Raw genomic sequence first — 60,948 nt, 5'->3', positions numbered from 1 at the left:
ATTCTACATGCCATATATAATAATATATTAAAAAAAACATTATCTATCTATTCAGACCTTGGCTGATTAATAACAAAGCGGTATCATAGATAATCCTACTTCAACCAAGCAGTCCCTTGTCATAACAAAGCGGTATCTTGAACTAGACCAACATATCTTCTGGTCTTTCACAGAGTGATATTGTTGTGGTTTCTTCTCTTTGTAAAAACAAAACACTTCTCAAAATCTCTGATTCAGAATACACGCTTTATTTCAAAGTGGAGCTGTTATGTCTGCAGAGGCAACAACCACGTTGTGAGAATACTATAATAGTATACAGTGACGCAGCTGCACGTGAGATGAGTCTGTCTCCTCCCATCTGTGTCTGAAAATAAAGCCTCGCTTTCCTGTGAAAGTCACAGATGTGCTGCGACTGCCATGGACTCTCTAGACTACGATGGCAACACCGCTTTCCTGGGAGACTGGGGACCTTTCCAAAGGACGGTGTTCACTCTGTTGTGTTTGAGCATTATTCCCAATGGCTTCAGCGGGATATCCATGGTGTTCATTGGCGATACACCCGCTCATCACTGCCTCATTCCCGCGGCTCTGAACATCACTGATGAATGGAGAAACGCGTCTATTCCTCTGGACGAGGATTCTCGACTCACTAAATGCTCAAGACACCGAGTGGACATCGTAAAGAACTATTCGGACAGAGGTTTGCTCCCGTGGGTGGATGTGAATGTCTCGTCCATTCCTCGAGAAGCCTGTATGGACGGCTGGGAGTATGATAAAGAAACGTACATCTCCACCATTGTTACAGAGGTTCGTTTGATGCTTTCTCCTTACTTCAGACAGAACCGCCCTGAGCGCGTTCACATCGAGTCCGCCATTACTAATCTGAGTTTATTTACGGATATAAAATGTTCCAGTTTATTAAGCACCACCCAAAAAGGCATTTGTTTACTGTTAGTTGTAAGGAGTGTTTCTGTGTTCTTCACTATGTGTGTTGGTGATAATACAAGGATAAGAGAGAGAGATTATGGATAATATTTTAATGCATGCTTGCAGTGTTTTATTAAGATCTTACAGTGATTTTCTAGAGTGAAAACAGACGCTTCATCTTTTGTGCAAAGTACAATAGACATTATAAAACTCATCTGTAAAGTTTTGGCCATCATTCGGACGGTTCAACAGGTCTGTACTAATATAGTGGATTAAAAAGAAGAAGACAATATAAGTTATAACCGTAATTGAACTAAACTATACCTGTTCTATCTCCATGCAGCATATATTTATGGGAAGCCAAACACACCAAAAGTGGTACGAGGCAGCGGGGTGTTACAAAGCTCGCGCCGCGCTGACATGTCATCTGCGCGGATCAATGGACCGAGCCGCGCGACCGACTCGTCAGCGCAGCGCGGACGTGTTTTCTAGCGCCACCCAATGGGCAGCGCGGCGCGAGCTAATCTCATCCAATAGTATCCAGCTGCAGACCCGCATCACCAGTTTCAGAACCGCAGTTTCATGATGTCTACAGTATTTAACAACAATACTTTCAAATAAAGTCATTTTTCTGTTCATATAGGCCTAGTATGCATAAGATATCATGATGTACAAAGAGGAGTTTTAATTACCAAGTTAATCGATAATGCAAACTATGTTTTGTTGTTTGAAGGCATGAACTAATTTGTATAAACTGTGAACAAATACTTTTAACCATATAATTTTGAAAATATATTAATAAATGTGTAATCATATAGTAAAATGTCTTCCTTGACTGTATGTGATATTATTTCCTTATGTTTATGTTGTGAACTTCTGACAAATAATATAAAGACACAGAGGCATTAAAGGGCATTTAATGTCAAAATATAAGCCTACATGTATTTAATCATTCCAAATCCTTGAACAAGTGAAACATGCATTTAAGCCAATGAGACATCAGAAGGTGTATATGGTGAGTGTATGATATTTCTGTCATGATGTTGTGAACGAATCTACATTTATATATTTATATTACTAAGTATTTGTATTACTAAGTGTCTGCTAGGCTATTGAATCATTTACATTTTATCATTAAAGATTTTTTTGCATTTGTCAAAGATATGTATCGTGTTAATATTAAATAAATATTAATACAATTTATTCATTTTGTTTTCAGGGATGAAAAGACAGGGTTTTCTGCCGAAATGCCATGATATGGGCTTATAATCTTTAAGTGTTTTAAAATGATTATTTGTTTTTTGCTTGTTTTTATTTTATTATGAGCAGTTTAAATATGTTTTAATCCTATTACTTTAGAAATGTTTTATATCCTATTTGTTTTCAACACACGTTTTACTTGTTCAAGGCTTTTTTTTAAATGGTTATTTTTATTTGACATTAAATAGCCTACGTTACATAATATAAGTATTATGTGTAACAATTTGAACATGAAGGAAATAATACGATCAAATTTACAGTCTTAATATGTTTGAATTAATTAAAAAAAAAAAAAAATCTTCTCAAACTCTGTGTCATTGTATTAGCCTATTTAAAACGTGGAGAAAATAATTTAAAAATAAAAACGGCGTAGTTGTAGCCTATTCTCGCAGTAGCCTATACACGACTGTGTTTGTATCCATTCATTGACATTAAGCATATAGGCTGTTTTAAATTTTGCTCTTTGTACATCATGATATATTATGCATATAGGCCTATATTAACAGAAAAATGACTTTATTTAAAAGTATTGTTGTTAAATACTGTAGACATCATGAAACTGCGGTTCTGAAACTGGTGATGCGGGTCTGCAGCTAGATACTATTGGATGAGATTAGCTCGCGCCGCGCTGCCCATTGGGTGGCGCTAGAAAACACGTCCGCGCTGCGCTGACGAGTTGGTCGCGTATGTTGTTTCTTTTGTGTCTTTTTTATTCAAACAAACATATTGTGTTTGAGAGTAAAACTAATCATTTTGTAATTAAAAAATATATATATTGCAAAAAAAAATTCTTCTTAAGGCTCAAAAATAAAGAAGTTGATAACAGAATTATTTGCAGTGCGTGTAAATCTTTGAAAACCTTTATTTTTCCTTGTGCACTTCGAGAACTTTTCATCCCAAACCCACACATTTTGCTCTCTTTTCTGCTGTCTTTTTTGCGGGTCAGAATACTTTGCTTGCGAGGTGAATAGGTTTGCAAGCTGAAAAGTTTTGCAAGCTGAAAAGTTTTGCGAGTTGAAAAGTTTTGCGAATTTAAAAGTTTTGCGAATTTAAAAGTTTTGTTTGCACGTGAAGCTGTAGCTCAGTGGGCGGTCTCTACCAACCAGGATGAAAGGCATTTTTCTATTGGTCACCCTCGATTGAAGTGACAAGTTGGCCACGCCCACTACGGTTTCCCGCCGCTGCTGCTGCTACCGAGAAGATAAGCAAGAATGGCGAGCAACAGGTCGTTTACTGGGTAAGATAACTAATTTAATATCATAAACGCAGTGACAAGTGAACTGAATGATTCTCTCTTCTTATGCTGTCCCATTTAAATACTTAACGTTGGCTAGACCAGTCTGTAGTTAGTGTTACTGTTGACTAGATTTTATTAACGTTAGCCAACACTAGCAGCCAGAGCCACCATTAGTAACGTTTGCCGTGTGGTCGATGTCCAGTGTTGCTAGCTGAGCTGACATTCATAATCACATTGGCTGTGTCCGAAACCGCCTACTTCTCTACTATTTAGTAGGGGAAAAGCAGTAGGCGAGCGAATAAGTATGTCTGAAGCAAAAAGAGAAGGCGAAAATTACCTGCGTGACGTACTAATTCTCGCGAGATTCGGACGTGCGCCTACTTACCTAATATATAATAGGGGAAAGCAGTAGGCGAGCAAATAAGTATGTCAGAAACCTCAGTAATCATAAAATAGTAGTCGAGGAGTTCCCGGATGGCCTACTACTTCCGCCCGGATTCTGAAGTATTCCTCGCTGGATACTTTTCTATCCCAGGAGGCCACGGCTGAGGATACGTCATAAACAAACACGGAGGAGAAAAATGTGAGTCAAAAGTGAGTATTGAAAACCAAAAACACATTTGCTGAACTACTGTAGAGTAAACTGCTGAATGTGTAAAGATGCTAGACACTATTGTTCTGATTTTGCATTAAAATAACGATTTATTATGTATAGATAACGGGATCTCTAGTAAACACACCTTAATTCTCCAAAGTGGATTTACATGTTCTAAACCATATACATCTTAAAGATGCTTACTCAATGTTTATTTAACATCTGACACGGATATCTTCTGCAAGTATTATGATTTATGAGTGCTGGATTATGTATTATGAGTGATGTGTTTGTGCTATTATTCACTGTTGTCAACACTGCTTACATTACATGAATGAAAATAATGTAAATAAACAAATCTACATTAACTACACATAAGTTTAATCTATTTTATTTGTCCATTAGTACTGTTAATAAATGAAGGAACATTTGTATTGGATAAGAAGTGAGTTAACACATCATCAACATGTGAATGTAGATTTGAGCACATAAATCTCAGAGGAAACTTGAGTCTGGGGAATGATGCCATCAAAAGCTTTGAGTGTGGATACTACAGAAATGAATACAAAGTCTATTTAAATCTAAAGTCTAGTTTATTTTAATTATTGGAATTTAAACAGTTATTACAGCACTTTTCTGATTTTTGATGTCTGTGTATTTGCTGCAGAGCTTTGGTGGAGCAGGACCTGCAAGAAAAGCTGACGACAGTATTTGTTAGAAAAAAAGAGGAAAACCTGAAACAAAATAAAAATATATATAAAGTAACAAAATATAAAGTAAGATCACTTTATTTCTAATACAGAAATCAAGTGACATTGTGCTGTTAAAATTACTGCTTTTGTATTATATTTGTGCATTATTGTACGATGTGAATGTCCTCAGACTGGATGGAGAGACACAGCAGATCCTGGGAATGGTTCAGTATCATGGACGAGATCCTCCATCACTCCTCCTTTCAAGTGTCTCAATCAAGGACACACTGGAGGAGACGCTGCAGAGATCGAACCAGCAACCTTCTGCTGACCAGCTCAGTGGTTTAGACCATAACACCACAAAACTAATGAAGCCACGACAAAAATTAGCAAGTAATGGTAAAAATATGAAATGCCATATGCAAGAAACAGAATGCTGACATGAATTAATTGTAAAATGTTTTAATCTGCTGATGGAGAGCACATGAATGTTTGCAGCAGCAGATTGTCCCGCACAACTTCTCCCACTCCTGCTCCAGGGTTGAGGGGTTCAGGGGTCCATCATCATCATCATCATCTTCAGCAGTGAGGGACATGATGATGATGATGAAGGTGTTCATCAGCTGCTTCATCAGAATAAAGCTGCAGAATTGGCACAGCTGTGTTGAGATTGCAGCAGGACTGTAAATACCTGATTGTTAGATCAATACATTTGAATAAAGCTTTGTGTTGTTGACTTGTATATGCATTTATTTGTCATTATTACTTATTAATTATGCTATTATCAGTAAATGTATATATTTTATTAAGCAATGAATTAATGCATGAATTATTCACATCAGCTGTGTTCATGCACAGCTGTCATATAACTAAACATTACATTTTGCTTGTTTTATTGAAGAAGTAAAATGAAAAGTAATAATTAAGTTTTTGTCAGCATTTATCATATTATTGTGTGTGTTAGGGTGTGTTAGAAAAGCAGCTCATTCTGGTGTAATCTTAATTTTAAGTATTTTTTACTACTTTGAGTACAAAGACGAGCTCTTCGAGCAGCTGTCTGATGTTTCCTCTGTGCAGACATCACTAACACTGAGGAAAACAGCTCTAGGTAGGGTTCAGTTACTGGTGCTGTGAGGTGTTGGTGCACCTGTCACTCATATCTTTATTTGTATTGCAGGATCTACAGGGAAAATACCATAGTGTATCTTTAACAATGAACAATAATAATGACAAACAAATATGGGTTTGTATACATCATAGTTTGCGATTATATACACAAACATAAAGCATGATGACAAGATTAAATATTCTGAATACATCATAATGCATAAAAGTTATTTATTTTTAATTTATAAGCCTGAGGGATGAAACTCAACCTAATTCAACAAGAAAAAGAGGAAAACAAATTAGATTTATGCCACCTTTGCTTGTGGATGGACATTTTTGCATATAAAATGAAGAAATTAACAATATATTCACGCGAATTTGGGTTTTTGTAACAAAATAAATCACATTAGTAGTTAAAATATAAGAACTTTAAATTAACCCGAATATAGGCTATATTTATTGTACTACAATTACAAAATTACTGGCAGCTGCTTATTTTGTGGTCTTGTTGAAGAAACAAGTTTGATCAATATCAAGATATTTACAGATAGAAGAATTAAACCTGTCACTCATGTCTTTTCAGTTGTTGCGCTTGCGATAACGTCGTAGGTCACATGATAACGTCAACATGGCGGATTATTCTCGGATCTCATTCATACTCAACGAGATTTGGCTGTTAAGTACCTACTCTTTTAGCGCTTGTTATGTAAGTACTTATTGAAATCAAGTACCTACTCATTGAGTAGGCGGTTTCGGACGCATCCATTTGGATTTTCTCAGCGTAAACGTTGAGAGGCACCATTTTCGATGTTCATAGAGTTGGGCCTAGGTTCTGGGGTAAAATATCCGCTTGTTAACTCGTGACGTAAGAAAACAACAAACGGTGCTAATATACAGACATAATGTGGTGTAATACTACAAAAAAAATTACAATCATAACCTTTATCTCCATACCAAAATCCCAGATGGCCAGACAGTGATTAATCTTTTATAAATCGTTAAAATATTAATGTCTGTGACGCTGTGACCATGGAGACTGTAGTATAAAGTATTTTAAACTTTAAAATGATAAATGTTTATTATGAATAAATAGCGCTCATAAACGCCCGCGGAGATGGCATTCTCAAGTCAAACTAGCCGGGGCTTGGACCCAGAAACGGCGTTCCTTACGTCACGAGTTAACAAGCAATATTTTTACCCCAGAACCTAGGCCCAATTCTACGAACATCGAAAATAGTGCCTCTCAACCTTTACGCTGAGAAAATCCAAATGTGATTATGAATGTCAGCTCAGCTAGCAACACTGGACATCGACCACACGGCAAACGTTGGTGGCTCTGGCTGCTAGTGTTGGCTAACGTTAATAAAATCTAGTCAACAGTAACACTAACTACAGACTGGTCTAGCCAACGTTAAGTATTTAAATGGGACAGCATAAGAAGAGAGAATCATTCAGTTCACTTGTCACTGCGTTTATGATATTAAATTAGTTATCTTACCCAGTAAACGACCTGTTGCTCGCCATTCTCGCTTCTCTTATCTTCTCGGTGGCAGCAGCAGCGGCGGAAAACCGTAGTGGGCGTGGCCAACTTGTCACTTCAATCGAGGGTGACCAATAGAAAAATGCCTTTCATCCTGGTTGGTAGAGACCGCCCACTGAGCTACAGCTTCACGTGCAAACAAAACTTTTCAACTTGCAAAACTTTTCAGCTTGCAAACCTATTCACCTCGCAAGCAAAGTATTCTGACCCGCAAAAAAGACAGCAGAAAGAGAGCAAAATGTGTGGGTTTGGGATGAAAAGTTCTCGAAGTGCACAAGGAAAAATAAAGGTTTTCAAAGATTTACACGCACTGCAAATTATTCTGTTATCAACTTCTTTATTTTTGAGCCTTGAGAAGACTTTTTTTGCAATATATATATATTTTTTAATTACAAAATGATTAATTTTACTCTCTAACACAATATGTTTGTTTGAATAAAAAAGACACAAAAGAAACTCCATAGTCGCGCGGCTCGGTCCATTGATCCGCGCAGATGACATGTCAGCGCGGCGCGAGCTTTGTAACACCCCGATGCCTCTTACCACTTTTGGTGTGCTTGGCTTCCCATATATATTTGCATATATATTTATAGTTTCTGACATTATAGTGCGTCCTGACTGAATCCTGACAGGGGAGAACAAGCTCATGAAGCTCCGCCATCTTAGGCCGATCGCAGCAGCTCATTTGCATTTAAAAGGTCCACGCTGAAATGGCTTGTTTTTGCTCAACCACTAAAAGCAATTTTAACATGCTATAAAAAATAATCTTTGAGGTATTTTGAGCTACAACTTTATATACACACTCCAGTGTTTCCCACAGGATTTTGTGAGACTGTGGTGGGTGGACATCGGTTCCTCTAGGGGGGTCGGGGGGCATGCCCCCCCGGAGGAAAATTTTGTACATTTTAAATTTAATGCATAAATCTGGTGTATTCTGAGAGCAAAATTACGTGACTACATAAATAAAGACATTTTTTCTCTTGTAAACAATTTTGTGCTCTAAAAGTAATTTATTTATTGGTGATGGTAGGGCACATTAGTCATGTACACAACATATAGTAGGCTAAATGATAGTTCATAAGTGGTCAAACATGTAGAGTACACATTTAAACCATTAAAATATGTAGCAAAAGAGGTTACCTTTGTTGAATTAATTTATTAGTGGGAGCCTGTATCTTTGATTTGTTAACCAATCCAGAATGCACTAAACACACCATCTCATTATAGAGAAAAATAACAAATGAATAAAAATATATTCATAAGCTGACCAATAAATAAATAAGTAAACTAGGCGAGTATATAATTCAGCAGCAAAAAAATATTCTAGCCTAAAACTTTGCACAGTAATTTTATAAATCCAAATGTTAATAAAAAGTTTAAAATTACTATTTGTATTCTGAAATGAAAAAACGATTTATATTAGATTTATATGTAAATAATTAAATGTATTTATATTAATGTAACATTAAAAGGCGCTTATTTTAAATGTATTGTGCAGCTTTTTAATGGGGCAACAAGCTATAGATACGACAGAACAAAATAGGCTATTAATAATCTTTCAGTGTGCAAAACCATGATAATATGAAACGCTTCAAAACAGCAGCAAAAAACCGCTAATGCGCATCCCGGGTGCAGAATGATGCGCTTGAAGCAATATCGAGTCAGAGCGCGCAGTTGTCTGCGCATTGAAAAGTTCACGGTACAAAGAGAATCCCTGTGTACATCTGACTGTATCTACCAGTTTATTAATCATATGGTTCTTTCATTTTTAAATTCCAGTTATTGTGCGTGTGACACGAATTCATAGTCCGATCTAACAGACATCCTGTAGACAGAATGATGACATCGTTCAGAAACAGCAATAAACTCCAGCAAGATAAAGTCATTTTATGCAAATCCACAGCTCTTTATCTACATATCAAGTATTATAATGGGAATATATCATATTGGAGAGTTTTACCGTGCTGACTGTCGTTACCGAACATGACGCGCTGTTTAAATGCTGAATGATTGACAGCTGTAGAGGAGGGAAGACGAGTTTCTGACCGTGAACTTATCGATGTATATTTCTTCTGTCCCTCACATGAAGGCATGGAATGGCTTCAGATGACTTTGAATATAGTGCACGAATACTTAATTGGTGCTAGTCTACTTATTTTGCTCTATGTCTCCCACTTGCCATATAAAAGAGCGCAATTATCAGACGGTAATTTATATATCGCGACAAACCTAATTTCCGTTTCATTCTGAGACTGTGGCGGGACAAATTAGAATGTGGCGGGCCGCCACAGTCTAGTCAATGTATGGGAAACACTGCACTCTGGGGACATCAGAGACTTATTTTACATCTTGTAATTAATAATTATATGCCAAAGTTATGACAAATATGGTTTACGTTGCTATACAGACCAATTTTCTTTAATTTTATTCTTTAATAATTACACAAGCTCTCTGTTCACGATCAACTGTTCAACCTACATCAAGGGAATCATTCTCTAAGCGCTTATGTTCTCCAGTTCAGCTCAGTGGCAGCATCAAGTGGCTGGACTGCTCTGCTCACTGCATTTCGGCAATGTCTCAACAATTAGGTATGCCAACTTATGGTCATCTACGATGATGCAATAGGATTAAAAACTTGTGCAAGCCCTCATCGACTCCGGCTCAGCGGGGAACTTCATCTCCCACCAATTACTCCAGAAACTCAATGATAAGCAGAAACGCTGCTCCCAGGAATTAACCATCCACACCATCCAAGGAAAACGTATCGAGCGATGGTCGGATCAATTACTTCTCCCCCACCATGATGCTCCGCATCGTCTGTCTGCATACTAATAAGATCTCGTTCATGGTGCTGGAAATTTCCACCGCGGACATCATCCTGGGACATCCTTGGATGTCACAATACCAACCTCAAGTTAACTGGCATACGGAAGAAATCCTACAATGGAGGAGTGAATCCTTTCATCAAAACTGTTTGTCTCCAGTTCTCAGAACCTCTGTCCTTCGCTCTCAATCTCCATCTGGTACTGATCAACCTGATATTCCCCTCTGCTCTGTAAAATCACTCAGAAAGGCCTACCCACTGATTTTGAAGCCGCACGTGTTCCATCATTTTGGTCTACCCGAAGACATAGTATCAGACCGAGGCCCTCAATTCATCTCACGGGTATGGCAAGCCTTCTACAAGCTCCTCTGAGTTTCTGAAAGCCTCTCCTCCAGCTATCATCCGCAAACCAATGGCCAGACTGAGGGCAAGATCCAAGAGATCAGGAGGTACCTGAGGACTGCCACAGGAACCAAGACAGCTGGAGCCGATTCCTTCCCCGAGCAGTGTACGCCAATACTAAGTCAAATGCTGTTTACAATAATTTAGAGATAATTTAGAGATTTCATCTGGTTGTGTTGAAATATATAACTGAGTATCATCGGCATAGCAGTGGAAACTAATTCCATGTTTTCTTATAATATTGCCGAGTGGCAGCATGTATATTGAAAATAGCAGAGGGCCTAACACTGATCCTTGCGGCAATCCATAATTTACTATCGTTATCTTAGATTTTTCCGTTTAAATAGACAAAATTGTGACGTCTGATAGGTACGACCTTGTCACGAATCCTGTCAGTTCCGGACTACACTTCCCAGCATCCTCGCCTATCACCTGCACTCAACTCCACCAATCACCTATTGCCACATACTCCTGAAGCTTTTTACCTGGACTATAAAGGACTCTAACTCACATACACACATTGCAAGGTCTTGTTTACTCCAGTGACAATTCTGAGCATTATTTACCCTGTCTGTTCTGTGTATACGAATCTCTGCTGCCTGCCCTTTGGACCTTTTGGACTGTTTATTGTTTCCTGTTTTTTGTGAATATTATTATTATTATTATTAATACATTTTATTTGTAATGCGCTTTTCTTAAACCCAAAGCGCTACAGTAATAGAATAAAACAAAAACAACAAAAGCAATACAATTCATTAGAGAAAGACAGTCTTAAATAAATGTGTCTTAATCAACTTTTTAAAATGATCCAACGTTGGTGCATTTCTGATGGGTAGAGGAAGCACATTCCATAGCTTAGGGCAGGGATGGACAACTCCGGTCCTGGAGGGCCAGTGTCCAGCAGAGTTTAGCTCCAACCCTAATCAAACACACCTGAACCAGCTAATCAAGGTCTTTAGGATTAGTAGAAAGTTATAGGCAAGTGAGTTTTTATCAGGGATGGAGATAAACTCTGCAGGACACTGGCCCTCCAGGACCGGAGTTGTCCATCCCTGGCTTAGGGGCTTTGTATGAAAAGGCTCTTTCCCCCATGGTCTTTAGCTTGCACGAAGGCTGGTGAAGTAAAAGAGAGTTAGAGCGAAGAGAGCGTGATGGAGTATAAGGACTGATGAGATCACAAAGATACTCAGGTGCAGTCCCATGAAGTGCCTTGTATGTTAAAATAAGAATTTTAAAATCAATTCTCGCATTTATGGGAAGCCAGTGTAATTGTGAAAGAACCAGTGTAATGTGTTCACGAGGAGAAGTACGAGTGAGCACACAAGTGGCAGAATTTTGTATATACTGAAGCTTTCTCAACGATTTAGATGGAAGGCCAGAGAAAAAGGCATTACAGTAATCTAACCTAGTTGTTATGAAGGCATGTATAAGCCTTTCTGTGTCTGCAAAAGAGAGAAAAGGTCTAAGTTGAGCTATGTTTCTCAGGTGGAAAAATGCAGTTTTAGAGATGTGTTTTATGTGTGCTTCAAATGTTAATTGTGGATCAAAAATGACACCAAGATTTCGCACCTGTGAAGTGGGGATTACCGTGCTGGAATCAACAATCAAACTGATCTGCTTGGCCTTACGAGTAGCCGCCACTGTACCAATCTGCATCAGTTCAGTTTTGGAGCCATTCAGCTTCAGGAATTTATTCTGCTTCCAGATACTGATCTCTGCTAAACAACCACGCAAAGCTATTAATGAGCAATGGACATCAGGACTAGTGGTGATGTAAATCTGCATATCATCCGCATAACAGTGATACCCAAGACCATGTTTCCTGATAATCTGCCCAAGTGGAAGCATATAAATGTTATATAATATTGGACCCAATACTGAACGTGAGGAACTCCCTGTCGAACAGGCACGGTATCTGATTTGTAGTTACCCAAGCCAGCGAACTGGGCACGATTCGTTAAATAAGATCGAAACCAATTGAGGACAGTTCCAGAAAGACCAACCAGTTTTCCAGCCTGTCAAGGAGAAGAGAGTGACATATAGTGTCAAAAGCAGCACTGAGGTCTAATAAGACCAAAATACTGCATGCACCGGAATCTGCCGCGATAAGAAGATCATTTACGACCCTAATTAAAGCGGTTTCAGTACTATGCCCTCTTCTGAATCCAGATTGAAAAGGTTCAAAGAGATTGTTCAGTGCTAGGTGATTATTTAACTGAATAGCCACAACACACTCAAGAACTTTAGCCAAGAATGGGAGGTTAGAAATCGGCCTGTAGTTGGATAAATCAGAAACATCACATCCAGTCTTCTTAGGGACTGGTGTAATGGCAGCTATTTTTAGCTCTGGAGGAACAATTCCAGAAGTAAATGACAAGTTCACAATTGAAGTCATAAAAGGGCAGATTGATGCAAGGCAGTTCGTAATAACCGAGCAAGGAACCGGATCTAAAATACTGGTAGTAGAGTTCATGGACTTCACTGTACTTATAATAAAATCATCTCCAACCGTTTCAATGTTCGAAAAGGTAGTGGTTGGGAAATTTGAAGGCTGGATATCAACTAGATCAAGAGGAGTGATGGTATTTAAAGAGCTATATTATACCCTCAATCTTACCAGTGAAATAATGAAGAAACTTATTACACTGGTCAACAGAGGAATGAACAACGGCCTTAGTTGGTTTGGGAAGATTGTCAACAGTCTTAAACAATGATTTAGAATTTGTTGCAGCGTTACCAGTGATGCTTGAATAATAGTTCTTACGTGCAGTATTCAAGGCAGAATGGTAAGCAGACTGTTGTTCAGTGTAAAGAAGCCTGTGCACCATCGCACTGCCGTTCTAATTGCCTACCGGCAGCTTTCATTAAGGCTTTCATTAAATTTCATTAGGGTTTCCTAAAAGTAACAACCCATTCTCGCACAGATGCGAACTCATCCAGAAGTGAGGATAGCATGGAATTAAAGTGCTCAACGGAGTTAGTAGTGAGAAGCCCAGAAACAGAAGTCGAAAAAAGAGTGAAGTCCACGTGCTTGATGTTACGAAATTTGATAGTGTGCTCAGAAATGGATCGTGAAGACATAACATTTATGTCAAAAGTAATAAGTCCATGGTCACTTATACTCATGTCAATACTATCCAGAGATTGGATACCAACACCAGCAGAACATACCACATCCAATATATGGCCCAGCCTATGGGTCGGAAAAGTAACATGCTGTTTAAAGTCAAAACCATCCAAAATATCCAAAAAGGTAGCAGTTTTGACACAGTTTGGATTATCAATATGGAGATTGACATCACCAGTCAAGACCATAGACGGACAGAGTGGACAAAGAAGTGTCAGCAACTTAGTAAACTCAGAAAAAAATAAAGGATTAGGTTTTGGTGGACGATAAATGAGCAGCACAAGAACAGGTGAAGCACCATTGACTTTAAAAACCAGACATTCAAATGATGAAACAGTAGGAGAATCAATAACATCGATTGATACATTTGATACAAATATTGCAGCCAAGCCACCACCCTTACCAGAAGATCGAGGCACCTCAATATATTTATATCCAGAAGGGGCACACAAATTCAAGTTAAGATAGACATTGTCTTTATGCCAAGTTTCACTGAGACAAAGAATGTCAATTTTCCTGTCAAGGATAGTGAATGATATCTGCCTGCCCTGATTCATTGCCCGTTCCTCGGCTACGATTCTGCCTGCTCTCTGCCATAACTATTTGCCACACCTATTTGCCACTGTTTGACCACTGCTTGTTTTACTACGAACTCTGTTAAATAAAAGCCTGCAGATGGATCTTACCTTGAGTCCCGCCTCGTTACAGACCTAAACCGCCGTAATGCCCTGAATACCAGTGTAATTTTGTAGTCGGTCTAGGAGTATTTTATGATCTATAGTGTCGAACGCAGCACTGAGATCAAGTAACACTATTATTGAGATACAGCCTTGGTCAGAAGCTAGAAGTAAGACGTTTGTAATTTTAACGAGCGCAGTTTCTGTGCTATGATGAGATCTGAATCCTGACTGAAATTTTTCATAGATAGTGTTTTTTTGCAAGAAGGAGCTCAATTGGACCGACACCACTTTTTCTAGCATTTTAGACATAAATGGAAGATTTGAAATGGGTCTGTTATTTACATTTGCATTTACATTTTACATTTAGTCATTTAGCAGACGCTTTTATCCAAAGCGACTTACAAATGAGAGTAGTAGAATCAATTAAATCAACATGAGAACAACAGTATGTAAGTGCTGAGTGAAGTCACAGTGATGTCAGTAAAGTGCTCATAGCGAATTTTTTTTTTTTTTTTTTTTTTTTTTTTTTAAATAAATAAATACACAGATAGGAGAATGTTATTTGCCAATACATTTGGATCTAATTGTGGTTTCTTAATGAGAGACTTAATAACTGCTAGCTTGAACGGTCTTGGGACGTGACCTAGAGATAAAAGACGAGTTGATAATATTGAGAAGAGGCTCTTCTGCTACAGGTAACAGTTCTTTCAGTAGTTTAGTGGGTACTGGATCTAATAAACATGTTGTTGGTTTCCTATAGTTGTAAAGCACTGCAACTGTTCTTGAGGGGCGATAATTGAGGCTGAATCACAAAACTTTGTCAAAGGTTGTAGATTTACAATTGTATTTCTGATGCTTTCGATTTTTTTCGATTACGGGACGAGCTGTCTTTCCACACGATTCTGAAGACCTCTAAACGAGTTTGTCTCCAATTGCACTCTAGATTACGGGTTTCTCTTTTGATAGCATGAGTAATACTGTTGAACCATGGTACAGTATTTTTCTCTCTAACCTTTTATAATCTCATCGGTGCAACAGTATCTAATGTACTAGTGAAAATGGTGCACATACTGCTAGTCATTTTCTTGAGATCATTTGTGTATTTGGGTACAATGAGCAGCTGAGACAGATCAGGCAGTTTATTTGTGAATTTATCTATAGTTGTCGGGAGAATTGTTCAACCTAGTCGATATCGCGGCACAATTTGACATATCATCAGTATGCTTTACTCATGTTACTAGGTAGTGACCAGTAACATCATCACTTTGCGGTAGAATTTCTATATCGGTAGGATTGATTCCATGTGATATAATTAAATCTAGTGTATGATTAAGATGGTGAGTGGGTCCAGTGATGATTTGTTTGACCCCAAAGGAGTTTAGTAAATCTGTAAACGCAGCCCCTTGCTGGCGCAAGCTGTTAGTAAATCCGGCCTCTAGTTTCAAGATTACGATGTCAAAAATATTTGCATCGACAAATCATTTACATTAAAATCAGTAAGGGTCAGTTCTGATTTCATGACAGCTTTAAGACAGTTTTGTTAGACAGTGACAAACAAAGGCTATAACTTTATTTTTGAGTTAAACTATGGGTTTCACAGGAAACAAACATTTGTGTAAATGGAATTTTATCTGAAAATCGATAAAGTTACTGTATTAAAGCTTCTCCATGTGACAACTAGCCCCTGTTTCTATTTTTCCTGTATTCAATCAGGAATAGAAGTGTCAAAATAATGTAAATCAAGTGGCTTCCATGGGTTAGACTGAAATGTAACTTAGTTTTTACAAATGCATATAATCACTACCAACCCTCCTTTGTGTGTTCGACGGCAGTGGGATTTGGTGTGTTCAGATGACTGGAGAGCTCCACTGGCCACCGCACTCTTCTTCTGTGGTGTTTTGACTGGTTCTGTCATCTCTGGACAGATTTCTGACAGGTCAGAAAGCATCAACTTTTTCCCACAAGCTACAAGTGAATATTACAATTATTTCCTCTGTTGTATCACCAGGCATAAACAAGACAAGACAAGACTGATATTCAGGATTGCAGTATGATTGAAAGAGTGATATTGGGTTACACTTTATTTTAAGGTGACAAAGTTACAGAGTACATACTAATAATTACAGAGTAATATTAATTAAGTGTCAGGTGACTGCAGAAGACCCAGAGGAGAGTTACAACAAGAGCGACTGCGATAGCTCGTCACACCAACATTAAACAATTACCTGACACAGACAAGAACAGAGAACAGGGAGAAGTAGGCAGCGCAATCAACACAGAGACACAGAACAGGTGCGAACACGAGAGGCAACGAGGACCAGCTGAAACAAATCAAAGATGAGCAAGGAAGGAAAAAGACCCGAAAACACAGACACACTCAAACCTGGCTCATGACATTAAGTAGCTGCATGTACTTTAGAGTTACAGTGGGTACGGAAAGTATTCAGACCCCCTTAAATTTTTCACTATTTGTTATATTTCAGCCATTTGCTAAAATCATTTGTTCATTTTTTTCCTCATTAATGTACACACAGCACCCCATATTGACAGAAAACACAGAATTGTTGACATTTTTGCAGATTTATTAAAAAAGAAAAACTGAAATATCGCATGGTCCTAAGTATTCAGACCCTTTGCTGTGACTCTCATATATTTAACTCAGGCGCTGTCCATTTCTTCTGATCATCCTTGAGATGGTTCTACACCTTCATTTGAGTCCAGCTGTGTTTGATTATACTGATTGGACTTGATTAGGAAAGCTACACACCTGTCTATATAAGACCTTACAGCTCACAGTGCATGTCAGAGCAAATGAGAATCATGAGGTCAAAGGAATTGCCTGAAGAGCTCAGAGACAGAATTGTGGCAAGGCACAGATCTGGCCAAGGTTACAAAAAATATTCTGCTGCGCTTAAGGTTCCTAAGAGCACAGTGGCCTCCATAATCCTTAAATGGAAGACATTTGGGACGACCAGAACCCTTCCTAGAGCTGGCCGTCCGGCCAAACTGAGCTATCGGGGGAGAAGAGCCTTGGTGAGAGAGGTAAAGAAGAACCCAAAGATCACTGTGGCTGAGCTCTAGAAATGCAGTCGGGAGATGGGAGAAAGTTGCAGAAAGTCAACCATCACTGCAGCCCTCCACCAGTCGGGGCTTTATGGCAGAGTGGCCCGACGGAAGCCTCTCCTCAGTGCAAGACACATGAAAGCCTGAGATGGTGAGAAATAAGATTCTCTGGTCTGATGAGACCAAGATAGAACTTTTTGGCCTTAATTCTAAGCGGTATGTGTGGAGAAAACCAGGCACTGCTCATCACCTGTCCAATACAGTCCCAACAGTGAAGCATGGTGGTGGAAGCATCATGCTGTGGGGATGTTTTTCAGCTGCAGGGACAGAACGACTGGTTGCAATCAAGGGAAAGATGAATGCGGCCAAGTACAGTGATATCCTGGACGAAAACCTTCTCCAGAGTGCTCAGGACCTCAGACTGGGCCGAAGGTTTACCTTCCAACAAGACAATGACCCTAAGCACAGCTAAAATAACGAAGGAGTGGCTTCACAACAACTCCGTGACTGTTCTTGAATGGCCCAGTCAGAGCCCTGACTTAAACCCAATTGAGCATCTCTGGAGAGACCTAAAAATGGCTGTCCACCAATGTTTACCATCCAACCTGACAGAACTGGAGAGGATCTGCAAGGAGGAATGGCAGAGGATCCCCAAATCCAGGTGTGAAAAACTTTTGCAACTGTTGCATCTTTCCCAAAAAGACTCATGGCTGTATTAGATCAAAAGGGTGCTTCTACTAAATACTGAGCAAATGGTCTGAATACTTAGGACCATGTGATATTTCAGTTTTTCTTTTTTAATAAATCTGCAAAAATGTCAACAATTCTGTGTTTTTCTGTCAATATGGGGTGCTGTGTGTACATTGAGGAAAATAAATGAACTTAAATGATTTTAGCAACTTTAGCAGTGAAACATTTAAGGGGGTCTGAATACTTTCCTTACCCACTGTATGTTATGGTTAGGTTCAGGGTTAGTTACTTGTAATTATGCATAATTTACTGTTATTACTATAGTAAGTACATAGTAACTTGTTACTATGTTACTATACATAGTAACTTGTTACTATGTCACCTTAAAATAAAGTGTAACTGTGATATTGAGTCATTAGTGTTTCAAACAAAAATTGGCCATTTAGTTTGTTTGTTTTGTTCCCTCTACCAATGAAAATAATTCCAAAAGAAGCTGAAGAAAGCTGCGCTGGGATCAGTGCATTAGGTTAATTCAGGATCATTTTTCTTAGTCTTAATTGAGAAAAATGTTTTAACATATTACTTAATACAGTGAATTCATGTAAAATGAGACAATTTTTGCCATTAAGAAAAAAAAAAAAACAATTCTTTTAAAAAGTGAAAAGTTATTAAAATGAAGAACAAAGACACATGGCATGGGACAAGTGGCTGGTCTATTAGTTTGAATTTACACGTCAAGACTTAATACACGGATCATGTGTTGCTATTGTTATCATTATGCATATTTTCCACAACTTATTCAAGCTGTGAATGGACTAGATACAGAAAGTGATCAAAAAAAGCTCCCGTCACTTCACTGTACTCTCGTGAAAACTGGAATGTTGCCTATTGGAAATAAACTTGTATTGTTTCTTCTCCTTTTTTCAGGTTTGGCAGGAAAATAGTGCTGTTTGTTACCATGGGGATTCAGACGGTATTCACCTTCATTCAAATCTTCTCCCAATCTTGGTTGATTTTTTGCTTGTTGTTTTTCATTGTTGGAATGGGCCAGTTTTCAAATGAAGCTGCAGCATTTGTTTTAGGTAAAGGCTTTTGAGTTGCTGTGATTTTATATTAGCATTGAATAATCGCAACTGATCTTGTACTGTTTTCAGTCACATAATGGTTTATTGAAAATGAGGACTGGCAGCACATTTGTAATACTAACACATAAAAATTGCATAGCAAATGCATGTTTTTGTCTCAGAATATACTTTGAAGATATTCTAAATAATTGAGACTGTAAACCCTGGATTAAGCTACTACTAAGCAAGACAAGGCAATTTTATTTGTATAGCACATTTCATTCACAATGGTAATTCAAAGCGCTTTACATAAAAAAGAATAATAAAAATAGAACATAAGGAATAGATATAACAGTAAAAACAGAGAATTTTGCTATCTGGATGGAAGAGCTAGGAAGTCTCAGGGAGTTTGTTGTTGTTGTTGTTCTTGTCGTCCATCAGAGTTGGATCTAAACGGATCTATCCATCAGAGCGGATCAGAATGGATCGTCCTCACACAACAGGACCGCTACCTGTTAAGGCACTTCAAACTGATAAACACAGTTTCAATCTCCCCTTTTGCCAAGACACCTCCAACTGCACCACACAGCCCTAATCCCCCTTCCGGAGATATTTTACCTATGCAACGCAGTTCAAATTTCCCCTTTGGAAATTTCCCCCTTTGGAAAGTGTCCTGACTGTAATCCAGAGATATCTTAACCATGCACTACAGCTTAAATTTCCCCATGGTTTGTCCCCTTATCCAAATTTACCAAATTTTAACCTAATCACTTTCTTCCTAATTCTCCCAGCTCTTTCAACCAGACAGCAATATTTAAAATGCATTAAAAGTCAGTATAACAAGATGATATATAAAAGATATAAAATACATTAAAAATTAAATAAAATAAAAACAGGAAAAGGAATTAAAAGAATAAAAAGATAATATGTATAAAATAAAGTGCAAACAGTTCGGACATAGCACAGTGCTCAATCAGCAAATGCATTAGTGTTGTCAAAAGTACCGACTTTTTAAAAACGTGACGCTTTGAGCGCTGTTGAGTGGATTCGTGAACATCTCTGATTGCCCGTTGTTTTCACGGCTCATTGGATATGTCTGTAATAGGCTTCAATGATCAACGCTGTAAAAACGTTGTAAATAGTCATCAATTTATCTCTTCACTAAGCGCTTACACAGATACACACGGGAGCGTTTGAAAGCAGGCGTCTATTGCGGATCGGTCCACTGTTAGACGCCTGCTTTCAATCGCTCGCGCTCCCACTTTCAAAACGCTTTCAAATTCAAACACTTTGTGTGCCTTCAAATGCTCCCACGCGCTGATCATTGTAGCCAATCACAGGCATATCCGATGAGTGTGTCAACACAATGGCCAATCAGAGATGTTTATGAATTCGCTCAACAGCGCTCAAAGCGTCACGTTTTTAAAATTTCAGTACCGATAGGTACCGAAGTCGGTACTTTTGACAACACTAAAATGCATAGATAAAAAGATGTGTTTTGAGTCTGGATTTGAATGTGACTACTATTTTTAATGAAATGTCCTTCCCCTAGGAGTGGAAATATTGAGCCCATCCATTCGTGACCACTTCTCCACTCTTGGCGTGGGTCTTTCCTTTTCAATTGGGTATATGATGCTTCCACTGGCTGCCTACTTCCTGCGAGACTGGAGAATGCTGCTGATGGCCCTCACCGTCCCTGGATTCTTTTACATAGCCCTTTGGTGGTAGGTGTTTGCTATGGGACAGGTGCTGTTTAATAATGCACCAGACATCAGAAGAACAGTCATAGTTTGTATAGTCAACATTTTCCTGGCAAAGAGGTAGCATAAAGGTTATGTGAATAAGATGGGTTTTACCTACAAATGCTTACAAACATTACAAAAAAATTAAACCTAAGCTCACACTCACCCCAGGTAATAAATATATATTCTAAGAAGGTTTTGATAATGTTGCCATTAAGGGCCCTATTTTAACGATCTAAACGCAAAGTGTAAAGCGCACGGCACAGGTGCACACAGGGTGTGTCCAAATCCACTTTTGCTATTTTAACGACGGAAAAACGGTCCGTGCGCCGGGGCGCATTTTTGAAATGGGTTGTCCCTATTCTCTTAATGAGTAATGGCCGTAACGTTCAATAAACCAATCAGAGTGTCATCTGCCATTCCCTTTAAGAGCGAGATGCGCTCGCGCCATGGCGGATTGCTATTTACATGGCGGAATTTGTTGGCGGAAAAGCTGAACGCTTTTCAAGCGAAGAAACCGATCTGCTCGTGCGCAAAGTTAAAGTACGCGAGCAGGTCATCTACGGGACAAGCAGGAATCCACCAAAGCTTCCCGAGGTGAAGAAGGCGTGGGATGAATTAGCAGTGATTGTGTCCTCGTCTTCTGGCATCAGATGTTTTGCTGAAATTACCTGTTAAGTGGCCAGTCAATCTTTCAGTCGTCTGCGTTGGATGCAGGCTTTCAAATAGCTCCGCGCGATGAGTCAGTTAATATATATGTGTGTGTACTGGCACAATTGTTCAATTAATTAGCCAATTTCGTTCATTATTATAAGTAGTAATAGGCTGAATTGAAAATAGGTAGCCTAATTCTAATACACACAATGACTATTTATCATTACATTTTTATATTTATGTAGCCTACACAATAATATTCTTTTACACTGTAATCCTTTTGTTTTTAATATTTGGCATGTTTGTGTGATGCGCATCCCTGTGTGTAATAAGCAAAGTCAATGCGCACTGTTAGGCGCAGTTTCTATCAATGCGCTCTAACAAAAAAATATTGCGCCATTGACTTTAGTCTTTAGACCAGGTTTGAGTTGGTCTATGGCGCAGTCTATTTTCAGCTCCTAAAAATAGCAATGCACCGGCAATGCACCTGAACACACCTCTTTTTTAGACCAGCACGCCCATGGGCGCACTAACTGGCGCAAATGCATTTACTAATTTAAGGACTAGCGCTGAACGGGAAAACGCGAACGCCGCAGGATGCAAACTAGCAACCACACTTGCGCTGTGCCTTGCGTCACATTGCGCCGGGTGTATTATAGGGCCCTAAATGTTTAGTATAAGTTATGGTTTACATAATTTGTTTGTACTTTAATCTTCCATCAAGAGTTTAGGACTCGCAGCTCTCCAACCTCAGACTTACTCATGTGGGTGATGCAGATTTCAAACACGGACCTCCACAATTAACATTACCTCCCCCTCCCGGTAGGCGCAGCCTTGCGCCGTTGATGGAACAACCGGGGGGTGGGCGCCCTGGAGACCTCAGGCCGGTGCGGGGAGAGGAGTAGATGGGAACGGAGGTCTCCAGGGCAGGTCAGAGGCCGTGGGCGGCCATAGCGGGTCTGGAACCTTGGCAGGCCATGGCGGATCCGAAACCCCGCCCATGGTGGATCCTTGGGGAATTCTGTGGAAGGTAGGGCCATGTGGGCTGGACCATTTTGGAAGGCTGGAGCCGGCTCGTGGAAGGCTGGAGCGGGCTCGTGGACTGCTGTAGAGGGGTCTGGAGACGGAGTCCAGGATATCCCCTTGTACTCAATTAAAAGTCCCATGGGTATTGGAGGAGGCGCCACTAGAAGCAGCGGTTCAGGCTTGGAGGCAGCCTTTGCTGGAGGCACTGGTGAGGCAGCGATGATTCTCTTCAGCTGCCTCAGCCTCGCGGTGGACTTCTTCTTGGACAGCTTAAGCATTGGATCAGGCAGGAGCCCCGGGGAATGCCCACTGGAGTGGTAGGTGGAGGAAATCGGCGGATGGTGAACTGGCCAGGCCGTCCATATTTCGGAGGGAGCTGGATGAGGAAAACACGATCTCCTTGGAACCTCTTCAATTTCGAACTCGGAACCATTAACTAGGGAAAAGAGTCATTCAGGTTCAAAATATCATATCGTATCCTCGTTGAGACCCCTCAGAAAACAGATGTTCAAAATTGCATCTGGCCAGCTCACCTTACTAGAAAGCTCAGCGAATTCCTCCACATACTTCTCCAGTGGGCGGCCGTCCTGTTTAGAAGTCCTTAGACAATCCTCCGCAGTAGGCATGCGTCAACGGCTCTTTGGGGGTACTGGAACTAGGAATATACCCATATTTTGTGTAGAAGTCCAGCTGTGAGTTCTGATCTTCTGTTACATGTGAGGTTGTTGAAGAGACGAGGCAAACACAGACCTCCACAATAACGGGTATTTTAATCAACGAAGGAGTAAAGATACAACAATCACACATAAACTAACAATAGATGAGACAAGGTGTGCAGGGAGTGAGTCCATTATAAAGGGTGTGCAGATGATCAAGTCCAGGTGCAGGTGATGAGTGATGATGGGGAGATGACGAGGAAGAGAGTGCAGGTGATGAAACAGGAGGATAATGGGAGATGGAGTCCGGAAGGGAACTGTAACACTAACGTTGAGCAATAAATTTTTGAAAGCATTGATTAATCTTTATTAATGTTAATAATAAGGCTGACAATAGTTTAAAATTTTTAATCGTGGTTAAGACCACCCTTTTTGTGCAATTAATTGTGCACTTATTGTGAAATTAAGCATACATCTTTTAACTTGTTTAACACAATCATTTTCTCATCATTAACTATCCAGCAAAGTAAACCATCAGATTGAAGGTATTTCTTAAAAACTGTATTTCTGCAATCGTGTTTAACTTGATTACAATCTGCATCCATCAGAACTTTACTAGCGAGACGCTGGTGTCACATCTGCTGGCTGGTTAGGGTTAGGGTGACCATGCAGTTCCTAGTTTGTTTTTATGTGCCATGTGCTCTGCTGTCTATTGTCTTAACCACGTCCTTCTTGTTATCTGATTATTTGTTCATTTGCCACACCTGTCCTTCCTCGTTACCTGCTTTGTTTGCTCCCTATTTATTCTTGTTTTCAGTCCTTTGCCAGTTCATTGTCGTATGTACCCCTTATGTCCTGCTCTGCCTGATCCAGTTACTGTGTCCAGTCCTGCCTTGTCCAGAGGCTGGACTTGTTTTCCCCCATGGGGTAGTTTTTATTTGTTTTTGTTTTATTTATTTATTTTGTTAAATAAAAGCCTGTTTTCTCTGCATCTCTGAGTCCTCGCCTCATCCCTTTACCCAAAGCCTGACAGGCTGAAGCAGTTGTGATTGTTTAAGGGCTTCGAGCATGTTTTGGAAATGTCCTGGCCCTTACCATAAATGCCAGTTTCAACACTGTAGCAAGGTTAATAGATGTGGAGAGAAGGAGGCGGGAACTGGCGAATGTTTAACAACTTTAATAATCATAAAATAAACCAATAACAAAATGAAAGTTAATGGCGGCAGTCCTTCACGGACAACTATCGTACACAAAAACATAATAAAAACATAACACTAATCCAGGTCTGGATCTCTCGTCCTGTCATCGCTCCTCCTTTTATGCTTCCGGAGCTCCTCCGTGAGATACGCGACCTTATTGAATTTCATTTCAGCTTCTATTTGCTGCATTAAATAAGTATAATAAATTATCTGGTCCTGATATCTCAGAATAGTTGTTGTTGTTGTTGTTGTTGTTGTTGTTTGCAGGTTTATTCCAGAGTCTCCTCGATGGCTGCTGTCTCAAGGGAGGGTTGACGAGGCCGAGGCAATTCTGAAAAAGGCTGCCAAGATGAACGGGGTTGAAGCCCCTGATGTCATTTTTCCCCTGCTTCAGGTGAAACCCACAATGGCCTGTGCTTTTCAAATGGCACACGATGCTTTAAACAGTCTCATTTATATGCCAATATGATAAACGCTTTTGAACCCCTTTTATTTTCTGTTAAACTCAGTCTAAATTGATTTACTACTAGAGGGGTCATATATTGAGGAGTTGAAAGAGTTCAATGCACTGTGAAAGCATGCCATAATTTAGGCTTGTTTCATCTATCTCACACCTGCTGCACATGTGCCACATGGATAATATGTAATTGTTTCCATCCTGGACTTTGGTTTTCTCCCCACAAGCTACATTACCAATACTCACCTCCTGGACTCATTATCCTTGTTTCATTGCACCCATCTGTCTTGTGTTTGTTCATTAGTGTCTGTCTATTTATACCTGGTTTGTCTCTGCTCTGGTCATGGTGTCTTCATTCTTGGTTCCCGAGGCTCTGTTTTGGTTTGCTTTGTGTTTTGTTCATGTCATTGTTTTGTTTGGACTGTCTCCCTGGATTTTTGACCATTGCCTGTTATAAGGATTACGTTTCTGGATTTCCCCAATAAATACCTGCAATTGGACCTACCCTGTTTGTCTTCGTGTGTGCCGTGACAGTAATAAACCCATTCGGAAGCAAGCTGATGCATAAACAGGTTAAAGCAAGTATATTGTCACCACTATGTACTGTATTGTCTGCACCTGTTCTCGTTATTCCCTGATGAGTTAACTTCCTCCTCCTGTACCTGTTTAGCTCCCTGATTACTCTGTGTATTTGTACTCCCTGTTCTGCTCATCCTGTGTCGGTTATTGTATGTGTTACGCTGTATGCTACCTGTTATTCTTCCAGTAAACTCGTATGTGCTTTGTATCCTGCATCGCTCGCCTTCTTTACACAGGGGATCCGTAACAGAATAACCGACCCTCTAAAAGAGTATATATATTTCAAAGATGATGGACTCACCTGTACTGCACCTCCTTCTTCGCTCAGAAAATCAATGGTGACTGGAGTATCTAGCCATGTCGCTTTGGAGTGGTGAGCTCTCTTTTGTCACTCGAGAGCCCGAGGCATACGCCGTTTCATTACGAGAAGATCAAAGCGCCGGAGCTTCAGCAGGTAGGTCAGTCCATCGCAGAGCCAAGAGCGGACATTGACCTTATAGATCTGTGGTTGGTGGATCCTATTCCCACCCTAGTTCCCACCCATGTATCTTCAGTCTCTTCACCGGTTCCGTCCGGAGACCTTCTTCTGCCCTCTTCCAGTCCTAATATCCTGACCCCACCTCCTTTGCTGGTTTCGGCCAGTCTCGTGGATTCGTCGGCTCCCCTGGTGTCATCAAGCTCCTTGGCTCTGCCACCGCTGCTAGCTCCGTGCGGCTTACTTGCCTCACCTCTGTCCTCTCCAACACCAGCACAGCGTGAAAGAGAGTCTCCGGCCATGCATCTAGCCTCCGTGGCCACGCCTTCACCTCAGGCTGTCAACCCGTCACCTGCACCTTGCCTCACCACTTCCTCGTCACTGCCATGGCTCGTCTGCCAGGAGACTCCGCTGGGTTCCATCGGGACTCTAGGTCAGCCTTCGGCGGTCGACGCCCAGCTGCTGACATGGACTTACGGTGTTCCGGCGAAGCCTACAACCTGCACCCCTATGTCATCATCGGACTCCTCCCATCCTCTGGCTTCCCCATCGCCCTCTCTCACCACATCGTCGCCCCTGTCAGCCAGATCCCCGTCAATGCCTCAGTTTCGGGAGTCAGCGGCTGGTCTCCAGGCTTCCAGTGCTTCGGGTTCATCCTGGTCCGTCACCCTCTCTACTAAGCCGGTTCCTACCTGCACCACTGTTCCGCCTCCATTGTCCAGACCCTGGATTCCGTTCAACCCGTCACTCAGGTTTCAACTATGGCTCCTCCCACCTATTGCTCCACCATGGTCCATCATTTCACCAATGCCTCCATGCCATCACCATCTGTCACCAGCCTCCACACCCTCTTCTGTCATAATCACGGTGCGAGGACACGCCTATCCGAGGGGGGCGTAATGTCACAAATATGTCCTGTATTGTCTGCACCTGTTCTCGTTATTCCCTGATTAGTTAACTTCCTCCTCCTGTGCCTGTTTAGCTCCCTGATTACTCTGTGTATTTGTACTCCCCGTTCTGTTCATCCTGTGTCGGTTATTGTATGTGTTACGCTGTATGCCAGCTGTTATTCTTCCAGTAAACTCGTATGTGCTTTGTATCCTGCATCCCTCAGCTTCTTTACACAGGGGATCCGTAACACATATGCAGTCATATGCAACAAGCATTGAAATGGACAATTTATATTTAGTATGGCAACATTTATATGCATGCACTTACTAATATGACAATGCATTAGCTTCAATATATTATACTTAATCAGTAATCCATCAGCAAACCCGACAACAATATTTACTCTAACCCTAATTATAATTGCATCTAAAATCAGTTATTTCACAACTCTGTTCAGTAGTATGACTTGTTTATAAGCCTTTTTCAAAGTCCAAAGTTCATAATCCAGAGATCAGATGCTCAAGTAATCTTAAACACTAATCTAGTTCTGAGGAGAATTACATGCCAATGAATGACCACAATCTCATGATACTTGCACAACATTAAAAGTGCTATTTACATGTTTAACTCCATGAAAACATAAACATATTTCATTTCTCTTAAATGTTCTTATTATTGTCCACATAAGGATGCTTCATGTTGTTTTAGCTGTAGAAATCAGATGGTCTTTAGCTTACTTTGTGTTTTGACAGTGCTGTGTAACAAGACATGTTTGTTATGACACGTGCGTTACAGTCAAGGGAAAACGCTGGAAGGTTGCAGACCTACAGTCTCTGTGACCTGGTGAAGTCTTGCAACATCTGCTGCATTACTGTCCTGCTGAGCCTGGTTTGGTGAGAGCACTTACATGTACTTAAGATACACATGGGCTGCATCCAAAATCTCTTACTTCTCTAATATATAGTGGCAAAAAACAGTGTATGACTAGATTCACAGCACTCACAAAAGAGTAGGCTAAAAGTACCTGGATGACCTACAGCCAGTCGATTAGTTCATAAGTATCCAGTTACATCATACAGATTTGTGTACCATTTAGTTAGTTTAGTTATTCAGGCAAACTGCACATCTGTATATCCATAGCTGTTTTGAAATGTAAGCATTATGCTGTAACATACACTGGATGTCTGGATTAGTTAAAATTCTTCTGTTGAGACTTTAATTTACTGTAACATTTGTCTTTACCACACTCTTAGAAAAAAGGTTCAGTAAGGTTCTATATAGAACATCTAGGTTACTAATGTAACCCCCATTCCCTGAAGGAGGGAACAGAGATTTGCATCGCGAACCACACCCGTGCTGCGGGTATATAGAAAGTGAGCAAAGATATGCTCACCAAGTTTTCGCTGAGGAGCCAAGCAGTGCCCGGTCACTCAGTGGTGAATACAGGGATTGTGGTGACTGGATGTAACCTCGCCATTCCATCCTTCAGGGAACAGGGGTTACATTAGTAACCTAGACGTTCCCATTCAGTCATTCACTACAAGTTAAGTTAGAGACTGAAAAACTGGTATCCCTGAAAAAAACGGCCCAGTTGATATGCCACTGCAGTCAAGGTCCTGTCCAGGAGCCCGCAGCAGTATTGAGACTGTATCAGCCATCTGTTGAAACAAAATGCTTGGACTGTGATCTCTACACACAGGACAGGGACCTCTACGTTCACCACTGAGGTGAAACGGATGCTGCTGAACCTGGGGAGGGCACCAGGCAAACTAAATCGCATAGCTGGATCTGATTATCAGAATAAGCCAGCGCGACGGTCTGGAAAGTGCTAACCAGGCTCCCAGTGACCAAACAGCAGGACCAAAGGAACCACAGATATACCCAGAGTGGGGTCTGAGAGTGCAGTGCAACACTTAACTGGCTCCATGGTTTGGCAGGGGGTGCATGAGAAGACATTGCGTCCTTGAACCACACCCTGCTACATGCTTGCGATGAAAGAGGGGACTAAGAGTGGCAAAGCATAATGTTGCTCACTGCCAGCATTGCCCTCTTGGGACCCAGAAAATGCGGAAATTGCTTACAAAATCTTTCAAAAATGTTAATAATATATATAAATAATAATAATAAAGAATGCCAACAAATACAGTAGGTGCCTACAATATGTGCCTTGGCCCCTAAATATAAAGATGTCAATTTTCCTAGGCTGCCATCACTTTTAGCCACTAAATATAGAAACTTTCTTTCTAAGAGTGAGCACAACAAGACGAATCTTGAGTTAAAATTGATTTGAACAGCTTGACTTTGCAAATGTGTCAGTATTTGTTGTATCTCTTCTGCAGTATTGGAGGAACATGAACAAAAGCTGATGCTCATGATCACCAGCATGATCTGAGATGTTCAAAGAATTAATGCCATTAATGTCATATATTTCCTTGATTGATTAGAAATATGACAGAAACTTAATTCCTTCTGTTAGGTCGACTGTTTCGATTGGATACAGTGCCTTGTCTTTGAACACATCCAGTCTGCATGGTAACATCTACTTGAACTGCCTCCTGTCAGCAGTAGTGGAAGTGCCAGCGCTCATCGTGGCCTGGCTGATGTTCCGCCACTGGCCACACCGCCTCTGCTTGTCCTCCACCCTGTCATTAGGAGGACTGGTTCTTCTCTTCATACACCTCATACCACAGCGTGAGAAATTTAACTGTGATGTGGTAGGATAGATTCATTAAAAGAGAAGGATAAAGAAATAGTGAATAGAAGGTTTAGTGTTCACTTTTAATCGTGTTAAACCTATTAACTGTCACCATATGCTGGATTTTCTGACAAACTTTAGCATAACAGCATGGTTATGAGGATTTGTCTATCTAATGATGTGTTTGATTTTTGACTGGGAAAAAAAATATTTTTAATTAATTAATTATTGTTTTTCTTCAGTATTTTTTTGTCTTGTTTTCTAGTGCAAATATTTAAATATTAATCAATCAAGATACATTTAATTTTTTTTACTTGCCGTTTAATTTTTTTATTTGATATTTTTTACATTTATTTACTTTTTCTATTTTTCCACTTTTTTCTCTTCATGAATATAGCCATGGCATTAAATTATAAGCAATAATCAATCAATCAATCAATCAATCAATCAATCAATCATTTACTTCAGAAGCAAAATCACATATTAAGAAAAAAAAAATTGCCAATGGGGTCAGAAAAAATAATCTTGTTTTCCCTTTTTTTGGGCTGTTATTGATTCTTGTTTTAAGCATAAACTCACTTCATTGTGACACATTTTTCCAGAAAACAAGACTTGATATCTTTAGTGTTTTTGCTTCCCAAGCAGGGGCGATTCTAGGATTTTGATTTTAGGGGGGCTCAGCCCCCAATAAGGGTATGATTAAAAAAATATTATTTGACTGACTGTTGCTCATTTGCAGACCTACTCCCGCACGACAAGAAAAACGTCGTATATCCATCTACAATGAAATATAAATTATTTTAGTTTTTTAGCTTTTTAGCCTTTATAATCAACAATACGGTTGGATATTCATAAAGTCACCCCATGAAAATTGATGTCATTTTAAGTATTTTAACTAACCAGCTAATATTCATTAAGAATATAGACAAACCATGTATTAATGTAATTGTCTATTGGCAATATGATTAATCTGTTCTATATTTATTTCTATTTATTAAAAATAACAACATGAATTATCAATTTGCCACTTCTATAAATCAAGTACAAATCTAGTATAAATAGTATAAATCAAGAAAATCAAAAATCCCTTTACTCTACACTTACTCTAATTTATGTATCATGACACTCCTCCTGATTCATTATTACTTAATACAAAACTATATTTAATAATACAAAACAAAATAACTCCACATTCTCTCTCTGGGCCATCTAGTGCTTTCAGACAATGATGTGTGTCATTTCTGTGCATGGCTGCATAATGTAATGTCAAAATACATTATAATATGTCTGTAATTGTAAAAAGTAAATTAAAATAAATCATGATCGTTTTCTGAATCTAAAGTATGTTTTCATGGGTGTTAATCACTTCATTTTTGTAGGGATAAAAAACAACTATCACACAAGGGCTGAAGGTGAACGCAGCGAAACGTATTGGTATTGGATGAGAAACCGAGCCGTCCCATGTGCTCCCAATGCTCCAGTAACATTACATTATTTAAACTGCAATGCATTTATGACAAAGAACTGCACCGATGCAGATGTAATATCATAGCATTTGCAATCTATCAATAAATGCACGCACACACGACACACACCTTGTGCTCTCTGATGTTCGCTCTGCTCGGCGCCCCTGCAGATCGAAAAATGCGCTAAATCCAAGCAGACTCAGATAAGGGGAGGAGCCGAAACTTGCCGCCGTTTCAAATGAGTTTTTTTTAAAGGGGACTGAATCGATCAAAAATTTATTAATCAAATATATTTTTTTAGGGGGGCTGGGCAGAAGTTTAGGGGGGCTGAAGCCCCCCTAAAATGGGCCTAGTGACGCCCCTGTTCCCAAGTAAATGTATCTTGATTTAAGAATGTTTAGATATTTGTGCTGAAAAACAAGACAAAAATACTGAGGAAGAGCATAATTTTTGTAGTATTTGGTCAACTTTGAATGGAGTGTTTTGTCTCTTTTTCAACCTGTAGATATGAGCTCTGTTACCATTTCTCTGGTAATGCTGGGAAAGTTCGGCCTGACAGCAGCATTTGCGATTGTGTACCCAGTTAGTGCAGAGCTTTACCCCACCATTCTGAGGAACACGGCTTTAGGAACCTGCTCCATGGCATCCAAAGTCAGCACCATTTCTGCACCATACATCCTCTACTCAGGTCACTGAACTCTAGTCTCTATAATCTCTTCTATCTCATCTCCTAAATCCTACATCTACTGTGATTGAAGTAGTTCCTCATGTAAGGAAGGATTCTGTCTCTCAAGATATGTAATCAGGAAGGCTATCCTAGATATTTTTTTATTCTTTTAAGCAATTTTTAAGAAAACAAGACTTAATATGTTAAGTAATTTAGATTCTCCAGTAAATGCATCTTGATTTAAAAATGGTAGATATTTGTACTGGAAACAAAACAAAAAAATACTGGCTAGGAAAATAATTTTTGCAGTGTAGTTGTGGGAAGTTTCATCTACATCATAGTATCCTAATTTTACACAGAAGGTAGTGTAAAAACTCTTAAAACTGTTCGCTTCAGAACTGTGCAAGAGAGGTTTATTTTACCTGAAAATTAACATTCTCTCATCATTTATTTACCCTCATGTCATTCTTTTATGTATATCTTTCTTTCTGTGGAACACAAAATAAGATATTTTGAAGAATGTTGGGGTCCAAACAACATTGAGAGATAGAGATAGAGTACCCAGCTCTGCCATGGTGGTCTCCAGTTCTTCAGCTCTGCCCATGCTCCCCGCTCCACCCTAGCCTCCCAATGTGACTGATTTGCCCTGGCTCCCCACTCTACCCTGGCTCCCTGCCCTCTACTTTCGCCACCCTGGCTCCCTGCTCTGCCCTGGCGTCCCACTCCCCGTTTTGTTTGCTTTACCCTGGCACCCTGCTCTGCCTCCTCCACTCTGGTCCCCCTCTCTGCTTGCTCCACCCTGGTCCCACGATGTGCCTGATCCACCCTTGTTCCCCACTCTACCTGTTTTTTTGCTTTGTTTGCTCCGCCCTGACTCCCCCCTCTGCCTGGTCTGCCCTGGCCCCCACTCTACCCTGGCTCCCTGCTTTGTTTGCTCTGCCCTGGCTCCCTGCTCTGCCTGATCCACCCTGGCCCCCGCTGTGCCTGATCCTCTCTGGATTCCCACTCTACCCTGGTTCTCTGCTTTGTTTGCTCTGCCCTAGCTCCCTGCTCTGTCTGCTCCACTCTGGTGCGCCGCCCCGACTCTCCCCTCTGCCTGGTCTGCCCTGGCCCCCCACTCTACCCTGGCTCCCTGCTTTGTTTGCTCCGCCCTGGCTCCCTGCTCTGCCTGCTCCACCTTGGCCTCCCACTGTGCCTGATCCACCCTGGTTTCCCACTCTACCCTGGTTCTCTGCTTTGTTTGCTCTGCCCTAGCTCCCTGCTCTGTCTGCTCCTCTCTGGTGCCCAGCTCTGCCTGTTCCACCCTGGCCCCCCCGCTGTACCTGATCCTCTCTGGTTCCCCACTCTTCCCTGGTTCTCTGCTTTGTTTGCTCTGCCCTAGCTCCCTGCTCTGTCTGCTCCACCCTGGCCCCCGCTGTGCCTGATCCTCTCTGGTTCTCCACTCTACACTGGTTCTCTGCTTTGTATGCTCTGCCCTAGCTCCCTGCTCTGTCTGCTCCACTCTGATTCCCCACTCTGCCTGCTCCACCCTGGCCTCCCGCTGTGCCTGATCCACCCTGGTTTTCCACTCTACCCTGGTTCTCTGCTTTTTATGCTCTGCCCCAGCTCCCTGCTCTGTCTGCTCCACTCTGGTCCCCCGCTCTGCCTGCTCCACCCTGGCCCCCCGCTCTGCTTGCTCCGCCCTGGATCCCCACTCTACCCTGGTTCTCTGCTTTTTATGCTCTGCCTGCTCCACCCTGGCCCCCCGCTGTGCCTGATCCTCTCTGGTTCCCCACTCTACCCTGATTCTCTGCTTTTTATGCTCTGCCCTAGCTCCCTGCTCTGCCTGCTCCACTCTGGCCCCCGCTGTGCCTGATCCTCTCTGGTTCTCCACTCTACACTGGTTCTCTGCTTTGTATGCTCTGCCATAGCTCCCTGCTCTGTCTGCTCCACTCTGATTCCCCATTCTGCCTGCTCCACCCTGGCCTCCCGCTGTGCCTGATCCACCCTGGTTTCCCACTCTACCCTGGTTCTCTGCTTTGTATGCTCTGCCCTAACTCCCTGCTCTGTCTGCTCCTCTCTGGTGCCCAGCTCTGCCTGTTCCACCCTGGCCCCCCGCTGTACCTGATCCTCTCTGGTTCCCCACTCTTCCCTGGTTCTCTGCTTTGTTTGCTCTGCCCTAGCTCCCTGCTCTGTCTGCTCCACCCTGGCCCCCGCTGTGCCTGATCCTCTCTGGTTCTCCACTCTACACTGGTTTTCTGCTTTGTATGCTCTGCCCTAGCTCCCTGCTCTGTCTGCTCCACTCTGATTCCCCACTCTGCCTGCTCCACCCTGGCCTCCCGCTGTGCCTGATCCACCCTGGTTTCCCACTCTACCCTGGTTCTCTGCTTTGTTTGCTCCAGTCTGGCCCCCCGCTCTGCTTGCTCCGCCCTGGATCCCCACTCTACCCTGGTTCTTTGCTTTGTTTGCTCTGTCCTGGCCTGCTCCACCCTGGCCCCCCGCTGTGCCTGATCCTCTCTGGTTCCCCACTCTACCCTGGTTCTCTGGCCCCTGCTTTGTTTGCTTTACCCTGGCTCCCTGCTCCACCTCTGTCTCCTGACCCGCTTCGACCTCTCGGATCTGGCCCTCCATTCCCCTGATCTCCTGCTCTACACCACCCACCTGGACTCTTGTTTTGTGTCTTTTGTTAGCCGTAGAGCATCTGGAAACCTTGGTTTTTGTCAGTCATTTTTTGTTCCCTGATGCAGTTGCTCTTGTCCCTGTTCTCTGTGTTCCCTTGTTTTACACCTGTGTTTCCATCTGCCATCCTCGATCTTTTCCTTGTGACACTGCTAAACAAACTGGCAGAATTAAAAGGTGAAAACAGCTTGAGAAGGGACTCTAGAATTTTTTTTTACTTAAAATTAGACTATTAATGACCGATGCTTATTAACTCTTTCCCCACCAGCATTTCTTTTTTTTTTTATCATATTCACAAAACTTGCATGGCCCCCAGAATATTTTGTTGCATATATATGTAAACAGTCAATCAAAAGAAAGAATGGCGCCTGTACATTTAAACAACAACAACAACAAAAACTTATATTCTTGCTTGCAGTCATTCTAGGTTTTATCAACACTTGAACGTGGGTAAGTTCCATTTAAAAAAAAAACATTTCTAACTATAAGCTGAGAAAATCATGTTTTTGTCAAAAACTTTGTCCGGATGGGATTCAGAACAATGAGAAAAACATAGGAGTAGATTAAGTTAATCAGCACTCCCAAAGCTTCACAGTAGTTTCCTCTTCACATTCCAAAGTGGTTTGACATTTCATTTTTAATGTTTGGCAGTTTTGATTCATATGCTGTTGAATATTTTATATTATGTTAATTGTGATTAAGCAACTACTATCTGCAATTTCTGTTTTATGGAGATCTTCTTGGCTTGTTTTTGGAGCTGGAGATGCTCTACTATTTTAAAAGATTTGTAACAATGGTGGGGAAAGAGTTAAAGATCAAAATATATAATGTCTTTATTGTCAATTTCTCAATCATTCCTATCAAAACCATTTGTTCAAGTGTCTCTTGTTGTTTTGCTGCAGGAGGCTCTTTGCCGTACATCTTAATCGGCTGTCTGAATGTTCTCTCCGGGTTGCTCAGCCTTCTGCTTCCGGAGAGTCTGGGATCACCTTTACCAGAGACTATCAGTCACATGCAGACAGTGGTTTGGTAAGCCTGATAAGAGCAGTGCCCCCTGCTGTTTGCTGTGGCAATTGCAGTACTCTACATAATACTAAATAATTATATTGTTTGTTTGTTTTTTTTCAGGTCTAAAAAAAGACATTTTACCTACAGTCCAACCAACAGAAAATGTGAAGAGGAGCATGAGTCTGAAAACTAAGGATTATTAAGGATTATGAAGGATTATGAAGGCTCTGCAAATAAATCTCTTTACTCCAAGGCTGTAGTTAATGTCTGAGTGTGTGTTTGTGTGTGAGTAGGTGTGTGTGTGTGTATGTCTATACAATATCATAACATTCACAGGATAGTGAGAACATTTTGACACTGAAAGGGGATTCATGATCCCTTTTGGCATGTGTTTCTGTTCTTTATAGATCTTCTTCACCATCTGAGAGCACTTCAGCACAAGTTGAGTTTGATCGGGAGTAGAGGAGCAAATGAACAGCGTTAGATTTCTACACATATTTTTATCTGAATATAATGCCCATGCAGTGTTTTTGGCTTTGCTGTGCTGCTGAAGACCTCAAGAGGGATGAATATGTATTTATCTGGGTCAGACTGTTCAAGCAAACAATGGATGATTTATATACAACTCATCTTCTTATGGAACATACCTATGTGAAATTAAGTTATGTAATCTGCACTTCACTGATGATTTTAATTTCAGTCTTGAAAATGAAAAGCCAATGATGCCTTGCAGTGCCCGCTAAAGTGGAATAAATTACGTTTTACATGTAATTTAATGGGAAGAGACCTCATGCATCTTCATGATGAATGATCTCTTGTCGTCCACTTGGAGATGGTTTGGATGATATGTGGTTGTGTCCACAGGTTAATGAATCATACCAGTAGCAGGGGCTTCGGATGTCTGAACAAAAACAGCAAGTAAAGAAATCACATGTGTCTATTAGATCTGTGTATTAAAATGAAAGCAGCCTACTGGTGTATATGCTGTTAATGTGAAACAAACAACAAAAGAAAAAACAAAATTACTCACTGCTCTTGATTGAATAACTTTAGTAGCTTTAATGAGAATATATTACTTACTTGAATGCTGCAGCTAAATGCTCTGGCGTGTCCTTCACTGTCGTCGCTCCTCCTTTTATCCTTCCAAGCTCCTCTGTGTGACTCGCACCACCAGCAATGTATGAATTATGTCTTGCTTTTACCTGTATGACCATAAATTATGGAGACTGTATATTATATATAGCCTGAATAGTCCAACTGTTAATTTTAGAGGTTTTGTTGTGGAGTTCATAAGTGGATAGGTAAAATAATATAGGGCAGTTTTATTCATAATTTATGCTTTCAAACATTATAAACAAAGCTATGTAGGCTAGGCTTTTACATTTTACTTTATTTATCGATAACTTTAATATCATTATTTCTGAATGTAATAATAAAATGTGAGGTATATGCCTATGCGACTTATCTTTCTTCCTCTCAGGAATAGCGTCGGTAGTTTTAACCATGCTGCAAACATCTTGAAAATAATACTTTAATTTATAAACCATTGTTTTTCCTTTCATTTAAAAGGTTTACATTTTGACAGAATCTTGTTATAAAAGATAATTGTAGGCCTATTGGCTAAGCTGCAAATACACTCTATAAATCTGTTAAAATACAGCTTCTGCTCGGAGTGGAACGATTGAATTTTTTTTTCTTTTTTTTTCACTTTTAAGCCCTGCTGCTCCATAAACTTGTTGATGTCCAGCAGCACGCGTGACAGACCGTCCGCATCAGCATTACTTTTACCCGGCCGGTACTTTATGGAAAAGTTAAAGTCGCAAAGCTGCGCAACCCATCGGTGCCTGGTGGCATTCAGTTTGGTGGTGCCAATGTATGTTTTTGTGCTAACATTTTGAGAACATTATTAAATACATTCAAATGTAACTTTGAATGAATGTTCTATTAAAGAAGATCTATCATGCCCCTGTCACAAGATGTAATACAGTATAAGTCTCTGGTGTCTCCAGAATGTGTTTTAAGTTTCAGCTCAAAATCCCCCACAGATCATTTATTATAGCTTGTAAAATTTGCCCCTATTTGGGTGTGAGAAAAAACATGCCGTTTTTGTGTGTGTCCCTTTAAATGCAAATGAGCCACTGCTCCCGCCCCCTTTCCAGAAGTGGGCGGAGCTTTAACAGCTCAACAACAACAAAGCTGGAGAATCTCACGCAGCCAAAATGAGGATTGTCAGTAACGGTGTTCAGCCTTACATTGTTCAAACCGGAGTCGACACTGATGGAGAGACTCAGGAAGAATTTACAACTTTTAGAATGAAACTGGACGTTTCTGAATGGTTAGTGGATAAATTTATGTAGTTGCTGTGGAGTTGATTCAATTCATCCACTAGCATGTGCCGTCATGCTCATCTTTTGTGTTGAATTGACCCTCGTTTGTGAAGCAGTCCGGCGTAAAATGACGGCATGTCAACAACACTCTACTACAACAACTCTTCCTCTTCCCTAAAGCAGCCCAACATGGCCCCGCCCCCTTTGTTGTGTGTTCTTGGGGGCGGGGTTTATGTAAATTTTAGGGTTAGTGATGTCACCAACCCAGGAAGAAGCTCATTGTATTCCCTACCAGCCATCTAAAAGTGATTTCTGTAATATCTCCCTTTGCATTGAACTTTGAGTGTCGTAACTTTGCAGATGTTGTTTATGATCAAACAGCAACATTACACACTAACTAAAGTTAAAAAAGTCAAATCATAATCAAGTACCCCTTTAATGTTACTGAAAGAACGTTTGTTCATAACTTTGAGAGAACCTTGCCAGAACGTTCGCTGTGGCGCTGACAGTGTTGGAGTTGTGTCAATGCCCTCGGGGATCAAAGTTCGTCTCAATTTGAAGGATCCTTGAAAGGCAGCACTTGTTTTGTGTCTTTCATTTCAACTATTTTGAAGGATGCATAAGGTATATCCTTCATGTCCTCCAATCACCTTTCCACACATTCCCCAATATCAATCAACCAAAAATGGCTGGAAATGAGTCGACACAGAATACGCCCTTATTCATAATGAAATGCAAATGCTTCAGACAAATGTTTTTTATGCAGAATATAAGATGGTAAATATTTAATTGATGAGTTGTCAAAACAATATATAACAATACAATATATACGGTATGATTTTACCTCAAAATCCAACAATTTGACACAAAATGATAACTGCAAATCCAGCCGTTTCTGTGAATTGCAGTGATCCATTTGCTTTTTTTCTGTAGCTTTCAGCAGTCTTTAAATATAAACCTCAGGATTTGTGTCAAAGCTATTTGTACAGTCAATCACAAAGCTCTTTCCTGTTTTGGATGAGTTGTGTGTGTTTTTCGCGGCATTCATGCTGAAAACCAATGCTGTCGCTCAGTCTTTGTGCCACTCAGTGAGCGTGACCACAGTCATAACGGTCGATGGTGACGTCACGTGCATACCCTCTATTGTGGCACTAGTGTAAAAAAAGATAGTGTAAAGAAAAGACATAAATGGAAGACCCCCCCCCCCCACCCCATTTAAAATTTGAGTTTTATATATTTCTATACAGAAGTGGTAATCTAAGACTAAATGTCTGAAAGTTTTTGAACTGTGTTTTTGGCTTCTTTTTATATACTTTGATACTATCTGCAAGAAGGTTACATCTTTTCATGATGTGGTTCTCGTCAAGGTCTGCTAGAGAACTCGTAATACAGCCGTTAATGCGAGATGAGCAGATAGCTAACACACAGATCTGAGACGCTTCCTCGAAGGTAAGAATAACTCAGTATATTTCATTTAAGGGGGTCCATGAACAGTTTTCATTGTAGTTTTTGTGGTTTGGGTAGGTTTTGAGCACCACGACTGTATTGTAATTACTCGTAAATAGAATGTGAGACAACTGTGGTGGAAGTTTGTATTGAACCAAGATTGTTATTGTGCACCAGAGTGACAATATGTAGTTTAAAGTAATTATTTTATTGTTATTTTGATGGTTAAACGGATCATTTAATTGTAACGTGAGTTAAGTGGTTCACATGGAGTTCGCTGGTGTCCGCCATCTTATGTAAATTGTCTGCCGCTGTGCTTTAGGGTTACCAACAACACAAACTAGGTGAAATGCTTGCCTATGAAACCAAACAGTCATAAAATGTGACATAAGAAAACATTAAAGTACATTGTTTATTTGGAGTAAATCAGTAATGCTGGGGCAGAGAATGTATGTACTCTGGGAAGTGATTAAACAGACAGAAAATATTGTTCAAATTAAGTTTAACAGTGTTTATTTTTTTTGTTATTGAGCAAAACTTGTGTTCATGCTTGATATGCAAACTGTATTTGCAAGTGAATATGTTTACATTTGTATGTGAACAACAGGAAAGGTTATAGTGCATTTAGAAAATGTAATACTGAGTTTATGATAGTAATACAGCAGTTAATGTGAGACGAGCAGATAGCTAATACACAGAATTGATATGCTCCATACATGGTTGACTTTATGTTGTTACTTCTTTCCTTGGTGATTTGAATGCAAAACAAGCATATTAAATGTGTTGCACCAGAAACGACGCCTGTTCCTTTCTATGTGTGTAACATATTTTGGCGAGCCAGCCAGGAGAGGGAGAGCAGCATGACGAAGACTACCTCTTCATCCAGTGATGAGCTTAGTTATGGAAAAACAGCCAACACCTGTATGACCAAGTGAGCGCTGAACTCTGACAGTTAGATGTTGACCATCTGCAAGAGGTTTGTTGTTACCTGAAATGTGATGTGTCCTCAGGTAAGCCTAGACGGTGACTCATTAAGACAATTGAAAGCATGTTGGACGAAATGCATGAGAACAAGTGGGAAAGTGAGCTCATTCAGTGCTTAACAGATCTACTGTCATTCATTAATGAGGTTAAACGAGGTACCACTGATGTGGAAGTGATGGTAGAGAAACCAACTCAAATAAGAACGTTCGCCAGTTCCAGCCTCCTCCTTCCCTGATCTACAGCCACCTGGGGGTGATATTTTCAGGACTTGTGTGGCACACATGGGTTACTTCATATGAACCAGCTCAAAAGAATGAATCATTCAAGAATCAAACATCACTGTACACGGTCCGCCATGTTTATCTACTCGCCAGAGCATTTAGCAGCAGCATTTAAGTAAGAAATATATTCTTATTAAAGCAACTTAACCCTCTACTGCACACATGAAAAAAAAAAAAATATTCCACATCATTTTTTGGTTAATTTGGGAACATTTTATCGATTAAAAAAAAAATTATCATCAAAGTCAATTTTTTTTCAAAAAAAATTCAAGAAATCATTAAGTAAAAAGGGAAAAACACCTGAAAGACATTGATATATTGAATTTGATACATGCATAGGTCTGTATCATGTAGTGTGCTATGCCATATAATGTACTTCATGTAATAAGATTTCACTCCGTACAAAACTTCAAAAAGCACTTCTTCTCTGCTGTGACATAGTGGTGTATGTTACAATTTTTGCACATCACTTTGGGTGTTCCTGCACACCCAGGAACCCTGCATCTTCCCTTCTTATAATACATTGTGGCCAATGAGAAGTACTGTCTAAAACCTCCTCGAAAAGTACCCCTTATCGCACAGAAAAACTGAATTTCTGAACATGCAAAATAAAAAAAACTTCATAAAACCTGACAAAAGGCTTCTCTACACCTTCATACATGCACACATATTTTTTTATGTACAGTTCATGTTGTTTTAAATAAGATTACTAAAGCAAATAATATTGCCTTCTTCTCACACCATGTGCTCCTGTGACAATGTGTCAGAACACAACTCTCTGAGGTCTGAAAACGCGCCGGCGCGTTTTGCTGGATTTTTTTCACATTGCAGCAAAACAGACTTAAAATACTCCGTCATTTCTTGTCATAGAGACATAAGTAATATATCAATTGAAACTATAGTATGTCTTCTTATATTTGTGTACACTCAGAGTAAAAACACAATGTTGTGCTTTTTGTAAAATAAAGAAAACTAACATGATGCGTGATCTCTCCTCTCCCTCTGAACAAAGTTTAATCTGATAGTTCTCAGAAAATGAACTGTAACTTATGAATACAAATGACAAAAAAAAATGACACTTACGTCTAAAGAAACGTTGAAATGTCAGGTTTTAAATCGTGTAAGTCAAATCAAAAACAAACATTCTGTGTTTATGTAATCTGTATGAAAAGAGAGCTATGTCAGAAGTCTGTGATTCAGCTCATTATCCGCTAATGCGGCCACGCCCACGGAGGGAGCGCTATTCAGATGCAAATTCAGAGGCAATACATGCATTCATCGTCTCAATCTTGTACTTATTGTCTTGAAAAGTGTTTATTTGGATGGTAAAGCCATGGTTAGCGATCTCTAGAAGACATGCCGTTACTTCCTAGTTCCTTTTCTTCTTTATATGAATTTGTGGCCTAAAGGTGTACAGAGAGCGCCCTCCGGCTGCAAGTAGTGACGGGACATTTGAACCGAGGCTTCGGAGCTTGTGTCGAGCATAAATGGGCGTGCCAGATGAAGCGTTGATTCGAGGCTTGTGTTGGGAATGTAGAAATCACGTGACCGATGACAAACGAGGCCTTGGTTTGTGTGGAATACGTCGAAACACGCGCCACCTTATGGGTGTTTCAGGAGTAGTAGAACCAGTAGAGTGTCGGAGAGTCAGAGTTGTGTCATTGTCGTTATTGTATTATTAGAGCTGTATTATTTTATTATATTGGGTTATATTAGTGTTAGTATATTGTTATTATTACTTATATTAGTTATATTATATTATTATTATTATTATTATATTACATGGATAAGATTAGTTGGATTGCTTTGGATTTTTTTTTTTCGATGTTGCTAAGGTTGAATAAGAAACCTCTGTGTATTTAAAGACAAGCATGTTACAATACTCTGATAAGTTTTCAAGCCACAGAAAGTTGCTCACTTAACACAGAATATCATACATGTGGGAAGTGCAGTTCGATACCAACTGAGGCGGAAAAACGTTTGCTGCCAAGAAATAGAACCGGTTATACTTCAGTCACGAAATACATTAATGTGTAAAGTTGTAGTTTGTTTAAGACTTAATATGAATGCATACAATTAGCTTACTAAATGTACTTCTTTTCATGAACTTGTCTTTATAAAAGATGTTACACGTTATTCCTTCACCACATATATAAACTTATGGGATCACTATTTAACATTTTAGGTATTATGCAACCAGTGTATTGCTGTAATAGGATTTAATTATTGTCTCTACCTCATTATATAACGGAACGTTGCAAATAACACAAGATTTACTTTTTTTTTTAAAGTTAAATTATTGACAATGTCAGCAGGTTAGTTCCACTAACATGCAGGTAAACCCACATAGGTGTAACATTTTTTCAAACTAATTTTTGCAAAGTAGCTTTCAGGAAAGAGAATGTCATGCAAAGGTTAAAATGCTGAAGTGTGACTGTAAATTACATGGCTGACATCATTTGTGATATTTTTTTAAAAGGTAAGGAGACGGTTGACTCAGGTGCCAACCTCTCCACGGTGCATGACAGAACATCCAGGACTGGCTGAACGTCTATACACTTCAGAACATAAATAACATTTACAGAGCTGACTATTGACTGTACTTAGACACATATCAAGTCAAGTAATCTTTATTTATATAGCGCTTTTTACAATGCAGATTGTGTCAAAGCAGCTTTACATTGATAACTGGTATATAATTTTGGCTGCACAGCAGCTCTTAAATAATAGTGTCAATGCAGGCAGATCAAATATATTGAATATCAGATTGAATTGTTGAATATCAGATGTCAAGTCAAATGTCAAGTGTCCCCAACTAAGCAAGCCAAAGGCGACAGCGGCAAGAAACCCAAACTCCAACAGGTGACATCAGGTGGCAAATAGGTGTTAAAATGGAGAAAAAAAAAATCTTGGGAGAAACCAGGCTTAGTCAGGGGCCAGTTCTCCTCTGGCGAACAGTGCTTTGTTACGATTCAGGTTGCTATCATAAGTCAGATAGGATCACAACATTCAAAGTATTTATTTCAGTTCCATCCAGCTGAGGATTGTCTGGCTTGATGCCTTCAGTATGTGTACTGAGATTGGTGTTTGTCAAAAGCCCCTCCTCCCCGATCGTTTCTAAGGCTTTATCCATGTCTACTGGCTGACATCTCTGATGGGTGAGTCGAAATTCATGCAATTTAAAGCATGCTAAGAGCCTCAGAAACACCCGAAAAGAATATTAAAGTTTGATGTGTTGCCATGGCAAAAAAATTAAAAATCCTTAGGAAAACAATAGAAAGATCAATATGAAACCTGTTACCACAATAAAGATTCTAAAAAGAACTTCTAAATAACCAGTGGATAATTCTAGAGCCTCAGTATGTTTTCAGTATGTTTAAGTTTGAACATTTTTGATTATTAGAAGTTCATATTTGCTTTTCTTTATTGAACTCCAAAGCTTCTTTCTCTTGTAAGAGTGTATGAAAACAAGTAATTGTTAACTATGCAGTTATGTTATCAACTAACTTTACATGTGTGGATGATAGGTAAGACACCACAAAAGGCCATTTTGCACAAATAAATAAACAAACAATATTCAAAAGAATATTCTCTTTCTGCTCTTCTACTGGAAATCAGTGTAGCTGTAACAGACACGTCAGGTTCCACCTCACTTCCATACCCACGTACCCAATCACTGGAGTACTAATCACCGCCACCTGCCACTCATCAGCACTGCAATCAACCCCACTACAAATACTCTTCACTCACACACACTCACTGTCCGGTCTCGTTTGCTATACCTCACATGTATACTTACCTAAAGGACTCCCAACGCCATATCTACCTGCTTCTGACGTCTCCTCCTGTTCCCCTGTCTCCTGCTCCTCGTGTTTACCTACCTGCTTGTGTATGTGAGTGTCTCCGCCAGTTCCTACCACCATCTGCATCTACAGGATACATTCAGGACAGTATTAGTTTCCCTTCATCTCTCATCTGCCTATTATCTGCTCTACTTCACCCCGTGCCTTGCTGTTTTCAATAAACTCACCTGGATTGAACTTATCTCTGCCTCCGTGTCTCTGTACCGTAACAGAAGACCGGACCATACCAACTTCACAGCATGAGCACTAACGTTCCCGTTCCAAGAGCTCGTGGACGCATTGCGCCGAGCACTCACACCACAGCCATCATCTTCGTCAGCACCATCATCATTCACCGCAGCTGCTCCCGCACCCTCCTTCACCGCTCCTTCACCTGCATTCACCGCCAGTCCCATGGCCAAACCGGCGCCCTACTCTGGATCGGCGGAGGAATGCAGCGGATTCCTCCTTCAATGCGAACTGGTCCTGGAGATGCAGCCGCACCTCTACACAACCGACACCTAAAATAGCCTTCATCATTTCGCAACTGCAAGGTAAGGCCCTACAATGGGCCGATTCTCTATGGACCCAGAAAGGACCTGTCGTCCAGTCATATTCGGCGTTCGTCTCCCACTTCCGCGAAGTTTTCGGGGAACCTCTAAAGGATTCTTCTACTGGTGAGAAACTCTATAATCTTAAACAAAGGAATCTCTCTGTAAATGATTATGCCTTGCAGTTCCGAACGCTAGCCGCTACCAGCGGATGGAATGAACAAGCCCTCATCACATCTTTCCGTCAAGGACTGGAACCCAACGTGCGGCTGCATCTCGCTGCATACGAGGACTCAATGGGATTAGAACGCTTCATCCAACTCGCCATCCGCGTGGGTTCTCGTATGCAGTCGTGTCTCCTCGAGCACCAGGGCCAGTCATCTACCACCAACCTCCTCCGCCGGTCAGAACCCGTCAGCTCCCCAGAACCAGCCACCGAGCCCATGCAAGTTGATCACTCACGTCTCACCTCAAATGAAAGACAAAGAAGATTAACTCTTAACTTATGTTTATATTGTGGATCTCCGGGGCATGTTCTCTCCACATGCCCAACCCGTCCTCCTCGGCCCGTGGTGAGTGCGATTTTTTTTTCCCTTCCATTCATAAAATGAAACCACTCACAACTGTTGTAATCCTTACTGCTGCAAATACTTCTGTTCCAGTGGTGGCGCTCCTCGACTCAGGGTCTGCAGGAAATTTCATCTCAGGCGCCCTCTGTCGACAACTCAAGCTCAAGATCTCCCTGTCTCCGGTTAACTATCAAATCCACTCCATCACGGGCAAACCCCTGAGCCGTAAGCACATTCGTCATTGTGTGGGACCACTTCAACTCTGCGTGGGTGTTCTACATACAGAAAAGATTCATCTGCTGGTTCTTGAGGAATCCACCGCTGACGTGGTTCTAGGGCGCCCGTGGCTCGAACAATATAGCCCCAACATCTCTTGGCGCACGGGCGAAGTCCTGAAGTGGGGCGACCACTGCTTTCCAGACTGCTTCCCAGTGCTTCCTGTTCCAAGGTCTTCATTCTCCGAGCCTCTCTCCATGAACGCTACCTCTATTGAAAGCCCCGTTGAGAAACGCTCCGTGGATGTCCCCCCGGACTACGCCCCCTTCAGTGACGTTTTCTGCCCGCAACGCGCCTCCAAGCTTCCTCCACACCGGCCATGGGACTGTGCCATCGATCTGCTGCCGGGTGAACCAGTGCCCAGGGGACGTATCTACCCCCTGTCAATACCGGAGGAGAAGGCCATGGAGGAATACATCAAAGAGGCCCTCAACCAAGGTTACATTCGCCCGTCTACTTCCCCTACTGCTTCAAGCTTCTTTTTTGTGGCTAAGAAAGACGGAGGCTTGAGGCCCTGCATTGATTACCGTGCCCTCAACAAAATAACAGTGATATTCTGCTACCCGCTTCCCCTCGTCCCAGCGGCCCTGGAACATCTCCGTGGTGCCACTGTGTTCACGAAGTTGGACCTCCGCAGCGCCTACAACCTCATCCGGATACGCGAGGGGGACGAGCGGAAGACCGCCTTTGTCACGCCCACCGGACACTACGAGTATCTCGTCATGCCGTATGGCCTGGTCAACGCCCCCTCCGTATTCCAGGACTTTATACATGAGGTGCTCCGGGAGTTCCTACACAAGTTCGTTCTGGTATACATCGATGACATCCTCATCTACTCCCGGAGCTTGGCCGAACATCGCCACCACGTTGCGGAGGTCCTCCAACGGCTACGACAATTCCACCTCTTCCTCAAAGCTGAAAAGTGCTCCTTTCACCAACTCTCTGTCCAGTTCCTGGGGTACGTCATAGATCACAGTGGCATCCGGATGGACGAGGGGAAGGTCTCCGCCATCCAGTCCTGGCCCACTCCATCTTCAATCAAAGAACTCCAACGCTTCCTAGGTTTCTCCAACTTCTACCGCAGATTGATCAAAAACTACAGCTCCATTGTCAGTCCACTTACCAACCTGCTCCGTAATCAGCCCAAGTCTCTGTCCTGGTCCCAGCAAGCCACCAACGCCTTCGAGACACTGAAGAGAGCCTTCACCACCGCTCCCCTCCTCGTCCACCCCAATCCAGAGCTCCCATTCGTTGTGGAAGTGGACGCCTCCACCACCGGAGTGGGAGCGGTCCTCTCACAGCAGCAGGGGACACCAAGTAGGCTCCATCCATGCGCCTTCTTCTCCCGCAAGCTCAACCTGGCGGAGGTCAACTACGACATTGGTGACCGAGAACTCCTGGCCGTCAAGCTTGCCCTCGAGGAGTGGAGGCATTGGTTGGAGGGGGCTACTCATCCTTTCCAAGTTCTCACTGATCACAAGAACCTTGAATATCTGAAGGCTGCCAAGGGACTCAATCCGCGCCAAGCTCGCTGGGCCATGTTTTTCTCAAGGTTTAATTTCTCTATCTCCTACCGTCCTGGGTCAAAGAATACCAAAGCCGACGCCCTGTCTCGTCTCCATTCTCCTGATGAAAAGCCCGAGGATCCTGAAACCATACTACCGGAGTCCATCTTCTTGAACCCCATCCAGTGGTCCGAAGAAACCATTCCCTCCTCCAATGCCTCCACACGTACTCCGCCGGGTTGCCCCCAAGGCTTGCAATATGTCACACGGGCACGTCGCACTCCACTCCTGCACAATACCCACTCATCACTTGGCACTGGTCACCTTGGGGTAAATGAGACCCTCTCGTTGCTCAAACAACGCTTCTGGTGGCCCAACATGGCCAACGATGTCAGAAGGTACGTGCAGGGCTGCAGGGAGTGCGCCATCTCCAAGAGCCCACGCCATCTTCCCACCGGCAAGCTCCTACCTCTGCCCGTACCTGAGAGACCCTGGTCACACCTGGGAGTGGACTTCGTCACAGATCTCCCAGAGTCTGACGGTAACACATGCATCCTGGTGGTGGTAGACCGCTTCTCGAAGTCCTGCCGTCTGATACCCCTGGAGGGTCTACCTACCGCCATGGCTACCGCTGAGTTAATGTTTAATCATGTCTTTCGTTATTATGGAATACCTGAAGATATAGTCTCCGACAGAGGACCCCAATTCGTCTCCCACGTCTGGAAGGCCTTCTTCTCGCTCCTGGGTGTGACCGTCAGCCTATCATCGGGATACCATCCTCAGTCGAACGGGCAGACGGAACGCAAGATCCAGGAGATTGGCCGCTTCCTGCGTACCTTCTGTCACGGCCACCAGAACTCCTGGAACCAGTACCTGGGTTGGGCCGAGTACGCACAGAACTCCCTCCGACAAGCCACAACTGGACTGACACCCTTCCAGTGCATACTCGGCTACCAACCCCCACTGTTCCCCTGGGATGGGGAACCTTCCAACGTCCCCGCAGTCGACTACTGGTTCCGGGAGAGCGAGAGGGTTTGGGACTCAGCTCATCACCAACTGCAGAGAGCCCTGCGCAGACGTAAAATGACAGCCGACCTTCGGCGCTCCGAAGCTCCTGTATACCAACTGGGGCAGAAGGTCTGGCTGTCCACCTGGGACATCAGGATGCGTCTGCCCTGCAAGAAGCTGAGTCCCCGCTTCATTGGCCCGTTCACCATCATCCGGCAGATCAACCCCGTCACCTACCATCTCCAGCTCCCAGCACAATACAGTAGAATCCACCCTACATTCCATGTATCACTACTTAAACCTCACCACCCTTCTGTTGTTCCCTCCACAGAACCTGACGTGGCAGCCGCCGAGCCCCCCCTTCCACTCATCCTGGAGGACGGCACAGCTTACGTGGTTCATGAAATCCTGGATTCCCGGCGCCGTGGTGGTCAGCTCGAGTATCTCGTCGACTGGGAAGGCTATGGTCCCGAGGAACGCTCATGGGTCCCCAAGAATGATGTCCTTGATCCTATCCTATTACAGAACTTCCATGCCAATCACCCTGACAGACCTGCCCCACGCCCGAGAGGAAGACCACCACGACGTCGGGGTCCGCGGCCCTCAGGAGCGGGCCGTGGGAGGGGGGGTACTGTAACGGACACGTCAGGTTCCACCTCACTTCCATACCCACGTACCCAATCACCGGAGTACTAATCACCGCCACCTGCCACTCATCAGCACTGCAATCAACACCACTACAAATACTCTTCACTCACACACACTCACTGTCCGGTCTCGTTTGCTATACCTCACATGTATACTTACCTAAAGGACTCCCAACGCCATATCTACCTGCTTCTGACATCTCCTCCTGTTCCCCTGTCTCCTGCTCCTCGTGTTTACCTACCTGCTTGTGTGTGTGAGTGTCTCCGCCAGTTCCTACCACCATCTGCATCTACAGGATACATTCAGGACAGTATTAGTTTCCCTTCATCTCTCATCTGCCTATTATCTGCTCTACTTCACCCCGTTCCTTGCTGTTTTCAATAAACTCACCTGGATTGATCTTATCTCTGCCTCCGTGTCTCTGTACCGTAACAGTAGCATGTTGGTTTCACAGTGAAAGTGCAACCTTATTTTAATTTGTAAATGTATATATGTTTTGGAAACTTGAAAAAAAAAAAAAAAGAAAAGAAATTTCAGCAACATTTTTCATCGCTGCATGAATTTCAACCAGAGAACAAGGAGAATATTCTGGCTCATGAATACGGTATAAGTAAACATATCATATCATCACACCAGTATAAGTTACAAAAATATTATGTCCACAGATACATTTGTACAGGTTTATTTCAGTTGTTATAGGCAGTGGCTTATTCAACAAATGATAACAACTAATAAAAGACCGTTTTAAAGCATAAGAATGTACAAAAGAAGAGCACAACAAAATTAAATCAAGTTAAGTTTCCACGAAGTGAATGCATTCAGTCAGACTGCACAAAACATTATGAACTGTTGCAAAACAATAAACAACTGCAAACATTTTCGCTAAAACTACATTTACCTTTTTATTTTTATTTTTTATAGGCTGCAGAAAGAAGCATGAACTCAGTTCCACTCACGCCCGCGGGAAACTCATTAATATTCATGAACCACTGAAACTTAAAATCTCGTAAATCTGAAAATATCTCGTACCACCGGATTTTTAGACAAGGATGGGAGGAGGCTAATGACAGCCCTGAAGCGCAACATGAGAAAAATTCAAGGTGGGGGAAAATATTTAAAGTGTATTAGATCCTTCCTGAATCCTAAGATTTTTTTTTCCTCACACTTTCCTCTGAAGATTTATCATGAACTCTCCAGACTACGAGGACAGAACCACGTTCCTGGGAGACTGGGGACCTTTCCAAAGGACGGTGTTCACTCTTTTGTGTTTGAGCATTATTCCCAATGGATTCACGGGGTTATCCATGGTGTAATTTTGCACTGCGTGTCTTTAGTAAATCCCGACAGTAGTTTTTAATGCTAGTAAGCTGTTAGTAAATCTGGCCCTTAGTTTCAAGATTACTATGTCAAAAATATATGCATGGACGAATCGTTTACATTAAGATCAGTAAGGGTCAGTTCTGATTTCGTGACAGCTTTGAGACAGTTTTGTTAGACATTGACATACAAAGGCTATAACTTTATTTTTGAGTTAAACTATGGGTTTCACAGGAAACAAGCATTTGTGTAAATGGAATTTTATCTGAAAATCCATAAAGTTACTGTATTAGAGCTTCTCCATGTGGCAACTAGCCCCTGTTTCTATTTTTCCTGTATTCAATCAGGAATAGAAGTGTCAAAATAATCTAAATCAAGTGGTTGGTGGGTTAGACTGAAATGTAACTTAGTTTTTACAAACGGATACGATCACTACCAACCCAGCTTTGTTTGTTCGACGGCAGTGGGATTTGGTGTGTTCAGATGACTGGAGAGCTCCACTGACCACCTCACTCTTCTTCTGTGGTGTTTTGACTGGTTCTGTCATCTCTGGACAGATGTCTGACAGGTCAGAAAGCATCAACTTTTCCCCCACAAGCTACAAGTGAATATTACAATAATTTATGACAAACACAACCTGATTGTCCCGATCCTCTGTTGTATCACCAGGCATAAACAAGACTGATATTCAGGATTGCAGTATGATTGAAAGAGTGATATTGGATTACACTTTATTTTAAGGTGACGAAGTTACAGTGTACATACTCTAATAAGTACAGAGTAAAATTAATAAACTAGCTACATGTACTTATTAGGGTTAGGTTTAGGGTTAGTTACTTGTAATTATGCATAATTTACTGTTATTACTATAGTAAGTACATGAAGTAACTTGTTACTACGTCACCTTAAATTAAAGTGTAACTGTGATACTGAACTGCTGTATCAAAACAAGTCATTAGTGTTTCAAACAAAAATTGGCCATTTAGTTTTGTTTCCTCTGCCAATGAAAATAATTCCAAAAAGAAGCTGAAGAAAGCTGTGCTGGGATCAGTGTGAGTTAGTTCAGGATATTTTTTTCCAAGTCTCAATGGCAAAAATTGTCCCATTTTACCTTAATTCACTGTATTAAGTAAGTAATACTATAAAACAACATGTAGCCTTCAAATTTTTATCAATGAAGAAACAAAAACATTGTTTTAAAAAGGTCAAGTGAAAAGTTATTAAAATGAACAGAGACCCATGGCATAGGACAAGTGCCTGGTCTATTAGTTTGCATTTACACTTCAAGACTTAACGCTGCAGTCTGCAATTGTTCCTCTTTGTTGCCATCTCTGTTTGAAACATGCGATTGCAGTCATATGCGGAACAGTTATCTGTACGTGCGTTGTGTCTCAGCACAGCTCGTCAGCGCGGATGAATCTAATGCTTGCTGTCAATCACTGCACCGGTGTGGATACTGCACTTCAGAATCACAGATTCTACGTCTTGAAAGTATGACCAATATAAGAATTTTCACTGGAAAATATAATCTGAACAAGTAAATAACATGTCTGCCACTTTTGTTCTGATCGAGGAAAAAAGCATTAGGACTGCAATAAATCGCGCTGCCAATGTTGATTAAATCTAACGATCGCTTAGCTCGGATCATGCCAAACCGTGCAAATTATTATTACTGTTATATTGTTCTCAAATTGTTAATGTTAACAACATCAGCACTGCGTGACTGTGTATTTAGTGTGTATTAGCATTACCTGTAGATTTCAATTTCTGTAGTCACTCCACAGTCCAAAGTCTTTTGCTTTTTGGCTATGGGTGAATCTCCAATTGTCACTGATGATTGTCATTTGGATCTTTCTGGATTACAATCCGCCATCAAAATGATAAGTTTAATTATTTCAGCTGCTGTGAGAAAAGGCTATAAATGTGCCGCTACCGGCAGCATCCTCACTTGATATAACTGACTAGTCTCTCGACGGGACTCCTTCCTTTCTGTTTACGGACGTGATGTAATGACGCACAGACGAACTGCTGCGCGCTCTAATTTCCCGTGGAAATCCGCCATGTCGCTCTTATTATAAAACATTATTACAAGCTTACTGTTGTGAATTGAGACAAGATAATTAGATAGTTTTGAACACTCTCTGGTTATGTACTTGCTCAAAAATTGATTTTGGATCATTTTTAACCAAAAAAAGTTGCGGACTGCAGCTTTAATGTACAGATCATCAGATTTTTTTTTTGTCCCATCTGAAGCTATCATTATGCATAAAGTTATTATTGCTAAAGTTATCATTTTGCATATTTTTCAGAACTTATTCAAGTTGTGAATGGACTATATACAGAAAGTGAGAAAAAAACGCTCAGTCACTACACTGCACTCTCATGAAAACTGGAATGTTGCCTATTGGAAATAAACTTGTCTTGTTTCTTCTCTTTTCCTCAGGTTTGGCAGGAAAATAGTGCTGTTTGTTACCATGGGGATTCAGACGGTATTCACCTTCATTCAAGTCTTCTCCCCATCTTGGTTGATTTTTTGCTTGTTGTTTTTCATTGTTGGAATGGGCCAGATTTCAAACTATGTTGCAGCATTTGTTTTAGGTAAAGGCTTTTGATTTGCTGTAATTTCATATTAGCATTGAATAATCGCAACTAAACTTGTACTGTTTTCAGTCATATAACGGCTTATTGAAAATGAGGACTGGCAGCATTTGAGGACTGGCAACACAAACTCGCTGCATTTGTAATACTAACATGTTTTTGTCTCAGAATACACTTTGAAGAAATTCTCAATAATTCAGACTGTAGACCCTGGATTAAACTACTATTTTTTTTATGAAAAATGTCCTTCCCCTAGGAGTGGAAATATTGAGCCCATCCATTCGTGACCACTTCTCCACTCTTGGCGTGGGTCTTTCCTTTTCAATGTGGTATATGATGCTTCCACTGGCTGCCTACTTCCTGCGAGACTGGAGAACGCTGCTGATGGCCCTCACTGTCCCTGGATTCTTCTACATACCCCTTTGGTGGTAGGTGTTTGCTATGGGATGCACCAGACATCAGAATAACAGTCATAGTTTATATAGTCAACATTTGCTTGGCAAAGAGGTAGAACAAAGGTTATGTGAATAAGATGGGTTTTACCTACAAATGCTTACAAACATTACAAAAAAATTAAACCTAAGCTCACACCCACCCCAGGTAATGAAAATATATTCTAAGAAGGTTTTGCTAATGTTGCCATTAAATGTTTAGTATAAGTTTGTTTGTACTTTAATCTTCCATCAAGAGTTTAGGACTCGCAGCTCTCCAGCCTCAGACTCGCCCATGTGGGTGATGCAGATTTGATCTAAAATGAGCAATATATTTTTAAAAGCATTGATTAATCTTTATTAATGTTAATAATAAGGCTGTCAATAGTTTAAAAATTGTAATCATGATTAAGAGCACCCTTTTTGTGCAATTAATTGTACACTTATCGTGAAATTTAGCATACATCATTTATCTTGTTTAACTTGTTCATTTTCTCATCATTTGCTATCCAGCAAAGTAAATCATCAGATTGAAGTTATTTCTTAAAAACTGTATTTCTGCAGTCGTCTTTAACTTGATTACAATCCACATCCATCAGAACTTTACTAGCGAGACGCTGGTGTCACACCTGCTGGCTGGTTAGTCCAGAAGGATGAAGCTTGAAGATCAGTTCAATAATACTTTAATAGAAACTAAGAAACAAAAAGGGCTAATGCAATAAACAAATGAACATATCCACCAGGTAGCAACGTTAACACAAGACAAAGAAAATAAGCTAAGGCTATAGGGTTGTGAACAGGAGTGGGCTCATTGGCTGGAGTAGACTCTGGAGCAGGCTTATGGGCTAGAACGGACTCCGGGCTGAACTCTGGTGCCGAAGTAGCAGGTATGTGTGCTCCCCAAACACACATAATAGCCAGGGCCATTACATACAGCGCTGCAGTCTCTGTACTTAACTCTGGAGCAGACTCTGAAACAGGGCTATGGTCAGGGGCTGGAGCCATCACTGGACGATTGTAGGGAGATGGAGTTGACTCTGGGCTAAGCTTGGGGACAGGAGCCATTTCTGGGCTCCAAGACATCCCCTCATACTCCACCAGTACTCCCAGGGGGAAAAGGTGTGGTGGCCATTTGGCTAAGGGCTCAGGTGTGGCGGCCATAATTAGACTAGACTCTGGAATCACGGCCCTGACGGAATGAGACTCTGAAATGGCAGTCCTGATGGAATGACACTCTGGAATGGCGGCCTTGATGGAATGAGACTCTGGAATCGCGGCCATGACAGAATGAAACTCTGAAATGGCAGCCCTGATGGAATGAGACTCTGGTAAAGCGGCCCTGATGGAATGAAACTCTGGAATTGCGGCCATGACGGGATGAGACTCTGGAATGGTGGTCATGACGGAATGAGACTCTGGCTGTGTCAGAGCTCTGACACTCCTATTGTCTTTTTATGGTGAGCATGCGGTTCCTAGTTTGTTTCTATGTGCCATATGCTCTCCTGTCTATTGTCTTAACCCTGCCCTTCTTGTTATCTGATTATTTGTTCATTTGCCACACCTGTCCTTCCTTGTTACCTGCTTTGTTTGCTCCCTACTTATTCTTGTCTATTCAGTCCTGTGCCAGTCATCATCAGCAGCACTACTTAAGATACTCCAGAACACTCAGTCACTGTCCGGTCTCGTTAACGCATACCTACCTGTTATGCTTACCTCAAAGACTCCTCTAAAGACTACTTACCTGTCTCCAGTGTTTTCCAAGATCCCTAGTGTTCTCCTTGTCTCCTGTGAATGTCTTTGTGTCTCGTCTACTCCACATCTGCCTGCCATTCACGATCCCTAGGAAATACAAAACAAGTATCAGTTTCAAGAATATCATCTGCCACAAACTTTACCTGCATTCACTTACCTGCACTCTGCATCGCATCTCTGGTTGTTCAATAAACTCTATTAACCTTACATCTGTGTCTCCGTCCCCTTCTGTACTTAACAGAAGACCGGACCAAAACCGTCTGAACAACCAAGATGAGCACTCCAGATTCGTTTCAAGACCTTGTGGATGCACTTCGCCACACTCTCACCAGCACTTCCACACCAACACCACCAGCGATTACTTCCGCATTCCCCGCTGCATCTCCTTCACCACCTGCGGTCGCCAGTCCCATGGCCAAACCGGCGCCCTTCTCTGGCTCAGGCTGATTTTTCCTGTAGTGTTCGCTGGTCCTGGAGATGCAACTGCACTTCCCGACAACAGTTCAAAAGTTGCCTTCATAATCTCTCAACTCGACGGAAAAGCTCTTCACTGGGCTGAAGTCTTTGTCAAGCTTCACTGCTCATTTCAAAGAAGTTTTTGGAAAACCAGCCTGGGATTCATCTATCGGTGAGAGATTATTTAGACTTAAACAAGGTTTAATGTCTGTGTCTGACTATGCTCTCCAGTTCAGAACCCTAGCTGCAGCAGGTGGTTGGAACGAACAAGCCCTCATTACCACCTATCGTCAAGGACTGGATCCCTGTGTGTGGTTGCATCTCACTGCATATGAGGACACCATCGGGCTCGAGAAATTCATCCAATTATCCATCAGATTCGCCACTCGTATGCATCTGTGTCTCGAAGAGCACCAGGGCCACTGGTTGTTTCCATCCATCCTCCACCAGCCAGAATCCATCAGCCACCCAGAACCAGCCAACAAACCCATGCAAATTGAAAATTCCCATCTATTTCCTACTGAGCGGCAGAGGAGGCTGACCCAGAATCTCTGCCTGTACTGTGGCCACGCTGGGCATTACATTGCTGAATGCCCCACCCGCCCCGTATGACCCATGGTGAGTGTTATCATGCCTACGTTGAATAAGATGAAACCGCTCACCATTGTTGTAAACCTTACTGATGCCGACTTCTGTCTTCCAATTAATGCCCTCCTCGACTCTGGGTCAGCTTGAAACTTCATCTCTGGAGCCTTCTGCCGCCAGCTCAAACTCAAGACAACAGCCACGCCGAAGATATACCAAATCCGCTCGGTAACGGGAAAACCCCTCCGTCAAGTATGTTACATTGTTGGCCCTCTTCAACTCCAAATTGGCATTCTTCAAACCATTTATTCCATCACGTTGTGGAGGTCCTCCAACGCCTGAGGGATTACCATCTGTTTCTCAAAGCCGAGAAATGTACCTTCCATCAGTCCTCAGTGCAGTTTTTAGGATACAACATCGATCGCAGTGGCATCCACATGGACGAGAGGAAGGTCACAGCCATCAAGGACTGGCCCATTCCCACCTCAGTTAAAGAATTACAAAGATTCCTGGGTTTTGCAAACTTTTACCGAAGATTCATTCAAGAATACAGCATCGTCACCACTCAGCATCATCACACACAGATTTGCTGCGCAGTAAGCCCAAGTCTCTGTCCTCTGTCCAGCCGCCACACAAGCCTTCGACACTCTCAAGAAAGCGTTCATCACTGCTCCCATCCTGGTTCACCCTGATCCAGATCTCCCTTCCGTTGTTGAGGTAGATGCCTCTACCAAAGGGGTGGGAGCGGTACTGTCACAGCAGCAGGGGAAACCAAGTAGACTCCATCCATGTGCCTTCTTCTCCCGCAAACTCAACCCGGCGGAGGTCAACTATGACATCGGCAACAGGGAGCTTCTTGCCATCAAGCTCGCCCTGGAGGAGTGGAGGCATTGGCTCGTGGGAGCCCAACATCCTTTTGTGGTTTTGACAGACCATAAAAACCTGGAGTACTTATGTGATGCTAAAAGATTGAATCCTCGTCAAGCAAGATGGGCTCTTTTCTTCACCACTTTACCATCTCCTACCGCCCTGGATCAAATAACGTAAAAGCTGATGCTCTATCCCGTATTCATGGTCCTGAAGAAAGCACCGACAACCCAGAACCCATAATCCCTGAGAAACTCTTTGTCAGCCCCATCGCCTGGTCTGAAGAAACTCTCCCCGAGTCAAATGTCTCCACCAACAACCCGCCGGGTTAACCTACCTGTTATGCTTACCTCAAGGACTCCTCTAATGACTACTTACCTGTCTCCAGCGTTCTCCAAGATCCCTAGTGTTCTCCTTGTCTCCTGTGAATGTCTCTGTGTCTCGTCTGCTCCACGTCTGCATGCCATTCATGATCCCTGGGAAATACAAGATAAGTATCAGTTTCAAGAATATTATCTACCACAAACTTTACCTGCATTCACTTACCTGCACTCTGCATCGCATCTCTGGTTGTTCAATTAACTCTATTAACCTTACATCTGTGTCTCCATCCCCTTCTGTACTTAACAAATATATTATGTGCAAAAAACAGTATATGACTAAAGAAGTATGTCTGGATTCACAGCACAAAAGAGTAGGCTAAAAGTACCTGGATGACCTAATACTTCCGGCAAGATTCTGAAGTGTGCATATGATGGACACTTTACTATCCCACAAGGCCACAGGAGAGGATTTGAATGGCAATGAATGGCAATGAAGTGATGCAGCTGAGGCTGGTAGGTCACATGATAATGACAACATGGCAAATGTAGTATGTCCAAATTACATTCATACCACACACATTCATACTATATAGAAGATACTTTTTAACGGCCGCAAAGTACATATTCAAAATAAGTACCTACTCAAGAGTATGCATGAATATAAGATGATAAATAAAGCGGCATTTAACAACTTTAACATTACTGAATTTAATTTAACTTTCAAAAGCTGTTTTTATTATACATTAGAACTGTTAACTTTTAACTGTTTTTGAATACAAAGTAATGTGCACGTGTGTTTTTTTTTTTTTTTTTATGTATTCATATCTTGTACCACATGTGTGTGGAAATTGCTGCGTTATGACTGTGGAACCTTTGTGGACGTTTAAAATTGTGCAAAACCATCTCGCACCCTGCTGAGGCCCTGTTATAAAACATACAAACAGTGTTACTTTAATTTAACATGAATAGTTAGCATGTTACTACCTTGAAACCAATAACAATGTTTATTTTGATATGTGATGATAATGGCGCTCTGATCTGGTCCAGATCCAGGTGTTCTTAATGAAGTAGCGGCATGCGCGCGTGACCAAGTGTAGCTGCACATCCCCCTCTGTTGGTGAACATGATCACTCCACAATTGCTCCGATAAACCAGCAGTCCGTATGCTAGTTGGGCTTTTTTGCAATGCGGGTTGTTTTGAACGAGGCACGAGCTATAAAACGGGGACAGAGCACCAAAAATCTGGACTGTCCCAGGACCACGGGAACGTCTGGTCACCCTATTATTTTGTTCATATTGCACAGCCCTAGCACGTAACTTGGTGCTTTTATGCTGCAATGTTTATGCTGCAAAAAAGAGGAGCAAAAATCCATTTCTGTTCCAAGAAATAAAGTTGTGTGAATTTGACATCTAAGCACGACGACAGAATGGATAGTTATTCGCTGTCTCTGCCAACTCTGGTGGACTAATTTAAAATGGCGCTCTCCCACCATCACTCCCTCGGCTGTTTTGAGGGAGTAGGCCTAATGATGTAGAAAATTACGATGAGACACTTAACATAGTGAAAAGTCATATCATTAATTGCAGTCTATGCCAAAAATAACATATTTTACTTTTTATACTTGAGATGTGTAGTTTAATTGCGGTTGGCTTCGCTAAGTTTGTTAATTCGACTCTTACGTTACTAAATTAAAAAAAAAAAAAAACTATAAAAAATTATACAATTATTTAAAAACAACATTACTGGTTAATATAAAATTGCTAGTGGCATTTGGGGGTTTTTTTAATGAGAAGGTGGGGAGGTGGGGAGACGTTCCACAGTCATAACGCAGCAATTTCCACACACACGTGGTACAAGATATGAATACATAAAAAAAAAAAATAATAATAATAATACACGTGCACATTACTTTGTATTCAAAAATAGTTAAAAGTTAACAGTTGTAATGTATAATAAAAACACCTTTTGAAAGTTAAATTAAATTCAATAATGGTAAAGTTATTAAATGCCGCTTTATTTATCATCTTATATTTATGTTGTGTTGTTTTTGTAATGTTCTTTTGTAAAGTCATACTTCTGTTAAATCAGGCACATCGTTTTGAACTTTAACTTATTCATATTCCCTTTAGTAGTAAATATCCCATTACGTGTCAGTTTAGTTATTTGGAAAGAAATATAAAGTACTGGCATGGCTTGGCTTGATCATAATCATGCATGCTTTTTAAGAGAGTGCTCCTGTTAATGATTTGATTAGTATTTTAAAGTATTTTATAGTATTTTAAAATAATTGCCTTTTCTGTTTTTTCCCTCATTATTGTTCTTAAGATATGAAGGTGATGGGTCTGCCTCAACCCAGGAGTGATGGACTGAAGAATTTTCAATGCTCTTATCCTGTTTTATTGTACTTTTATTTTTCTTCTTATGATCAATAAAAAGGTGGTTTACAAATTCTGAGTTGAAAGTCATTTCATTTTCAGTACAAATATTTTCTCATGTAATTTAAATTATATTACACATTAAAGCACATTAATTTCACCTACAGGAATAAAAAAAGAAATATAAATGGGGCCCAGTCCAGCTCCTCCTCTCTGGATGTAATTTGGACTTAATGGATGGAGCTAGAAGGTCCAACCACACCCTAATCCCACCCATAACTCGATCTCTCCACCCATTACATCCACAGAGGAGGAGCTGGACGTACCCAGCAAACACAAAACGTTTTTACAACTTTTCACAACGTTGTATTTTGGTTGCAATTAGGTAATGTTGTAGTACAACGTTTTAAAAACGTTTTAAAAACGTTTTTTAAAATAAAAAAATAATGTAACCAAAATAAAACGTTTTAAAAACGTTGTGAAAATACCAAGCTGGTATGTTTTCTTTAAGTAGTCAAAAAAACGTTAATATCACGTTTGTCTACTACGAAAACGAAACTATACCAAATTGCAACTTTTGGGAGACGTTTTATTCAGGTGTTAAAATAACGTAATCTGCACGTTGGAATACGACGTTTAAAAAACGTCATGACAGTACCAAAATACAACCATGTCAAAACAAAGACTATGCTAGGGCCAAAACACATACAATTATGTTTTTTTATTATTATTTGTTGTGCAATAGCCTATAGCCTACTTTTATTTGTACACCACGTTGATCATTTCTGGTATATAAAACATATGTTTTCTTTAGTCAAAAAGAAAAAAAGAAAAGAAAAAGAAAACTTAAGTATTCTAAAGCTATATTATATTATATTATATTATATTAACCCCCCCCCCCCCCATATTCAAATCCATCAGTTACAATCCCCCCCCAATATTTCAACATGAAAATCACAGTAGATCTATACTAAAATATGTATAATTCATTTATTTTGTAACAATAATTTTGTTTATAATCGAATATGTGTTTGTCATAATAAATTAGTAAAAAAAATACCCCCCTCCATTGAACCGATTGGTAACGCCCAACCAATGCGCATCGCATTTTCACCAAAAAAACGCCAGTGGCGCTCTACTGTTTGAATGAATGAGAGCGGGTAGCACCAAAAAAGAAGAGAACCGCTGCCCAGCCGACTATATTAAACTTCTGTTCAAAGAGGGACGTTAAAAAGAATAAAGCATGTACTGAGAAGGAGGTATGAAAACATTGTAATAGTTAAGTACACTCCACATATATTTTAGCTAGCTAATCCATTGCAATTTAGCCATAACTATCAGTGTAACTGTAACCAATTACTAAAACAGCCATCTATTTTGTTACTTCATTTTTCAATAGCGTCTTATCAGTGACAAAAGTATTCA

At 41.2% G+C, this 60,948-nt stretch overlaps 1 protein-coding gene across 1 annotated transcript; it reads left to right on the top strand.

Moving 5' to 3' along the window:
• Positions 1-414: 414 nt before the first annotated feature.
• LOC137012533 (organic cation/carnitine transporter 2-like) lies at positions 415-35,638 on the top strand. Its single transcript, XM_067375817.1, has 10 exons — positions 415-807; positions 16,224-16,327; positions 19,072-19,226; positions 20,761-20,932; positions 24,753-24,879; positions 27,683-27,780; positions 29,364-29,578; positions 31,554-31,736; positions 35,276-35,402; positions 35,502-35,638. The coding sequence occupies exons 1-10, from the start codon at positions 418-420 to the stop codon at positions 35,572-35,574; spliced, it is 1,644 nt and encodes a 547-aa protein (XP_067231918.1). The 5' UTR covers positions 415-417; the 3' UTR covers positions 35,575-35,638.
• Positions 35,639-60,948: the final 25,310 nt, after the last annotated feature.

The sequence above is a fragment of the Chanodichthys erythropterus genome, chromosome 22 (assembly GCF_024489055.1).
Source record: "Chanodichthys erythropterus isolate Z2021 chromosome 22, ASM2448905v1, whole genome shotgun sequence".
Lineage (NCBI taxonomy): Eukaryota > Metazoa > Chordata > Actinopteri > Cypriniformes > Xenocyprididae > Chanodichthys > Chanodichthys erythropterus.
Note: the sequence above shows the minus strand (reverse complement) of the source record. Positions and strands in the feature narration are given on the sequence as shown.

What these genes read in the sequence shown, in the direction of transcription:
- LOC137012533 (XM_067375817.1), top strand. Translation starts at nt 418, where the DNA reads ATGGACTCTCTAGACTACGATGGCAACACCGCTTTCCTGGGAGACTGG. An exon ending in TCTCCACCATTGTTACAGAG is followed by an intron (nt 808 to 16,223) that starts GTTCGTTTGATG and finishes GTTCGACGGCAG; the next exon opens with TGGGATTTGGTGTGTTCAGA. An exon ending in TCTGGACAGATTTCTGACAG is followed by an intron (nt 16,328 to 19,071) that starts GTCAGAAAGCAT and finishes TCCTTTTTTCAG; the next exon opens with GTTTGGCAGGAAAATAGTGC.